This window comes from Leopardus geoffroyi, chromosome D1, assembly GCF_018350155.1.
Source record: "Leopardus geoffroyi isolate Oge1 chromosome D1, O.geoffroyi_Oge1_pat1.0, whole genome shotgun sequence".
In the NCBI taxonomy this organism is placed as follows: domain Eukaryota; kingdom Metazoa; phylum Chordata; class Mammalia; order Carnivora; family Felidae; genus Leopardus; species Leopardus geoffroyi.
In genome coordinates this window covers 106,937,401-107,009,489 of record NC_059329.1, presented here as the reverse complement: position 1 = coordinate 107,009,489, position 72,089 = coordinate 106,937,401, and the positions used below count along the sequence as shown (strand labels likewise).

The window sequence follows — 72,089 nt, the reverse complement described above, 5'->3', positions numbered from 1 at the left end:
CGAGGATGGAGAAGATTCCATACATGATCCAGGGCAGGTGGGGAGAAGACACAGTTAGGATCATCAAGAGGGGAGACAGGGCAGCCCCAATATAAGCAGCAATCCCCAGGATTCCTGTAACTATTGCCCTTGGGGTGCAAACAACAATACAAAAAGTATAGTGAATATCCACGCATGTAATTTGTGATTTATCATTTTGTTTTGGTTATGGGAGACAGTGCATCAGCGTGTTTAGGCACCAGGAAGGTTGACGAGACCCTCTTGCTTTGGAAATTTTCTCTCTTATTTGCTAACAATTTTTTTTTTCAAGCTTAATCGTGCAGTAAGACACAATTTGATCATTAAAAAAAAAACTGTTAACCATGGCATCTACCTTTTGTGTGATTCAGAAGATCACATGAGCTATTACATTAAACGACTTCATCCAGTGCCTGACAAAAGCTTAGCTTTCAATAAAATTTATTGAAATTAATTAAAATCAAATTAATTAAAATTAATTAAAATTAATTTAATTAAATTAATAAATTTAATAAAATAAAATTAATGAAAATTAATGAAAATTGATTAAAAATAATAATTATTATTAAAATCGATGCTTTTGATAACCAACCAGTTTTGGTTCTCCTCTCCCAATAAGTGTCAATTCACTGGGAAATGTCTATTTTGATCCTGAAAGAGCATCATGAGATTTATACCTGCCTGTGGTGGGGATTAGTTCACTTTCGTGAGTGGAAGAAGTCGGGTCGGTGGGAGAAGAGACTCCTCCTTCCAAAGCTGCCAAAACCACTTGCAGAGTGCCCGTTTCTGGAGAGAGGAAGGCCAAGGGTAATGAAAACATCTGAGCTGAGGCGTGCCTGGGTGGCTCAGTCAGTTAAGCATCCAACTCCTGATTTCAGCTCAGGTCACGATGTCACGATTTGGAGGATCGAGCCCTGCGTCAGGCTATGTGCCAACAGCACGGAGCCTGCTTGGGATTCTCTCTCTCCCTCTCTGCCCCTCCCCTGCTCACACTGTCTCAAAATAAATAAACATTAAAAAAATCTGAGCTGTAAGAATCAGAATCCATTCAATGATAAGTGAAAAAGACACTATTGGAGATGTTTTTGCCTTTGTGAAATACATCATATGGACGTTGCACAGAGACGGGATGGGTGCAGTGGCTAATCTGCTAACTTACCTACGTAAGTAGGTAATCTGTGACTTACCTACGTCGTTAGGCTTATGGTGAATAAAAGGTTTGAAAAGGTATTTCATCAACTCTTCTTGTGTCTCTGAGACTTGGCAGAAAAGGAGAGAGGAAGGTGAAGCCAGCAGGAGCTGCTTTAATTTATTCTGTCCGGTGTCTCCTCTGCCCATCATGTAGAATGTAGGGCTGTCACGTGAGCAGTTACTGAGGGTGTAAGACTCCTCCATGTATTCCAGAGTTTCAAACCTAGGAGCTTACACCGTGTTGACATGGGACTAGTATTGCGGAAGAGAATAACAAAATAACAGCACCTTTCGTAACGGATAGCTGGAGAGTAGCTGGATCTAGAAGCCCGTTTCAGTGATCGAGTCTAAGGACCTCTACTAGGAAAACGTGTGACTTCGAAAGTCACAGAAGGCAAGTTTCAGGGAGTCAGTTTGATACGTCCTTCCCGCCCTCCCCTTCCAATGTTTTATTAAGAGTGTTACAACATTGGAGCGGGCTCTGTCGTAAGACCGCAAACTCGCGTCATTGCGGACATTGAGTGTGAGGCGTGGAGCCGCCGATCTGGAATCCTGTAAAATACACAACAGAGCTGGGAGTTAGGGGAAGCGTGGGGACCACCTTGGTTGCCCCATTCATCACATATAATCATTCCGTTTAATAAAATGGATCTAAGAGAGTCTCCTAACTGCTTAATGCCTTGTTCCTGCCGTGTCCTCCTTTCCTTGAAGGCAAGGAATTTTTGTTTTCTTGAGGTCAGGATGACCTCCCTAAAGTCTGCGGTGAACAAAAGAGGAGAGACAGATGGCATGAGTTTTAGATTCTCTGTCCTAAAAATGGTAATTTGAGCGAGGAAGCCAGGGGTTGGTGATAAAATACAAAGGCATAGTCTGATTTGTAGAATATTTGTGTTGAGGGCATTTTCTTATTTTGTGTATTTTTGACACTCTGGCATTTGGGGCCACAATCCCAGAGATACTGGCTCTCCCAGGGTTAGCTAATTCATAGGGAGAGGAAGTGACTCTCCTGTACGTGCACCTTTGATATACAAACCACCAGCCCAGAGCCCACAGCCCAGCCACCTTTGTCAAACTCACACACCATGCCAATACTCCCCCTCCCTTAAATCACCCCAGGGCAAAGTACGGGACAACTAGGGGCCACCACTATCACCCAGAGCACACCAGAATTATTCGAACCATCCAATCCTAACCCTACTCGGGGGCCTACCGTCTTCTGTTTCCACCCAAACTGCAATAAAGATGCTAGGCCATGCTCTCACCTCTCTGCCTCCGGAATGACCCTGGTGCCTCACCACATGGCCCTGTTGATGCGTCGTGCCTTCTCTTTCCAGGGATCTGTGAGTATAAACTTCCTTCATGACAATCGTTTCCAAGTCTGCATGTCTTACCATACCTGATTAAAACGCATCTCTGGGTACCACTTAAACACACCTTCATTGCAAGGTAATGATTTACAAGTTATCATAAAGGGGCACCTGAGCAGCTCAGTCCGTTGAGTGTCCAACTTTGGTGAGGTCATGATCTCGCCGTTCATGAGTTCGGGTCCTGCGTCGGGCTCTCGGCTGTCAGCGTGGTGCCTGCTTTGGATCTTCTGTTCCCCCCTCTCTGTCCCTCCCCTGCTCCTGCTCTCTCTCTCAAAAATAAATTAAAAGACATTAAAAATTTTTTTAAAGTTGTAAAACAGTGATATGGAAATGGAGGTTATAACTGTTAAGTTTTTTGGGGAGGGGAGTGGGGAGTTTTGTGGTGGAGTATACATAATGGGGCCTCCTAGAGTTTTAGAGTTTTGCCCTATATCTTCATCTAGGTGACGGTTATATGTTCACATAGGGAAATATTGAGTTGCATCTATGTTAGCCCCTTCTTGTTTACAATTTTACCTCAATTAAAATGAAAACAAACACGTGAAGGAACTTAAAGCAGAGTCTGTCCACGATTGAAGATCTCAGCATCCTCTCCAGTGATGAGCCTGGTGGGACCATGCGATAAAACTCCTCACTGTACAATTTGTTTTGTGTTGGTCTCTGCCTGACCCGTTTGCTACTCCCAAAAGGCAATTATCTTTGTGGCTTCCTGATGTTTTATTTCAAATCTGTCTCTAGAGCATGTGTCCTCTGCAATAACCAACAGAATCGTGTCTCCATTATGTCAGCATTCCTCATGTACTATGTATGCAGAGCCTATCTCACACAGGACAGGGCCCAGTTCTTTGATGCAGAACAAATGTGGAACAAGTCAACCATAGAAGGTTTTTCGGTGCTGCCTCCAGCTCCCCCTGCGTGCCGGGTCTCCCAACTTTCAACAACAACCGCAAGAAATTGCTCACGGTCCCAAAATGTAGGCATTGTGAGGTCCATAATGGACGACAAGACAGATGGCTTATTTTTCTATGTGCGGGAAGATACAGCCATGAAAGCTGCGTTGATAGGTGGGAAAGTGTTATGAAAGGTGAACTGGGGAGTTTAAGGGGACTGAGAGAAATCATACAGTGACAATGACTTTTTAAAAAAAAAATAAATGTTTATTTTTGAGAGAGAGAGTGCACGAGCAGGGGAGGGGAAGAGAGAGAGGGGACAGAGGATTCCAAGCGGGCTCCATGCTGACAGCAGAGAGCGTGATGTGGGGCTAGAACTCACGAACATTGAGATCATAACCTGAGCTCAAGACCTGAGCCAAAGTCAGATGCTTAAATGACAGAGTCGCCCAGGCGCTCTGGGAATGACATTTTAACGCGCGACTCAATTGCGCTGCAGGGCCTCAGACGAGGTGTGTAGGTGAGAGATTTAGATCAGGATGGGGACTAAATGAGAAGTTACTAGGATTATGGTCCAAAGCTTCATTTATCCCAGAGGGGCACGAGAGTTCTGGCAACTGAACTTGGTTCTCAGTTGGCCACTCTTAGTAAAAAAAAAAAGAAAAACAAACAGTTTATTTCAGGAAAGAGGATAATTTCTGAGAACCTAGATTTTGGTTCTTGGGTTTACCTCTTTCAGAGGAATCCTGGCATGCTGTGCTCCATGAGTGAGATGCCTAGAATTCAATATGAGAATGAGATCAGGGAGGATCTTCGTGTAGTATAACTTACACCCAGATTTTATAACCTGGCATTATATGATGGCCCTGCAACATGCTATGTATATGCCGCGAGGAAAGTAACATGAAATCTCTAAGCCTCAATTTCCTTGTCATAAAAAACATGAATAAGAAGGGGTGCAAGGATGATTTCGTAACTGCAAATCAATCAGTGTGATGCATCACAATAACTAAGTGAAGGATAAAAACCATATGATCATCTCAGTAGATGCAGAAAAGGCATTTGACAAAAGTCAACGCTCATTCATGATAAAAACTCTCAGCAAACAAATCCACAGCTAACATCTGTTGCATTTCAGTACACTAATAACGAAGTACCGGGAAGAGATATTTAAAAAAACAATCCATTTACAATTGCACCAAAAAGAATAAAATACCTTGGAATAAGGGTAACAAAGGGAGTGGAAAACCTATACTCTGACATCTATAGGACATTGATGAAAGAAATGAAAGAAAACACAAGTGGAAAGATGTATTATCCACATGGACTGGAAGGACTAATATTATTAAAATGTTCACAGTACCCAAAGCAATTTACAGATTTCAATGCAATCCCTATCAAAATACAGTATTTCTCACAGAACCAGAACAAATAATCTTAAAATTTGTATGGAACCACAAAAGACCCAAAATAGCCAAAGCAATCTTGGGAAAGAAGCACAAAGCTGGGGATATCACAATCTCAGATTTCAAGCTATATTACAAAGATATAGTAGTCCAAACTGTATGGCCCCAAAATAGACACATAGGTCAATAGGAAAGAATAGAATGCTGGAAATAAACCCATGCTTGTATGGTGAACTAATCTATGACAGATAAGGCAAAAAAATACAGTGGAGAAAAGGCAGTCTTTTCAATAAATGGTGTTGGGAAAATATATAAAGAACTTATACAACTCAACATCAACCCAAACAATCCAGTTAAAAATGGGCAGAAGACATGAACAGACATTTCTCCAAAGAAGACGTCCAGATGGCCAGCAGAGACACGAAAAGATGCTCAACATCACTCATCAACAGGGAAATGCAAATGAAAACCACAATGAGATACCACCTCACACCTGTCAGAATGGCTAAAATAAAAAATAAAAAAATAAAAAAACAAACCAAGAAACAATAAGTGTTGGTGAGGATGTGGAGAAAAAAGAACCCTGGTGCCCTGTTGGTGGGAATGCAAACTGGTGGTGCAGCTACAGTGGAAAATAGTAAGGAAGTTCCTCAAAAAATTACAAATAGAATTACCGTACTATCCAATAGTTCCCCTACTGGGTATTTACCCAAAGAAAATGAAAGCACTAATTTGAAAAGATGTATGTGCTCCTATGCTCATTGATGCATTATTTACAACAGGTAAGACATGGAAGCAACCTAAGTGCCCTTCAACAGAGGACTGGATAAAGAAGATGTGGCATATACGTATAATAGAATGTTACAAATTTCCAGAGATAGAACAAAGCCTGCCACAGGCAGAAACTCACTGCATATACCATAAACCAAAGTGTGTGGGTGAATTAACAAACAGGAAACCCTCCTTTCGCTCTGTTCTGCGTGGTCACGAACGCTTCCTTCCACCGGCCTTACTGACCTGAAAAATGGCTGCCATCACACTAGTTGGAAAGGCACAGATGAGTCTGTATTACTCTTTCTTACAGACAGTGGGACCGGTACAATTTTTAGAATTGTGAATACTCCGTGCCTTCTGCCTCATCGAGCAAAAAGTGTTCAATACTTTCAGCAACCGTATATTGCTTTCTGATGCTAACCCAAACAGTGCCGACACCCATGGAGAGCCAAGGCAGGTCAGAAGAGCCGCAACCATACCTGTGATCTTACTTTCCATTCCTCTTACGGATACTAATAGAGGTGTCAGGTTATGGCTTCCCCATATCCCAAATCTAGCTCCCTTCCTACTCATGCCCCTGGCTAGGGTGTCTCCAGCGTTCTTTCTTCCATTCCTAAGTGTGGCTATTCTAAGTGCCATTAAGCCCTCCTCGGGTTTGTTGGTGATAACCAGCCACCGAGCGGACTCTGTCACCTACCTGATCGAAGAAGACAGAGTTGCAGTCAATTCTCATGTGCCCGTTTTCCGCATATTCTTTGTCCTGAGATGGGGAAGGACTCAGAACATACTGCCCCAAATCTGCTGCTTTGGCCTTTTGATTCTTTAGAGCTGAAAGCACTTGAGAAACAGTCGACACAGGAAGAGCTCTTACCTCCCTCTTTGTACCGAAACATAAGTCATAAAATTTCCCATGACAAAAATGTTCCTCCTGTGCCAGAAAAAGGAGAATATTCTTATTGATAGAGACTGGGAGTTGATACCGAAACGGACCTGTACAAACTTAATGAAGTAACTACAAACTTAATAAAATAACTTGTAGCCCAGAGAATTTTTTCCCTTAGTTTCCCCATATACGTCTTACCCCCTGTCTCACAAATTACTGCCCTCAGTCCCAGCCCCTTCGTTGTGTCTCATTCCCACAATTTACTGTGTATGTGTGTGTGCGGTAAAAAGCTATATACACTTTTAGGGCTAATGGCTTCTTTGAATCCTCATTTTCTTTCTAAAGACTCTCATGTGCCTGTAAAAATATTAAATAAATTTGTGTGTATTTCTCCTGCTAATCTGTCTTATGTCAGTTTGATTCTTTTTTAAAAAATTGTTTTCAATTTATTTTTGGGAGAGCGAGCGAGAGCTAGCACAAGCGGGGGGCGGGGGGGGGGGCAGAGAGACAGCAGGGACACAGAATCCAAAGCAGGCTCCAGGCTCTGAGCTGTCAGCACAGAGCCCAATGCGGGGCTCGAATCCATAAACTGTGAGATCATGACCTGAGCCGAAATCCCACGCTTAACCGACTGAGCCACCCAAGTGCCCCATGTCGGTTTAATTCTCAGGCCATCCACAGAACCCAACAGGGCAGAGGGAAGTTTTCTTCCCCTGAAGATACATGCCCTTCCCCTCCCATCTAGTACCCACTCCTGTTCAGTTATACCAGAAAATATTTAATCTACTTCCTCTTGTTCCATAACTAGGAAAATTCCATGCAATGTACCCTCACTGCTTGGAATACAGACTTGGAATCATATCGGCTCCCCTTTTTTTCGGGGGAAGTACCAAATTTAGCAAATGTAAGTACAGTGTATTTGTATTCAAAAAAAATTTTTTTTAACGTTTATTCATTTTTGAGAGACAAAGACAGAGCGAGAGGGGGTGGGGCAAAGAGAGAGAGGGAGACACAGAATCTGAAGCAGGCTCCAGGCTCCGAGCTATCGCCACAGAGCCCGACATGGGGCTTGAACCCACGAACCGTGAGATCATGACCTGAGCCGAAGTCAGATGCTCAACCGACTGAGCCACCCAGGCGCCCTGTATTTGTATTCAAATAAACGGGGAATAACTTTAGTATAACTATGGTCTATGCCATATTTTGGACATACTTATCCTAAAATATTATTTGTTATGTATCAGAAATTTGAACTTAATGGGACATCCTGTATTTTTTTCCAGGTTGCACATAAAAATACAAACCCTCAAGTAAGTAGAAATGTCACACAAACAAATAATTTTCAAACTAACTATGTGCCATGCCACATTTGGGATATTATTATACAAAAATACTTGCTGTGTATCTGAAATTCAACGTTAATTTAGCGTCCAAGATATTATCTGGCAACCCTGTTTGTTCAGCTTCTGGAATCACCCAGAGTAGGGGAGCACGTGCTCAAGGGTTGACCAAGGACCACACAGAATTCATGTATCCCGGTTCCATGCCTCTCGCACCCCAGGATCCTCTAAGACTAAGCGAGAGCTTATATCTTAAAGACAGAAAGGTGACCAAACGATGCACAGAAACCACCAGCTGGAGATGACGCCACCCTTGAATGGCCAAAAACAGACCTCCTAAGATGAAATGTCTGGAACTCCTGACATGGGTGGCCAGAGTCGTTCCCATGGCGCTGTCCACTCTGAAAAAATACACAGACGGATTTGGAGTTCAAACAAAGGTGGGATGTCAATGTCAGAGTCAAGGCTTGGAAAAGGTACAAGGCCAGAAGTGTTGACTTACTGAGCATACAACTATTTGCAAAGGCGGTCAGGATAGAAAGTCCAGCCAAGAACCCAGAGAGCAGGAAATGAGGTGCCGCACAGGTGTCAGTCACGGCGAGCTGGCAGAAACCCCATCCGAGAAATAACTTCCTCCCAAACCTGAAGAATAAGTATATAGGTTCGATGACGGGAATGACAGCAGTTTATGGTAAAAATAAGTGTGAAAAGAAAGGCATGGCCATCTGGGTGATGTGTTATCAAATGAAACTTGAGGCCTGAAACAAAGAATCAACAGAGGGGGGCGCCTGGGTGGCTCAGTCGGTTAAGCATCTGACTTCGGCTCAGGTCAGGATCTCACGGTATGTGAGTTCGCGCCCCCTATCGGCTTCTGCGCTGACAGTTTGGCGCTGGGAGCCTGCTTCGGATTCCGCGGCTCCCTCTCTCTCTTCCCTTCCACTGCTCACACTGTGTCTCCCTCTCTCTCTCTCAAAAATAAATAAACGTTACAAAAATTTTTTTTTAATTTTTTTTTCAATGTTCATTTATTTTTGGGACAGAGAGAGACAGGGCATGAACGGGGGAGGGGCAGAGAGAGAGGGAGACACAGAATCGGAAACAGGCTCCAGGCTCCGAGCCATCAGCCCAGAGCCCGACGCGGGGCTCGAACTCATGGACCGCGAGATCGTGACCTGGCTGAAGTCGGACGCTCAACCGACTGCGCCACCCAGGCGCCCCTACAAAACATTTTAATAAAGAAAATAATCAACAGAGATCATCGGCAACAGATCTTTCCAGAAGCAACCCGCCTGTTTGCAAAGAGGTGCCGAGTGTCACACTTTCTTCCCCCATCTGTTGCCAGTAGATCTTTGACACCAGTTGAAACTCAAACAAGGCACCTTGCAATATTGGGACTGTTAGCACATCATAAATATTCCTTGTATGAAGAGATGCCTTTGGCGCAGGAGAGAGTCTGTGTGGTGGCCAGAACTCAGTGGATCCATCTCTGTTCTGGGGTCTCAGGGGCCCTGAAAGCTAAGGCTAAGCTGATGCAAAGGTTTCCTTCTGTTACCGATCTCCAGTTTCACGCCATAGTGGCCAGAAAAGATACTTGATAGGATTTCGATCTTCTAAAATTTTCTAATACTTGTTTTGTACCCTAACATGAAGTCCAATATTTCCTTATTGATTTTCTATCTGGATGACCTATCCATTGTTGAAAACGAGGTATTTAAGCTTTTTAGTTAATTTAATTTCTTTTTTCTTTCTTTCTTTTTTTTTTTTTAGAGAGAGAGAGTGCACAGACGAGACAAAAGGGGTAGAAGGAAAGAGAGAGAGAATTTGAAGCAGGCTCCACGCTCAGCACAGAGCCCAACGTGGGGCTCGATCCCACGACCTCGAGATCATGACCTGAGCTGAAATCAGGAGTTGGTCGCTCAACCGACTAAGCCACCCATGCGCCCGAAAGCGGGTGTTTAAATCCCCTATTATTGTTGTTGTCTTCTTCTCCCTTTATATCTGTTAGTATGTGCTTAATATTTTGTATAAGTTTAAGGCATAGAGCATAAAGACTTGAATTACATATATTATGAAATGATTACCATGATAAAGTTAGTTAACAGTAATCCTTTCATAAGGACACAAAAAGAAAAAAAATTTTTCTTGTGATGAGAACTTTTAGAATCTACTTTCTTAGCAACTTTCACATATATCATACAGCAGTGTTAACTATAGTCAGCATGTTATACTTTTTTTATCCCCAGTACTTATTTATCTAATAACTGGAAATTATTCCTTTTGACCACCTTCATCCAATCCCTCCCACTGCCTCATGTCTGGTAATCACAAATCTGATCTCTTTTTCTACGATTTTTTTCGCAGTCCACATTGAGATGTTATATAGTATTTGTCTTACCCTGTCTGAAGTATTTCACTTAAAAAATGCCCTCAGGGTCAATTTATGATGTTGCAAATGTCGGATTTCCTTCCTTTTTACGGTTGAGTGATATTCCATTCAACTTCTTTATGCATTCACCCATCAATAGACACTTAGGTTGTTTCCATGTCTCGGCTATTGTAAATAATGTTGCAATGAACGTAGTATAGATACCTCTTCAACACAGTGTTTTTGCTTCCTTCAGATATGTACCCAGAAGTAGAATGTTTGGATCATACGGTGGTTTTATTTTTAATTTTTGGAGGAACCTCCATACTGTTTTCCACAGTGGTTGTACCAACTTACATTCCCACTAATAGTGTATGAAGGTTCCCTTTCTTCTATATCATCACCAGCATTTGTTATTTCTTGGGTTTTTGGGTTTTGTGTGTGTGTGTGTGTGTTTTTTTATGATGGCCACTCTAAATAGGCATGAGGTAATCTTGATTTACGTTTCTCTAATGATTAGTGAGGTTGAGCACTTTTTCATGTACCTGTTGGCCATGCTTAGTTCTGTAGGAAACCATGCAGTTTTCTAAGTCTTTCATGGTGGCTAAACCATTTTGCATCTCCAACAATGAAACAGAATGTTTGTTGTTCTATGTCCTCACCAGGGTTTGGTGTTGATAATGTTCTGGATTTTGGCTTTTCTAACACATAGGTAGTGATATCTCATTGTTGTTTTAGTTTGCATTTCCATGATGACCCACGATGTGGAACATCTTTTCATTTGCTGATTAGCCATCTGTATATCTTTGGTGATGTGTCTGTTAAGGTCTTTGGCCTATTTTGAAATCAGGTTATTTGGGCTTTTTTCATTGCTGAGTTTTAAGATTTCTTTGTCTATTTTTAGCTAATAATTTTTTAGCAGATGTGGGGTTTTTTTCTTCCAAATGTTTTCTCCCAGTTCTGTCGTCTGTCCTTTCATTCTCCTGCCAGTGTATTTCGCAGAGCAGAAATTGTGAATTTTAATAAAATTCACTCTTCGTTTCTTTCTTTCATGGAGCACACCTTTTGTGCCGTATTTAAAAACTTATAATCAAACCCAAGTTTGTTTAGATTTTCTCCTATGTTATCTTCCTGTAGTTTGATAGGGTTGTGTTTTGCATTTCAGCCTGTGATCCTGGGTTTTTTTTTATGTTTTAAGAAAAATTTTCATGTTTATTCATTTTTGAGACAGAGGGTCAGAGAGAGAGGGAGACACAGAATCTGAAGCAGGCTCCAGGCTCCGAGCTGCCAGCACAGAGCCCGATGTAGGGCTTAGACTCATGAACCGTGAGATCATGACCTGAGCTGAAGTCAGACACTCATATCTTTGTTTCAGCTTGCTCCTTTGTCAGAGATCAATTGCTTGTATTTATACGGGTCTATTTCTGGGCTCTCTATACTATTCCATTTATCAATTTGTCTATTTTTTCACCAGTACTATGCTGTCTTGATTACTGCAACTTTATTGTAAGCCTTGAAGTCAGGTACAGTCCCCCAACTTTATTCTCTTGAAATCTGAAATTGTGATAGCTCCAGCTTTGTTCTTTGCCAAAATTCCTTTGGCTCTTTGAGGTCTTCTGTGGTTCTATACAAATTTTAGGATTATTTTTTCTAGTTCCATCCATCAATGGATGAATGGTTAAAGATGTGGTATTTATACACAATGGACTATTACTCAGCCATAAAAAAAGAGCAAAATATTTCCATTTGTGACAATACGAGGACCTCGGGGGTATTATGCTATGTGAAATAAGTCGGATGGAGAAAGACAAATATCATGTTGATTTCACTTATTTTTTAAAAATTTTGTAAATGTTTATTTTTGAGAGAGAGAGAGAGACAGACAGACAGAGCATGAGCAGGGGAGGGGCAGAGAGAGAAGGAGACACAGATCTGAAACTGGCTCCAGGCTCTGAGCTGTCAGCACAGAGCCCGATGCAGGGCTCACACCCACGAGCTGTGAGATCGTGACCTGAGCCGAAGTCCAACCCACTCAACCAACTGAGCCACCCACGCGCCCCATCACGGGATTTCGCTTATATGTGAAATTAAAACAAGACAAAACAAACGAACAAACAGCCAAAACAAGCAGACTCTTAAACACAGAGAACAAATTGGTGGTTGCCACAGGGGCGATCAGTGGGTGAAAGAGAAAAAGGGGATAAAAAGGTACAAAGTTCCAGTTGTAAAATAAATGAGTCATGGGGATGGAAAGTACAACGTAGGAAATAATAGTCAATGACATTATTTTAATGTTGCATGGTGGCAGATGGTGACAACCCTTACTGGCTTGAGCACTGAGTAACGTATAGAGTTGTTGAATCCCTATGTCTATGCCTGAAAGTAACATTTTATATCAAGTATGCTTCAATTAAAAAAAGGCAAAGAGTGGCAGTAGAGTGGTGGGGGGAGGTGTGGAGGTGGCACTTGGGTCTTCCGGTGTGCCCACAGCCAGACAAGGGCTCCTCCAACTGGGGGGAGTCCCAGGGGTCCATGGGTGGTCCTCTTGCCTCCTGGGGCAGACAGGAGGAGATGCTTTCCTGTAGTTCTCTTGGCCTACTTCCCCTTTATTTCCCTCCTCACCCTCGTCACTGCTGTCCTTCTCCAGAGCAAACAACGGTTCTTCTAGCTACCGCCAGACCCCCACGGCTGCAGTCACCATCCTCCTGCAGTTGCCAGGAGGGTCACGCTGGATTGCTGCCAGACCAGTCACCACCTTCTCTGCTGTCACCGGGTCTGCTGCTGCTAGCTCCATTACCACTTCTCTCGTTCCGTTGTCTCCTGGGCAGTCCAGTCCACCCACCTTGAGGTGCTCAGACGGATGGGTCTCACAGGTGTCCTGGTATGCTGTGCAGAGGCACTCTTTATTTATTTTATTTTTTAAAAAAACATTTACTTATTTTTGAGAGAGAGAGAGAGAGGAGAGAGAGACAGAGAGAGAGAGAGAGCACAGCAGGGGAGGGGCAGAGAGAGAGGGAGACACAGAATCTGAAGCAGGCTCCAGGCTCCAAGCTGTCAGCACAGAGCTTGATGCCGGGCTTGAACTCACGAACTGTGAGATCATGACCTGAGCCAAAGTCCAACACTTAACTGAGCCACCCAGGCGCCCCCCCACCAAAGCACTCTTTAGAAAGGGTATGGTTATCTGATTAGTTGCAAATCAAAAAGGAGAGGAAAAAGGAATGATGCTGATGGCCCACTACTTAATATTTGTCATAGCAAGGATACAGTTCAAAATCTCCTGATTGGTGAAGGACCATAGAAAATGGAGCCCTTTGCCAAGGATGTGGAAATCTTTCAAGTCTTCTCAGATGAGACAAACTTTGGAGTTAACCAGTAAGTGTTTTAAAGTGGTAGCATAAGTATATCCTCAAAGATGGAAAACAAAAATTGCTTTAATGCCATATGAAAATCACAGCTGAGAAACCGGCACTCGTGGGGGAGAAACTGACACACACAGACCAAAATAATTGAAATTCTAGAACTGAAAAAGTATAGTTTCTTTTCAGTAGGAAAAAAACTACCGTATAGACTTAGCCATGGGGACACAAGGGAGAAGACAGAGCAATAGAAGTTATAGAAAGTGATGAACAGAGAGAAACATGCTTTTAAGAAAGATCAACACAGAGCCCCAGAGTGCTGTACCCCAAGAGCCAGCAAATATTTCTTGCAAAGGACCAGATAATTCTTATTTTATGTTTTGTCAGCTACATACCATATTTATCAATGTTCTTACTTGTTCTCTCTTTTTTCTTTTAATATTAATTTTTGTGTCTCTTTTTTACTATAGGAAAATATCCATAAAATGAAATTTGCCATTTTAATCACGTTTAAATGTGCAAACCAGTGATATTAATTACATTCTTAGTGCTGTGCAACCACCATGATTATCTACTTCTAAAACTTCTGTCACTCCCAACAAAAATTCTGTGCTCATGAAGTAGTTCTCCTTGGTTGTTGGTCGCCTCTAATCTATTCTTTTTCTCTATGAATTTGCCTCTTTTGTATATTTCATATAAGTGGCATTATATTTGTCCTCTCGTGTTCGTCTTATTTCACTTGAGATTTGTTTGTAATCTAAATGTGAATATTCACATGAAATATCTTTTCCCCTCCTTTTTTCTTTCTATTTATTTGGGTCTTTAGAACCCAAATGTATCTCTCAGGGCGCCTGGATGGCTCAGTCAGTTAAGCATCCAACTCTTGATCTTGGCTCAGGTCACGATCTCACGGTTCATGAGATCAAGTGCTGCATGGGGCTCTGCACTGAGCGTGGAACCTGCTTGGGATTCTCTCTCTCTTTCTCTCTCTGCCCCTCCCCCGCTCACATCTTTTTCTCTCTCTCAAAATAAATAAACAAACATTAAAAACACACAAAAAGACCAAAACATGTCTCTTGCAGACAGTATATGTAGTTTTCAGCATTCAAGTCTTACCCGCCTTTTATTAAAATTAAACATATATTCTTTCTGATGTGATCGCAAATGTTACGATTTATTCTGTTTCACTTTGAGTCCGTCTATTGCTAGTATATAGAAACATCATGATTTTTTGTATTTGGCACCCTGCAACATTGAAGAATTCATTTATTTGTTCTTATAAATTTTAGTGGATTCTTATTGTGTGGGTCTCAGCCAGTTAATGATAATGGTATTATCTTGGAACGCCAGGGCACTTGCCTGGTCCCATATTACTTGTGGCAAGCCCCCCTCCCTGGACATTTCCTTGACAAGGGCCAATGTTCTGGACAGACTGGACCTTATGACTGTTACTATGGTTGCAAGGTTCACATAGGGCTTCTCTAGGAACCAATACCATTCTTATCAGAAGAAAAAATTTTAAAAGGAAAAGTTATTTGAAGACTAGTCTTATGAAAAAGCATTACAATCTCCCCCACAGGGGCGCCTGGGTGGCTCAGTTGAGCATCCGACTTCGGCTCAGGTCATGATCTCACAGTTTGTGGGTTCAAGCCCCGCACCGGGCTCTGTGCTGACCGCTTGCTCAGAGCCTGCAGCCTGCTTCGGATTCTGCGTCTCCTTCTCTCTCTCTGCCCCTCCCCCGCTCATGCTCTGTCTCTCTCTGTCTCTCAAAAATAAATAAATGTTAAAAAAAAAAAAATCTTCCTCACAAATATTAGAGAAAAGTTTAAGCCATCCGAGCAGGTGACCTTAACTTATTCCATCAGCCAGAAACATGATTTGGATCCAATGTGTCTTTTATAAACTAGTGGGTTTTGCATTATCATACCTGGACCATGGCTCAAACTTTAAAATGAAAGCCGTAAGATCTCTCTGCATCTGGGGGTGTGTGTATGGATGTTTATGTATGTGTGTTATAAATGTGGGATTTTTTTTTTTCTATTTCCAGATCTATTGGCAAAATTAATTTTTGGTTGAAGGACAGACAAGCACGTACATGAATCAAGTATATTCTTATTTTTTTTTTCTTTTCCATATTTGGGTTTTTTTTTTTTTAGTTTTAGTTTTTATTTATTTTATTTATTTATTTTATTTTTTTTCAATATATGAAATTTATTGTCAAATTGGTTTCCATTCAAGTATATTCTTAGATATGCAGAAACTAACCTAAGTGTTTTTCAAATTCACATGATCTAGAATAATCTTCAGTAAATAGAAGGTAGTTTACATGTGTAGGTTTAATTAAAACAGGTCTTTCTTTAGCATTATTAGCATTAAGCACGACGCAGATGAACAATTCTTATTCCACCTAGGTTTTACTAAAGGTCACATAAACTCCTGTTATCTGTTACAGGATTTGTTAGCAAGAAAATAACTTAAGACCAGAGCTGTTTAATGTCTCGTGAAATCTTCATGAGTGATCTAAACATAATTGTGGAAACAAATAGCGAATTCAATAGGTGTGAGATAAAAGCTTATAAATGACCTTTGCAACAATAATTATGCATTATGGTATGTCTACTTAAAAATAGTTTCCACATTTCTTTTTTTGTAACTTGAAGTCTTGAGGATATATGGAGACAAGTTAAATGATGGTTATTCACTGAATATCTAAATCATTTCCAAATAATATAAAATACAGAAACATTACCGGACATTGGTTTATCCTTTTTTTTTTTTGGCTTCCTTTTACAGAAGAGCTAAAGATATTGGGGTCTATTGTTAAACGTGCTTTGTGCCACATTGGAAATTTTCCTGCGAGGAAAAGTAAACTGCTAGAAATTAGGAAATGTATTTATAAATCTGCCAACCCACAGAAGACCAGTGTAATAGGCATTCCACAACTGCCTACTTATTTTCACTAGGAATTAAAGATTATAGGTGTGCTGGGCCAAATAGCCAGAGGTCGGGCCACAGTGGCCTTGGCGCCCCTGTGTCTGAGGGCGGGGCGGGGGCGGGGGTTGCTGCTTTTTACTCAGGCGCTCCCCCTGGTGTTTATTTTTGGTATTGTGGCCTAGCTGGTGCTGTAGTAAATCACCACCCTTGGTCTCCATCTAGTGTCTATCTGTGGTACTGCATATTCTGGTGACTTCTCAGAAACCCCCTAAAATTGGGCATACAATTTTCTGATTTTCCTCCCCAGAAAGAATACGGGAGTTAGTGGTTTCCTAGCCCATGCACCCCAGTGTTAAGTGTGGGGAGGGACCCTGACCAGCCAGAGTGGAGACCGTGAGGAATTCCCTACTGGTTGATGCAGTTGGCCTCATGGTCATGTGGGGTGAAGGAATCTTCTAGCTGGCTTTTGAATTCTCATGGGAGGAATTTTGTCATTTGGTCGCTGTTAACTCTGTGAGGAAGGCAGGTCTAGGGCTCCTTATTCTGTCATCTAGTTGATCTCACTCCCAGAATTCATAGAATTTTCACTTTGAATTGGTTACTAGCGAGTTCCTAAAGAAAAGCGAGAAAAATCTTATTGGAAACTGGAAGAACGAGGCTTCTTATTATCTAGGGCAGAAAGCTTAGCAACACTGTCCCTACTGACACATGGAAAGCAGACAATGGGCTTCATGAGCTGGGTAACATAGCTAAGATCATTTTCAAGCGAAACATTGAAGAAGCCATTTGATTTCTTCTTGCTGATTTTAGGAAAAAGTGAAGGGAGAGAAACAAATTGAATCAAGAAATACTAAAGTAAGAAGATCCAGGACATGACAGTTTTCTAGGCAGCAAGTGAGCTAAAATTTAGGATGGGGTTCTAAAGAAATACCAAATCCAGGATACTACCAGAAAAACATCTTTATACACCAAGTGGGGATGTAAGTATGAAACCACCTGAAAAGACCTCGGAAGGATCCAGGTGTGGCCACAGAGTAGGATTCAGCCACACAAAGTCCCTTTAAAGAGACTGAATTGTGCCTGACAGATCCTCTTGATAAAAATAAAATGATTTTATGAAGCTTCTTTATGTTGAACTCGGCTGATGATGCGAACATGGAGAAAGAACACGTACACAGCAACTGAGGATTGTTTCGGTGGTCTTTAAATCTATAATAAAACGCTTCCCTTCCTGGGATGAATTTATGTCACCTGCTAAGCAGCTATGGATAGAAATATGGGGAGCTATCACTTCTATTAAGGGCCTTGTACCTTGAGCCTGGATTTATCATCGAAATAAGATAATGAGACACTCACCCAGGTTCAGATGGACCAGTTTGTGCAATCTGCAGAACCAGGCTACCGGGGACGATTATATTTTTCTCCTGCTCCCCAGTTACATATGCTCTTGTGTTTCTGGAAAGTGATTCCGTTCCTGGGCAACAAAACTCACAGAAGCAGAGACACAAGCTAAGGTAAAGGCTCTTTAGGTTACGGGGCAGTTAAACAGGCCAATTAAAGATCCACTCCATAGGACCATATGTATCTGATCATTCCATCAGGGGTTACCCACAGGAGCGACTGAGAGTTTACTCATCAGGGATATTCTCTCTGGGTTTCAGTCCAGGGGATGGCAGTACCATTTTAAGAGCCAGACTGAAGATCAGTGACCTCTCACATTTACAGCACACAGTCTTGCTCCCCTCGGTAAGGTCAATGCCGTGTGGCCTAGTATTGATCCAAAGGCTTTGATGTGACGTCTCTGATCAAACTTTATTCCCTTCAGCAACAAACAGAACTGGGGCAAAGTCCAAAATCCAGCAGCTTCTGAGGAGCACCGGAGACATTACGCACTGATCAAGGTGTATTGGGAGAATTTACGGCAACCAAGGAATTTTGTTCATATTTTGGGGATATGGAGGAACCATCCGCTGTGCTACCAGGGAGTATTGCATCGGAAACTGACTTTGATGGGATTTGGAAATAACTTTCAGATTGCACAATGGACCGATGCAATTTTGTAGGTGGGACTTTGGGGACCAATACACATTCAAGCAGTGGTGATTAATACTGCTGAGTGTATTGTGAGAATAGATGTGTTCTCTATGGGTGGTACTTCTCGCGATTGCCGGGGATGTGCCCAGTGGGAAAATGTCATAATTCGAAGTGTGTTAGTAAGATGAGTGTACTCCAGGAACCACCTATCTTCCCCAGGATTGTCCTGTAGTCCCTTCGTATTAGTAGAGGATACCATGGTAGAGGGAAGCAGGTGACTGCAGTGATCGTGGAGATAGTGGAGAAAGAGAAGCTTTGTAAAAATATCCCATGATCACAAAAGCTTGGTGTGGTAAATCAAAAAGTCCGTTGAGGGGCACCTGGGTGGCTCAAGCGGTTGAGCGTCCCACTTTGGCTCAGATCGTGATCTCATGGTTCATGAGTTCGAGCCCCACATGGGGCTCGCTGCTGTCAGCACGGAGCCTGCTTTGGATCCCCTGTCCCCCTCTCTCTCTCTGCCCCTCCCCCACTTGTGCTCTCTCTCTCTCAAAAATAAATAAAACATTAAAAAGATTTATTTTGGGGTGCCTGGGTGGCTCAGTCAGTTAAGCGGCCGACTTCGGCTCGGGTCATGATCTCGCGGTCCGTGAGTTCTAGCCCCGCATTGGGCTCTGTGCTGACAGCTCGGAGCCTGGAGCCTGTTTTGGATTCTGTGTCTCCCTCTCTCTGACCCTCCCCTGTTCATGCTCTGTCTCTCCCTGTCTCAAAAATAAATTAACGTTAAAAAAAAAAAAAAAGATGTACTTTAAAAAAATTTTTAAATGTTTTTATTTTATTTTTGAGAGAGAGAGAGAGACAGAGTGTGAGTGGGGGAGGGGTAGAGGGAGAGGGAGACACAGAATCCGAAGTAGGCTCCAGGCTCTGAGCTGTCAGTGCAGAGCCTGACGTGGGGCCTGAACTCAGAGACTGCGAGATCATGACCTGAGCGGAAGGGACGCCCAACCAACTGAGCCACCAAGGCACCCCCCCCAAAACTTTTTTTTCAGTCCAATGATATTTGGTGCCCCACTGTGGACTGCTAAAATTTCCAATTGTGGTTGTGGATGTTATAAAGTCATGGAGTCCATTGTGCAGACTGAAGACACGTGGTAAGTGAAGATGACATGGCAGGGGTGCCTGGGTGGCTCAGCAGGCTGAGGGTCCGACTTCGGCTCCGGCCATGATCTCGAGGAGGTTCATGGGTTTGAGTCCCCCCGTGGGGCTCTGTGCTGACAGCTCAGAGCCTGGAGCCTGCTTGGGATCCTCTGTCCCCCTTGCTCTCTCTGCCCCTCCTCTGCTTGTGCTCTCTTTCTCTCTCTCTCTTCCTCTCTCAAAAATGAAAAAAAAAAAATTAAAAATTTTTTTTAAAAAGTGGTGATGACATTGCTAATGCCTGTTATAAGACAGTTTCTCATTGCCTTTGGGGTTCTGGTGAGGTCTGAGCCTTCCTGACCCACCTCCCTGAAAATAGAGCTGCGGACTATAGACCACATCTTGCTGGTTGTCATTCCTGCGCCTCTTGATCTCCTGGAAGGCATTTGGCAGGAGAAAGGCCAAAAAAATCCAAGCCTGATTGACTTTGTTTCAAGTTCTGAGGCCCACGGGATACCTAGAGGCCTTGCAGGACAGCTAGTAAGAGAAGAGCTTGTGGAGTTGAGGGTCTAGGAAGCCTAAAGACGGAGGCTAGCTCCGATGTGGAGGATTTGTGAAAATAACGAACGGAATTGCGATTTTCCACCAGCCCGGAGGGACTGAGCGCGGTACCATTTCGTTGCGGGTAGAAGATAAAAGCGTGATGTCGCACGTGCACACGTGGACTGAGAACCGCTACATCGGCTTTTACGTTTTTCTTCTTCTCATTTCCTCTTTGTATCCCGGGTTCCCCGCATATTGCTGGGGAGCTGTTATATGCTGCATAAATGATTACGGAATCAATTAAAGACTTTTAAAGCTCTTCATAATGACACCATCCTGTGTGTTGAATGTTCAATAGCATGTGTTATTTTATAGGTTGGCAGATCTCTATTTACAAACCTTTGGTCTTTTGGAAAGACCAAAGGATGCTACTTTAGTTTGACTGTCTTTATTTTTTATTTTTATTTTTTTAAATTTATTTTTTTTTTCAACGTTTATTTTTGAGACAGAGAGAGACAGAGCATGAACGGGGGAGGGGCAGAGAGAGAGGGAGACACAGAATCGGAAACAGGCTCCAGGCTCTGAGCCATCAGCCCAGAGCCCGACGCGGGGCTCGAACTCACGGACCGCGAGATCGTGACCTGGCTGAAGTCGGACGCTTAACCGACTGTGCCACCCAGGCGCCCCAGTTTGACTGTCTTTAAATTCCAGTGGCTTTGTAGACTTTTTCATAGCTTTATGATTAGGAGACTTTTTTTTCTTTTGAAAAGTATATGCTCCTGGCTGTTAACTACCTAATACTAAATTATGTATTTTTATGCATATTTTTTAGATATACATATTAATATATAGTCATTTTGAAAAATTTTCATTTCTCTTGCAATTTACTTTTGATGATACCTTAGAATATTTTTAAGTGTTGCATTATCCTTTTAAACTTAGAATACAAAAAATTTAAATCTCATAAAAGTACAGCACTAAAAGTGAATAGCTTTTATCACTTTTATGAATATTATTTTAGATTTTGCCTATTTCTCTAGGACTTGTCAATGGAGGTTTTAAATGAGTTTTCAGTCCAATTTACCTCTGCTTACATTCCTGGCGTTTGCTTGACTATTCAGAACATTTTTTTTAATCCCAAGAGTTCGTAGGCAGGTTTTGTACTGAATAACATGGCTTAATTGTTCCACTTATCTTTTTATTTATTTACTTATTTATTTTTAATAAAAATCATTATATTTATTTTTATTTTTTATTTAAAATCTTTATTTTTAATTTTTTTAATGCGTATTTATTTTTGAGAGAGAGAGAGACAGAGCATGAGCAGGGGAGGAGCAGCGAGAGAGGGAAACACAGAATCCGAGATACGGTCCAGGCTCCGCGCTGTCAACACAGAGCCCAGTGCGGGGCTTGAACTCACAAACTGTGAGATCATGACCTGAGCCGAAGTCAGAGGCTTAACTGAGCCACCCAGGCTCCCCCTCCACTTATCTTTTTAATTGCATGGAATATATTTTTTTGGCTTAGAGGATAAAATGAAATTATTAAGCATTTATTTATAAAGTGAGTTAATGGCACTTATGTAATCATTGATTTCTACTAGTGATTTATGATGCCCAAATCATCAAGTTTTAAGTATTATACATGCTACCATATCGTTCCGGACTTCTTTTCATTTTTCTTTTTAAAGTTTATTTTTTATTTTTGAGAGAGAGAGCGAGTGCAGGAGGGACAGAGAGAGAGCGGGACAGAGGATCTGAAGCAGGCTCTGTGCTGACACCACGAGAGCCCAATGCGGGGCCTCGAACTCAAGAACTGTGAGGTCATGGGACTGAGCCACCCAGGCACCCCGTGGACTTCTTTTGATTTGCAAATGCGTCTGCTATTGGTGTTTAGACACTCGCATCTCATTCTGGCAAACGCTGCCCCCAAAACCTGCCCCACCCTCCCTCTATGAGCCTCATTTTCCTGAATCAGCTTGTCTAGTATTAATTTACAGTTACCCTTGGAACTCTTTTCTGAGCTGTTCCAAAAGAATGGAGTTTTCCATGGTAATTACTCCATCAACCACTCTACCATTAATTGAAGCAGAAGCAATGTCTTTTTTTTTTTTTTTTTTTTTTTTAATTTACCTCCAAGTTAGTTAGCATGTTGTGCAATAATGATTTCAGGAGTAGAATCCCGTGATTCATCCCCTACATATAACACCCAGTGCTTGTCCCAAGTGTCTTCCTCAATGCCTTTTCCCATTTAGCCCACCCCCCCAGCCACAACCCCTCCATCAATGCTCATTTGTTCTCTATATTTAAGAGTCTCTTAGGGTCTGTCCCCCTCCCTGTTTTTATATCATATTTGCTTCCCTTCCCTTATGTCCATCTGTTTTGTACTTTAAATTCCACACATGAGTGAAGTCATATGATATTTGCCTTTCTCTGACTGACTTATTTGGTTTAGCATAACAGCCTCTAGTTCCATCCACGTTGTTGCCAATGGTGAGATTTCATTCTTTTTGATCGCCCAGTAATACTCCATTGTATGTGTATGCCACATCTTCTTTATCCATTCTTCCGTCGATGGACATTTGGGCTCTTTCCATACTTTAGCTATTGTCGATTGTGCTGCTATAAACATGGGGGGGGGGGGCGTGTGCCTCTTCGAAACAGCACACCTGCATCCCTTGGATAAATACCTAGTAGTACAATTGCTGGGTCGTAGGGTAGTTCTATTTTTCATTTTCTGAGGAAGCTCCATACTGTTTTCCAGAATGGCCGCACCAGTTTGCATTCCCATCAGCAGTGCAAAAGGGTTTCTCTTTCTCCTCATCTTTGCCAACATCTGTTGTTGCCTGAGTTGTTCCTGTTAGCCATTCTGACAGGTGTGAGGTGGTATCTCATTGTGCTTTTGATTTGTATTTCCCTGATGTTGAGTGACGTTGGGTATTTTTTCACGTGTCTGTTAACCATCTGGATGTCTTCTTTGAAGAAGTGTCGATTCGTGTCCTTTGCCCATTTCTTCACTGGATTATTTGTTTTTTGGGTGTTGAGTTTGAGAAGTTCTTTATAGACTTTGGATACGAACCCTTTAACTGATATGTCATTTGCAAATATCTTCTCCCATTCCGTCAGTTGCCTTTTAGTTTTGCTGATTGTTTCCTTCGCTTTGCTTCGGAAGCTTTTTATCTTGATGAGGTCCCAATAGTTCATTTTTGCTTTTGTTTCTCTTGCCTCCGGAGACGCGTTGAGTAAGAAGTTGCTGCGGCCAAGGTCAAAGAGGTTTTTGCCTGCTTTCTCCTCGAGGATTTTGATGGTTTCCTGTCTTATGTTTAGGTTTTTCAACCATTTTGAGTTTATTTTTGTGTCTGGTGTAGGAAAGGGGTCCAGATTCATTCTTCTGCGTGCCTCTGTCCAGTTTTCCTGACACCACTGGCTGAAGAGACTGTCTTTTTTCCATGGGATATGGAAAAAAGACTTTGTCAAAGACTGAGTCCTTGATTTCTCTTTCTGTTGCTTCATTATTGGTGTCTAGGAATGCAACCAATTTCTGTGTATTGATTTTATTTCCTACGACTTTGCTGAATTCATGGATCAGTTCTAGCAGTCTTTGGTGGATTTTTTTGGGTTTTTCATAGAGTATCACGTCATCCGCGAGGAACGAAAGTTTGACTTCTTCCCGGCCGATTTGGATGCCTTTTACTTCTTTGTGTTGTCTGATTGCTGAGGCTAGGACTTCCAACACTACGTTGAATAACAGTGCCAAGAGAGGGCATCCCTGTCATGTTCCTGACTTTAGGGAGAAAGCTCTCAGTTTTTCCCCATTGAGGATAATACTAGCGGTGGGTCTCTCGTATATGGTTTTTATGGTCTTGAGGTATGATCCTTCTACCCCTACTTTCTTGAGGGTCTTCATCAAGACAGGATGCTGTATTTTGTCAAGTGCTTTCCCTGCATCTATCGAGAGGACCACGTGGTTCTTGTCCTTTCTTTTATTGATGTGATGTATCACATTGATTCACTTGTGGATATTGAACCAGCCCTGCATCCCAGGTATAAATCCCACTTAATCGTGGTGAATAATTCTTTTAATGTATTATTGGACCCGGCTGGCTAGTATCTTGTTGAGAATTTTTGCATCCAAGTTTTCATCAGGGATCTTGGTCTGTCGTTCTCCTTTTTAGTGGGGTCTTTGTCTGGTTTTGGAATCAAGAATCAGTGTCTTTAATACTATCCCATCTTTCTATCCAGAAACATGCTGGAGGTCTACAATTTTACATATATTTTACTATGACTCCTTTAAAAATATTATGACTTTTAATATAGAGAATTGTATCACTATGTGGTGTACCTGAAATTAATATAACGTTGCATGTCAACTAGACTTGGATAATAAAATCTTGTTTCAAAAGTATCACGCCTTTTCTCAAACTTCTTATTTTGATTGATTGTAGATATTTTATCCATAGTTACTTAGTCCTGCAATTGTAAATGGGATCTGTTATTCCATTCTATCTTTTTCCTTTATTTTACAAACTTTTCCAATTTCTGGGAACGGTCCTGATTTTCCTTCTCCTATCTTACTCTTTGAGTAGCAGTTATTTCCTGGAATTCCTTAAAACTGTGTCACTTTCATGAAGGGATCTTCCTGCTTTACTTTTCTTGAGGCTTTTCTCCTGGTAAAAACACAACGAGACCAACAAACAAGCACAAAAGTGAGAAGACCTCAAGTCAGCGTACATGTCCTGCATTCTCCAGAGCAAGCTGATTCTTGACCCACCAGTTTTGATAAAGTCCGTGACCCCTGCCCCAAGGGTTTGAGTAAATTTTCTGAAGACCAAGTTTCCGGGGCAGGATCTGGGAGGGCAGCTTTGGTAGTTTCGATTCTCACTTTTGGACGACAGGGGATCCGGACGCCAAAGGGATTTGGAAAAGGCAAGGGCAGTATGCAAAGTTTTAAAATCCTCTCCAATTCTTGATCACTTAAAAATACCTAGGTTTACTACTTTCCTTCTTTTCTTAACAGGTTCATTCCTAGTGGACCCAGATGGTCTGAATGTCACAGACCACCTAACAGGACTTCTCTGAGATGTATTGTCATCTGTGGGAGGGGCTCAGGTCCTCTCCCTGATCTCGCTCAGATTCCTTCAGTGGCCAGGACAGTCTTCAGGCCTATAGGAACCGGCAGCCCCAGGGAGCTGACTGCACTCCCCGGGCTGGGGGCTGCCAGGGTCTGAGGGATGAGAGTCTGGTGTTTGGATGTGTGCATGCTTGTGAAATGCCTTCAGGCGTGTGTATGTCACACAAGGTCACCTAATGTTGGCCCCTGCAGCCACTAAACCTACTGATGCAGGCTGTCTAAACCTACTGATCTAGGGAGCCATGGGGGAGTCTGAGGTTGGTGGCGGGAATGATGAGGCTGTAGCTAAACCAGAGGCACTGGCCACATGGAACAGTCCAGGTCTAAATCTTTCCCTGGGAGGGGCAGCTGGCTGGCTCAGTCAGTATGAGCAGGCAACTCTCGATCTTGGGCATTTGGCTTACTTAAGTCCCACATTGGGCATTTGGCTTACTTAAAAAAGAAATGTTCATAAATCTTTCCCTGGGGACAGTGACCCTGAATGATGGCTTGCCTTCCTCACTACAGACCTAGAGCACACAGCTCCCCTCAGGGACAGCCAGGGGGTTTACTCACTCCTTTTCCACATCCTGGATGGAGTCAGGCAGAGGTTGATTCCTGGTTTCAGGAAGGAGTGAGACAATAAGACCAGCGAGGATGGAGAAGATTCCATACGTGATCCAGGGCAGGTGGGGAGAATACACAGTTAGGATCATCAAGAGGGGAGACAGCGCTGCCCCAATATAAGCAGCAATCCCCAGGATTCCTGTAACAGTTGCCCTTGGGATGCAAACAGTACAAAAATAATTTGGTATAAATCCACACATGTAATTTGCGATTTATTATTTTGCTTTGCTTATGGGAGATACCACAACAGTGCTTAGATACATGAAGGTTGACAATATACTCTTACATTTCAAATATGCTCTGTCATTTGCTGGCAACTTTTTTCAAGTGCCATTAGGACAGATTTTCATTATTTAAAAACTACTCTTAGCCGTAGTTCAGTGGATTTCGTGGTTCAATAGATTAGGTGAGGGGATACGTTAAAAAACTTAACACGGTGCCTTGCCAAAGCAGATTTTAATAATTTCCGGCTGCAATTTTTGTTACTGCCAATGCTATTATAACTGATGCTTTGGATAATGACTCAGTTTTCTTCCTGCTATAAATGTTCACTAGCTGGGAATGGTCTGTGTTGCCCCTACGGGACCTTCCATGAGATTTGTACCTGATTACGGTAGGGATTAGTTCGTTTCCATGGGTAGAAGAACTCACAATCGCTGCTGCACAAACTCCGACTCCCAGGGTTGACAAAGAAAGACGCAGGGTCTGCATTTCTGGAGAGGAAGACCAGTGAGACTCGGGAAGAAAATTAGAGCCAAAGGAACCACCATCCACCAAATTGTAAATGAAAAAGACACAATTGGAATATTCGCATGTGTTAGATGCATCGCGGGGAAAGCGCACAGGGCAGAGAATGTCTAGTGACCAGTAGCTGAGAAATGTGACCGATCAGTACGTTACAACTTCAACAGAGATGAAGAAACCTGAGTTATTTTCATCACCTCTCTCTTACATGGCGGAGATTTGCCAAAGATGGAGAGGGGAACGTGAGTTTGCTTTCATTAATTCTGCCCAGTGTCTCCCTCTGCCTTGCATGTACAAAGTAGGACTGTGATATGAATAATTACTGAAGGATGTGAAACCTATCCACATCCTTGAGAAGTTTAAGCCCTGGGGACGCAATATTCATGTAGGGCTAGTACTGCAGTAGAATAATAAAAAGCAGGAGTTTCGGGGCACCTGGGTGGCTCGGTTGGTTAAGCGTCTGACTTCGGCTCAGGTCACGATCTCACGATCTCGTGGGTTCGCGCCCCGTGTCAAGCTCTGTACAGACAGCTCAAGAGCCTGGAACCTCCTTTGCATTCTGTGTCTCCCTCTCCCGCTGCCCTCCCCCTCTCACTCACTCTCTTTCTGTCTCTGTCTCAAAAACAAATAAACATTAAAAAAAAAAAATAAGAACAGGAGTTTTATGGTATGGATAAGCTGGAGGGGAACTCGATCTAGAGTGCTATGTGTTAAAATCTTTTTTAATGTGTATTTATTTGTGAGAGTGAGAGACAGAGCATAAGCAGGGGAGGGGAAGAGAGAGAGGTTGACACAGAATCCGAAGCAGGCACCAGGCTCGGAGCTGTCAGCACAGAGCCCGGCACAGGGCTCGAACTCACCAACCGTGAGATCATGACCTGAGCCGAAGTCGGACAGTTAACCGACTGAGCCACCCAGGCATCCTGATCTAGAGTAATATTTGAAGGTTTAAGAATAAAGATCCGTATTAGAGAAAAAATAGTTGAACTTTGGAGACCTCTGGAAGAAAATTTCAGGGTTCAGTTTTGTATTCGATAATTTTAAAAAATTTCATGAAACCATCATATAACATTGGAGTAAGCTGTGCAGTCCAGCAGCAAACATGTATCATTGCTGACATCCAGGATCAGGGCACAGCTGTCCATCTGGGATCCTGTAAAGTGCACAACTTTGCTGGGAGTTGAAGCGTGGGGACCACCTGGGTTCCCCTGTTCATTACATATGATCATTTCATTTAGCGAAATTGATTCTAAGAGAGGCTTTAAGTCCTTAACTGCTTATTCCTATGGTATACTTCTCCACCTGAAGACAAGATACTTTGATTTCCTTGAAGTCAAAAAGTTCCCAACACCAGGATGGCAGTGATGGTGACCTAATACAAGACTAGACATCAGGGAGTAAATTGTCACTGAAGCTGTAGTAACCAGAAAGCAACCAGGCAGAGGAAGTGATGGTACATTGTGTCCTCATATGGGACACAATTATATATAATGGACACAATACCATCATTTACAGTTACAAGCGTGATTGGTCATAGCCAAAGGGCAAGTGGTCCACTGCTCTCCTAGAGAAACTTTTAGGAAGAAATGGCACCAATTACCAGATACTTCTCACATGTGATGAGGATAGCCATACGTCCGAGCCAACGTGTACTGACCTTTGACTCTTTCCCAGCCACCACGTTAATGGTAGAATCTGTCCTAAATCCTCAGATTGGTTTTAGGGGATCACTAGAAACATATCCTCCCTTTCCTTGTGTGAGCACAGTCCCTGAGTCCCTGAGCTCTTTCCTTTCTTCAACCTGTGCTCTTTCTCACCTTTGGGCAGAAATGTGGTGATCAGAATGGAGATTCCAAGGAAGGAAACGAAAATCATCTGGCATGTTCGACGGCCTATATGATTCAGTGCCAAAACCGCAGTGTAACTGGATGGGATGTTGACTAGGCCAAAGAGAACCTGGGACAGGAAAACATTGCTTCCAATGTGCTGGATGTGGAGAACCAGGCCATAAAAAGACATGTAGACTGAAAACCTGTGGAACCAAAGAAAAAGATAGACGTCATGAAGTTTAGACCTTATTCTACAAATGACAATCGCAAATATTGTCAGACAGGCAGCCAGTGGTTGGTGGTAAAAAGGCACGGTCTGTTTTATAGAATATTCTACATGGTAATGATTTAAAGACTGTCATAAAATGCTGCATGATGATGGAGGTCATAATTGTTACCCTTTTTTGGTGGGTGAGGGTACAGTTATTAAGAATACATAATAAGGCTTTCTAGGGTTTTAGATTTCTTTTTCTAGATCCTCATTTGGGCGATTGTTGCATGTACGCATATGTAAATATTCATCGAAAAGAACAAGAGACATCAAGCCAAAGTCTTTACTGTGATTGAAGTTCACAGCCTCAGTTTCCAGCTTATGAGCCTTGCAGGTGATGTAATAAATAAAACTCATTGTACAATTAGTTCTGGGTCAGTCTTTCCTTAACTAAAAGATGCAATTATCTTTTTTTTTTAATGTTTATTTATTTGAGAGAGAGAGAGAGAGTGGGGGGGGGGGGAAGGGCAGAGAGAGAGGGAGGGAGAATCCCAAGCAGGCTCCACGTCGTCATTAGCAGAGCCCGACATGGGGCTCGATCCCACTACTGTGAGATCATGACCCCGGCCAAAACCAAGAATCAGATGCTTAACCAACTGGGCCACACAGGTGCCCCTAAAAATGCAGTTATCTTTATAGGATCCTCATGTTTTATCTCAAAATCTGTCCCCGCAACGGGTTGTACCCTTTGACAGGAATAGATTCACGTCTCCACCATTTGAATATTCTTCATGCACAACGTGAAACCCACCTCACAAAGGACATCAAACAGATCCTTCTGCGCAGTGTAGGCGTGCGGAATATATCACGCAGAGAAATTTTTTTCTGTGCTGCCTCTAGCTCCTCTTGCATGCTGGATCTCAAAACCTTTAAGAACGACGGCAACAAGAAACTGTTCAGTTGTCACAAAATGTAGGCACCAGGAGGCCCGTCACAGAGGATAAGCTAGGCCATTTGCTGTTATATTTAGTAGGAGATAGAGACACCAAAGATGTCCTTGCATGTGAAAGGTGAATTCAGGAGTGAAAGGAGCTTTAGGATAATTATGTAGCAACAAGGACTTTTTAAAAAAAAATTTGTTTTAAACGTTTATTTATTTTTGAGACACAAGAGAGACAGAGCACGAGGAGGGGGAGGGGCAGAGAGAGAGGGAGACAGAGAATCTGAAGAAGGCTCCAGGCGCTGAGCCATCAGCACAGAGCCCGACGTGGTGCTTGAACCCATGAACCGTGAGATCATGACCTGAGCTGAAGTCAGTTGCTTAACCGACGGAGCCACCCAGGCGCCCCACAACAAGGACTTTTTAAACACTAGATCTGAGTGGGCTGCAGGGCATGAAAATGGATGAGTATGTTAGATATTCAGACCAGAAAGGGAATCACATGCAAGTCACTTGGATTAAGGTCCAAAGCTCCATTTATGCTAAATGGGCACGAAAGACTTGGGAGCTAAGCTGGATTCCCGGCTGTCCTTGCAGAGAAACTGTTTATCTCGGGAACAATGACATTTCCTGAGAATCTTTATTCTGGTTCTTCAAGTCTTTTTGAGCGGCCCCTGGGTGGCTCAGTCTGTTGAGTTCCAACCTCAGCTCAGGTCACGATCTCATGGTTCGTGGGTTCCAGCCACGTGCTGTGCTGACAGCTCAGAGCCTGGAGCCTGCTTCGGATTCTGTGTCTCCTCTCTTTGACCCTCCCCCACTCACACTCTGTCTCTGTCTCTCAAAAATCAATAAACATTGAAAAAAAAATTTTTTAAGCCTTTTTGAGGGAAATCCTGGAATATTGTGTCTCCATGAATGAGATGCCTAGAATTAAACTTGAGGATGAAACCAGGGTGGGGTCTTGGTGTAGAATAATTTATACCTGAGCTGGTGATAATTTGGAGTTATTTAATGGTCCTGCAACATGCTGGGTATATACCGTGCCCAAGGTGATTAAATATTTCTAAACCCCAATGTCCCTGTCATCAGGAAAATGAAGGAAGAGGAGGAGGAGAACGAGAAGAATGAGAAGCATAAGAAGAACAAGAAGAAATAGGTGAAGAAAGATAATAGCACCCTTTTCATGAGGATTTTCTTTTCTTTAAAAAATTTTTTTTAAATGTTTATTTATTTTTGAGACAGAGACAGGGTGTGAGCAGGGGAGGGGCACAGAGGGAGAGGGAGACACAGAATCCGGAACAGGCTCCAGGCTCTGCGCTGTCAGCACAGAGCCCAACACGGGGCTCAAACTCACAAACCGTGAGATCATGACCTGAGCTGAAGTCAGACGCTCAACTGACTGAGCCACCCAGGCGCCCCTCATGAGGATTTTCTAGCCATATGTGAGGTTGCAAACATGCATATGGAATTCTACCCAACACACCTCGGATACTTAATTATTTCTTAAATATTCAGATACTATCAACTTAATTCTCATCTCACTTTTACACATGAAACAATACTGGGGCACCTGGGTGGCTCCGTCGGTTGAGTGAACAAACCTTGATTTTGGCTCAGGTCATGATCTCATGGGTTCGTGAGTTCAAGCCTGGCATCGGGCTTTGCACTGACAACTCGGAACCTGCTTGGGATTCTCTCTCTCTGCCCCTTCCCCGTTTGCTCATTCTCTCTCTCTCTCTCTCTCAAAATAAACTTTAAAAAAATGAAGCAATACCATGAAGTCCACTGGAAGAATTCCATGAGGAAGGGACTTGGGAGTAATCCCGCCCCCCCCCCCCCCCCCATCAAATGAAGACCAACCAGATCAAGAATGTCTTCGAGTTGCAGAGCTCACTCAAGCAGCAAAATGCTGGACTTACCCTCTTGGAAGAGAAGAGTCATGATAGCATCTCCTTCCTGCATCTAACGCTCAGAAACCCAGGACCACCGGCCACTATCACAGGGACATTCTAGGAATGGGCTCCAAGGACACCTTAAACTTGGGCCAGATGAGGCCTGTTGTACCTGTAAAGCTGGCCTCAAATCACAGCCGATATCGGAGTAAAAGTTTGGGAGACACTGACGTTACTTCACCAAGGCCATTCATTTTTAGTGAGAAAGCAGAGATGTTTCCAGAAGAATTGAGGGAGGCAATGCGAGGCCATTTGTGGGCACTAAAGGAGCTACTCCTACCTGGTAAAAAATTCTTATTCAAGGAAGAGGAAACCTCTATTCAAACGGAGAGCCCGCTGGATCTTTGTTTTTTAAACGCATCTGTTTCTCTGATTTTCCTTTGCTAGTAAATAAAAAAAACTGTGCCAATCATAACACCACGCTGGGGTGGAAAGCATGCAGTAGCCTCCTGTCTGAAGTCTTGCCCATTGGTGTCCTGGAATCAGTGGGTACAAATTCACAAAAGCCCCTTGTTAAATTTTTAGATAGTTTGTGAAGCAGTTGCCATGATGCTCGTGGCTTTGACAGACCATGGTGGTGGTGTTCATACTATAGAAGTTGACAATCACCACAAATTTGAGATCTATGGATTTTTTGTTCCTCCTATAATGTTAGGTACTAAACATTTACCAGCACACCACTGGCTCGGCCCCTCTGCAGTCATCTGGACTCCTCTAAATTGCAAAAATTTTTATAATCTTTATTTATTTTTGAGGGAGAGGGAGGGAGGGGCAGAGAGTGAGGGAGACACAGAATCCGAAGCAGGCTCCAGGCTCTGAGCAGTCAGCACAGAGCCTGATGCAGGGCTTTGAACTCGCAGACTGCAAGAGATCATGCCTGAGCCGAAGTCGGCTGCTTAACCGACTGAGCCACCCAGGTGCCCCTATCCCTGCTTGGTTTAAACCTGGCTAGTTCTACCTTAACCTGTAAGACCCATTTCAAATGTAACTACCCTCAAGTAGCATTAAGTTCCTACACATCTGTGACCCAGGTTATGTCTCCCTCTTCGGTATTCACATACCACCCTTGCTTTATTTCAAAGAGGCTTTATCAAGCCCATAACCTTACCTATCTATTCATGAACTAGCAGTGGACCCACCTGCAGATTCTGGCAAATGGTCCACACACCCATGGACCCAGACAGCAGGCTCGCTGATGAACCCTGCTCACTGGTCTCCCCAGAATCCCACCCATGGTGACTGGTGGAGGGTTTATGTTTCCTGCCAAAGCCAGACTGTAAAGACTGGAGGAGGTGACTCCTTCTTCAAATGCACAAACACGAATCAGGGGGGAGAAAAAAAAACACAAAATAAAAATATCGATAAGAGAGTTGATTCTTTTAAAAAAAGATGAACAAAATTGACACACTTTTAGCTAGACTGACCATAAAAAAAGAGAGAAGCCTCAAACAAATAAAATCAGAAATGAAAGAGGAGACATCACAACTGATGCCACAGAAATTAAAAAAAGATCATAAGGGACTATAATAAAAAATTACATGCCAAAAAGTGGGTGACCTAGAAGAAATGGATAAATTCCTGGAAGTATACAAGCTACCAAAATGGAATCAAGAAGAATAGAAAATCTGAAGAAACCAATAACTAATAAGGAGATTGAAACAGTAATAAAAAGTATCCTAGAAATAAAAGCCTAACACCAGATAGCTTCACAGGTGAATTCTAACAAACATGTAAATTATCAACACCAATCCCTCTCAAACTTTTCCAAAAATAGAATAAGAGGAAACACTAACAAATTTGTTTCATGAGGGCAGTATGACTCTGATACCAAAGTCAGACAAAGACACCAGAAGAAAAGAAAACTACAGGCCAATATCCCTGATGAACAAAGGTAAAAAAAATTATCAGCAACATATTAGTAAACCAACTTCAACAGCACACTGCATACCATGAAGCCATGGAATTTATTCCTGGGATGCAAGGATAATTCAACATAAGCAAATTTTAAAAATGTGATACACCACATTAGCAGAATGAAGGTTAAAAATCACATGATCATTTCGGGACGCCATGGTGGCTCTGTTAGTTAAGCATCTGACTTCAGCTCAGGTCATGATATTATAAATCGTGGGTTTGGGTTCTGCATCGGGCTCTCTGCTGTCAGCACAGAGACTGCTTCAGATCCTCTGTCTCTCTCTCAAAAATAAATAAACATTAAAAAAAATCATAGGGTCACCCCAATAGATGTAAAAAAGCATTTGACAAAATTCAACACACATCCACGATAAAAAAAAAAAAAAAAAACAAAAACAACTCTCAAGAAACAAGGTATTGAAGGAACTTACCTTAAAGGCCATCTATGAGAAGCCCACAGCTCATATTATACTCAATGGTGAAAAACTGAAAGCTTTTCCTAGACAAGAATGCCGCTTTAAATCAACATAGGGTTGGGAGGTCCTAGCCAGAGCAATTAGGTAAGAAAAAGAAACATGAGGCGCCCAAATCAGAAGGGAAGAAGTAATTATCTCCACTGGTGGATGACATCGTCTTATATGTAGAAAACCCTAAAGACACCTCCAAAATACTGTTAGAACTAATAAATGAATTCAGTAAAGTTTCAGGATACAAAGTCAAAATATAAAAACCAGTTGCATTTCTATACACGAGCAACAAACTATCTGAAAATGAAATTAAGAAAACATCTGTTTACAATAGCTTCAAAAATAATAAAGTCCTGGGGTGCCTGGGTGGCTCACTAGGTTAAGTGTTCGATTTCGGCTCAGGTCATGATCTCATGACTCGTGAGTTCGAGCCTCGCGTCCGGTTCTGTGCTGACAGCTCAGAGCCTGGAGTTTGCTTTGGATTCTGTGTCTCCCTCTCTCTCTGTCCCTCCCCCACTCGTGCACTCTCTCTCTCTCTCTCAAAAATAAATAAAACATTAAAAAAAACAAAGTCCTTAGGAATAAACTTAGCCAGGGAACAAAAGACTTGTATACTGAAAATTGTAAGCACTGAAGAAAGAAATTAAAGCAGACATAGGAAAAAAGGGAATACATCCCATGTTCATGGATTGAAAAAGTTCATATTATTTTTTAAAAAAATTTTTTTAACGTTTATTTATTTTTGAGACAGAGAGAGACAGAGCATGAACGGGGGAGGGTCAGAGAGAGAGAGGGAGACACAGAATCTGAAACAGGCTCCAGGCTCTGAGCAGTCAGCACAGAGCCCGACGCGGGGCTCGAACTCACATACCGCGAGATCGTGACCTGAGCCGAAGTCGGACGCTTAACCGACTGAGCCACCCAGGCGCCCCGAAAAAGTTCATATTATTAAAACACCCAGGGGTGCTCGGCTGGGTCAGTCAGGTAAGCATCTGACTCTTGGTTGTGGCTCAGGTCATGATCTCTCAGGTCATGATCTCACAGTTTCATGAGTTCAAGCCCTGTGTTGGGCTCTGTGCTGGCAGTATGGCACCTGCTTCTGATTCTCCGTCTCCCTGTCTCTCTGTCCATCTCCCATTCACACTGTTTCTCTCTCAAAATAAATAAGTAAACTGGAAAAAAAAAACCACCCATCGTACCCAAAGTAACCTACAGATTTAATACAATCCCTATCAAAATCTTAATGGCATTCCTTACAGAAATAGAGAAAACAATCCTGAATTGATGGAAAGGCTTCCAAATAGGTAGGATTTGGGAATCTACAAAGTGCTAGGGAGCAGGAAGTCCAGGAAGAGTCTTGTAGTAAGAATGGCCAGGTCTGGGTGCTTGCCCCTTGGATGTCAACTTTCACCAACGTTCACATTCTTGGACCATCAACTGGCCTTGCCCTTAAGACATGCTTGCAAAAAAAAAAAAAAAAAAAAAAAAAAAATTCTTGCCCCATGCCTAGAAAAAAACATGGCACCTGACTGACGGTTCCACCAGATGGTGTCCAACGGGAAAGAGATGATTCCCTAAAAGAAAACCAGGTTGCAATTTGGAAGTACAAATGGATACTGGGCAGCTCAAAATCAACAACGGCCACTGGAGGTTGTCAGCACCAGACCACAAAAAGCTTAGTGGGCCATATTTAAGGACGTGACTTTAATCCTAAATGCAAGAGGGAGTCTGTAGAGGCCGTCAAGCAGGAGCGAGGTGGTTAACAGGATCAGGCTTACATTTCTGAAGGATCCTCTGGCTTCTTTCTAAACAATGGATGAGAATGGGGCAACAATGGAGGTGGGAGAGAAGCTAGCCAGAGGGAAGAAGGATTTGGAGTGCAGTGATAAAAATGGAGTTGAGAAATGGTTGGACAGATTCAGAATATATTAGAGAATATACATATTTTTTTGTCTATGTGTTAGTGTTATTCTTTCTACAGTCTTAATGTTTTTTTAAATTTTGATTTCTATTTCCCTCACAAATGATTCACATATGTGAATGTTGTAAATTGCATCAAATCCTTTGCATGATGAAGTGTCAACTTTTTAAAAAATGTTTAATGTTTGTGTATGTATGTATGTATGTTTGTGTTTGTTGGTCTTTGAGAGAGAGAGAGTGGGAGGCAGAGAGAGAGAGAGGGACAGAGGATCCGAAGCAGGCTCTGCACTGACAGCAGAGAGTCTGATGTGGGGCGTGAACCCAGCAGCCGCAAGATCATGACCCCAGCTGAAGCCGGTTGCTTAACCGACCAAGCCACCCAGGTAGCCCTCAAATAAATGTTTTTAAAAGAAGAAGGAGGAGGGGAGGGGGAGAAGGAAGAAAACAATCCTGAGTTCCAGTCCAAGGCTGCAACATAGGAAGACCCTGAACTCACTTTCCTCCACAGGGCACACTAATCTATACCTATTTTTAGAGAAATTGATCCTGAAGAAGAACTGAGGGTTGACTGAACAGCTTCTGCACAACAAATGACAGAAAGACCACACGGAGAATGGAAAGACAGATGGAGACACGGTAGCTAAGGGAACCCCCATCTCGGTCACACTGCAAACTGGAGCGAGGAGGGATAGTGCTGAAGGACTATGAACAGACTTGTCTGCCCTAGGGCTCAGGGGGAAAAAAAAGGCCAAAGTTGAAAAGAGCACCTAAAATAAAGTATAAAAGATTAAGATTATGTTTATTAAAAATAAAAGATTAAGCCCTACATCTCTGCCAAATGGCAGAGTTGCTGTTAGAACACTCTCCAGGTCAGAGGTGCTGGTGAACGCCAGGGTTTACATTTCCCCTCCACCTTGATAGCATAGATGGGAGCAGGGTCCAGGCGCCTAAGCCAGCTTACTGCCTCAGTGAGCCCTGGGCCCCTAGCCCATACCAGCTCCAGTGATCCCACCAAAGTGGCCCCAGTGTGCTGCACACCAGGACACCCCTGGCCAATGCTCACTACAGCTCGGGCTGTCTCTCCTACATGACACAGGTGTAAAGCACCTTGGAACACTCCAGGCCTGCACCACTTTGGCTCCAGATGACTTTCAAGGGTGCTTCCTGTGTGGAGTACCCTTGGACCCTCCCTGGACTGCACCCACCTCAGCTCCAACCACCTGCTGCGGTGTCCCCTGTACAGAGTGCCCCAGCATACCCTAGCTTGCACTCACTTCAATTTCAGCTGTCCTTCCAAGGACCAAGGTGGGACCACCCTGGCCCATGCCCACTTCAGCTCCAGGCATCCCACCAGGACAGCCCTAGCACGGAGTGCCCCAGGATCCCCAGCCACAGCTCCAGCCAGCCATCCAGCAAAAGGCACCAGGTACACAGAGTCTACACAGAGGTTAACCATACACAAGATGATTCTTTCAAGTTTCAGAGAAATGACTGTTCCAGCTCATGCATAAAAACAAACACAAAAAGTCAAGCACAGTTAGAAGACAGGGAAACATGCTCCAAATGAAAGGCCTAGACAAAACCTCAGACAAAGAACTAAAGGAAAGGACATGAGCAATCTATCTGATGAGTTCAAAGTAATGGTCATAAGAATGCTCATCAGACTGAAAGAAGAGTGGATGAACTCACTAAGAACTTCAACGAGGAGACAGAAAATATAAGAAAGAACCAATCAGAGAAAAAAAAAAATACAATAACTGAAATGGAAAAAGACACTAGAGGGAATCAACAGCAGTATAGAGGATGCAGAAGAACATATCAGTGATCTGGAAGACAGGATAATGGAAAACACTCAAGCTGAAGAGCAAAAATAAAAAAGCATTTTAAAAAATGAGGATAGGTTATGGGAGCTCTTAGATAACATCAAGGGAACAAACATTCACATTATAGAGATCCTAGAAGAAGAGAGAAAGAGAAAGGGGTAGAAAACTTATTTGGAGAAACAATAGACGAAAAATTGCCTATCCCGGGCAGAGAAAAACACACCTAAATTTAGGAAGCACAGAGAGCCCCCAAAAAAGATGAACCGAAGGAGTTCCACTTCACAACACATGACAATTAAAATGCCAAAGATTAAAGATAAAGAGAGAATTTTAAAAAGCAGCAAGATAGAAGTCACTAGTTAGAGACCAGGGAAACTCCATAAGACTATCAGCTGATTTTTCAGCAGCAACTTTGCATGCCAGAAGGGAGTGACATATTCAAAGTGCTGAGAGGGAAAAAAAAAAACAAAAAACAAAAAAAACCCTACAACCAAGAATACTCTACCCCGCAAGATTATCATTCACAATTGAAGGAGAGATCAAGAGTTTCCCAGACAAACAAAAGTTTAAAAAGTTCATCACCACTAAACTGGCCCTATGAGAAATGCTAAAGAGACTTCTTCAAGTGGCAAAGAAAAGACCATAATTAGAAGTGAGAAAACTCTAAAAGGAAAACATTTTCATAAATAAAAGCAAATTTACAGGAAAGGTAGTAGAGCAATCACTTAGAAAGCTGGTATGAAGGTTAAAAGACAAAACTAGTAAAATCAATTACATGTAAAGAATTAGTTTCGGGAACTCACAAAATAATGATGTAAAATATGACAATATATACATACAATGTGGAGAAGGGGATAAAGAGGAAGTTCTTTTAGAATGTGTTCAAACTTAAGTAATCATCAACTTAATATAGACTACTGTATACTTGAGATGCTATATATGAACCTCATGAAAATAAAGATAAGAAAACCTATAATAGACAAAAAATAAAGAGAAAGAAAGCCAAGAACAACATTAAAGAGAGTCATCAATTACAAGGAAAGAGGACAAAAGAAGAAGAAAGGAACAAAGAAGGGCTACAAAACAACCAGAAAACAATTAACAAAATGGCAATAAGTACATATATATCAATAATTACTTTAAATGTAAATGGTCTAAATGCTCCAATCAAAAGACATAGGGTGGCAGAATGGATTAAAAAAAGAAAACAAAAAACCAGACCCATCCATATGCTGCTGACAAGAGACTCACTTCAGACCTAAAGACGCGGACACACTGAAAGCGAAGGGATGGGGAAAAAAATATTCCATGCAAATGGAAGCAAAAACAAAATCTGGGGTAACAATACTTATATCAGATAAACTAGACTTTAAAACAAAGACAGTAACAAGAGACAAAGAGGGGCATTGCCTAATGATAAAGGGAACTATCCAATAAGAGGATACAACACCGTTGGTGGGAATGTAAATTGGTGCGGCCACTGCCAAAATCAGCATGGAGGTTCCTCAAAAATTAAAAATAGAAATGCCATATGATCCAGTAATTCCACTACTGGGTATTTACTCAAAGAAAACAAAAACACTAACTCAAAACGGCGTATGCACCCCTATATTTCTTACAACATTATTTACGATAGCCAAGATATGGAAACAACACAAATGCCCATTGGTAGATGAATGGATAAAGAAGATGTGGTATGTGTATAATATATAGGTATGTATATAATGTATGTATAGGTATATACATACATATACATAAATATGTATACATACACATATATGCACATACAGCCATAAAAAAGAATGAGATCTTACCATTTGTGGCAACATCAATGGACCTAGAGGATATTATGCTAAGTGAAATAAATCAGACAAAGACAAATACCACAAGTTTTCACTTATCTGTGGGATCAACAAAGCAAAACAAACTAAAAAAACCAGAAACAGATTAGTAAATATAGAGAACAGACTGATGGCTGCCAGAGGGGTGGGAGGTGAGCAAATTGGATGACGAGGAGTGGGAGGTATAGGTTTCCAGTCGTGGAATGAATAAGTCATGTGGTAGAAAAGTACAGCCTGGGGAGTATAGTTAATGGCGTAATAGTGTTGAATGGTGACAGATAGTAGCTACATTTGTGTTGAGCATAGCATAATATATAAGGTTGTTGATTCACTGTGTTGTACCCCTGAGACTAACGTAACGTTGTGTGTCAACTGTTCTTCAATAAAGAAAAAAAAAATCCAAAAATTCATATGGAAACACAGAAGGCCCTTAATAATCAAAAGAATTTTTAAGCGGAAACCAAAGCTGGAGGTGTCACATGTTCCGATTTCAAAATGTATTACAAAACCACCGTATCCAAGACCACGGTACTGGTATAAAAACAGACGCACAGCCCAATGGAGCGGAATGGCAATAAACTCAGCATATGCGGTCACGTGATCTTGGACAGTGGTGTCGAGAATTCACAGTGGGGACAGGATAGTGTCATCAATAAATGGTGTTGTGGAAAACTGGATGTTCCCATATAAAAGGATGAAACTGGAAACTTATCTTACCCTGTACACAAAAATCAATTCACGAAAGGTTAGAGACTAAGATGTAAGACTGGAAATAAAGAAGCAGAGAACAGAATGGTGTTTGCCAGCTGCTGGGGGATTTGGGAAATGGGGACATATTTGGCAAAGAGTACAAAGTCCAGTTACGCAAGGTGAATCAGTCCTAACGATCCACTGTACGGCTGTCTATAGTTATAATACCCTACTACATATCGAAAATTTGCTATTAGTAGGTGTATTATTGAGTGTTATCACAAAAAGTAATGAATAAAAAGGGCAGGAGAAAGTTTTAGGAGGTGATGGATATGTTGATTGCATAGGTGGTGGTAATGATGTTTGAATGTGTGCTTATCAGATTCACCAAGTTGGATAAATTAAATACGTACAGCTTTTTGTATGTTAATCATACCTTGATAAAGTTGTTTTAAGAAAAATCTTTCGGGGCACCTAGGTGGCTCAGTCGATTAAGTGTCTGACTCTCGATTTCAGCTCCAGTCATGATCTCACAGCCATGAGATCAAGCCCCATGTTGGGCCCCGCACTGAGCATATAAGCCTGCTTGGGATTCGTTCTCTCCTCTGTCTGCCTCTCCTCCCCCTCTCAAAATAAATAAATAAACATTAAAAAAAGAAAAAGAGAAATCTTTCAGATGTGCATTGAACATGTTTCCAGTAATGTTTTATTGCTCCTCTTTGACTGTCTCAACCCTAAGCCTTCCCTTTTTCAATTAAACAAGGGTAGATGATTTTTTCCTTGTCTCTATTAGCTTTCTTTCCATTCTCTTATCATTGCCAACAGGAAATTTAACAAAATAAATACCATCTGATCTGGCAACACCACTTCCGGTTATGTATCCCAAAGAATTATAAACAGAGAAGAGATATTTGCATCCACATGTTCATTGCAACAGCAGCCAAACCATGGAAGCAAGCTAAATGACCATCAGTGGATGAATGGACAAAGAAAATGTGGTGTATACATACAACAGAATATTATTCATCCATAAAAAAAAGAAATCCTGCTATATGCTACTACCGTAGATGAGTCTTGAGGACTTTTTGTTAAATAAGGCAGTCACAGAAGGACAAACACTGCATGATTCCACCTATATGAAGTATATAAAATACTAAAATAATAAGACAATAAATGGAATGGTTGACCAGGGACTAGGGACAAAGGATATGGGAAATCGCATTTCAATGGGTAGAGAGTTTCAGTCACGCAAGATGAAAAAGTTTTAGAGATCATTGTACTTAGAGTTAACAATACTGTATTGTACAGTTAAAAATTTAAGAAGAGGGGCGCCTGGGTGGCTCAGTCGGTTAAGCGTCCGACTTCGGCTCAGGTCACGATCTCGCGGTCCGTGGGTTCGAGCCCCGCGTCGGGCTCTGGGCTGATGGCTCAGAGCCTGGAGCCTGCTTCCGATTCTGTGTCTCCCTCTCTCTCTGACCCTCCCCCGTTTATGCTCTGTCTCTCTCTGTCTCAAAAATAAACTAAAAAAAAAAAAAAAAAATTAAAAAAAAAATTTTAAGAAGAGATAATCCATGTTAATTTAAAAATGAATATTAATTTTTCTCTTATTAATACTAAAGTTCCTTAAAACATGGAATTCTGAACCACACTGCTGGTCAAGATCCAGCACTGCGCCTAGCACATTATGATTTTTTGATAAATAATTTATACGTTCGTGACATGATGAACGGTTTACTTTATGACCCACATCAATATCTGCCTTCCAAGCCCAGGGTGGAAAAAAAAAAAAAAAAAGGCTTCTCTGAGGCATTTCCACTGAGTCATGCTCTTGGAACTTGTAATAAGTCGAATGTAAACTCCAAAAAGCAGAGATTTGGATTGTTGTGGCCAATGCCATATTTCCTGGAGAGAACAGAAGTGGCCCAGGGAGGCACTCAGTAATACACCATTAATGAAAGAGTGTATGACCTAATTAACAAATAAGTGATCCTCCTTATGCTCTATTCTGCATGGTCCCTAAGCCTCCCTTCTACTGATCTTACTATGTTGAACAAAGGCCGTCAGAATATTAGTGGAAAGAAATGGATTAGTCTTTGTTACTTTTTTCTAACATAGAGACAAATACACAATCTTTACAGCCATAAACACTAAGAGCTATCTGGTCCTGTTGAGTACAATATACATGTCTCGTTCTCAGCAACAGGATACTCTCTCTTTATATTAACTCCAACAATGTTGACAGCCATTGAGAACCAGGACAATGAGGAGAGAAGACCCCAAGCCAGACTTGTGTTCCCGCCCTTTTTGCACCTCACGGACGCCACCTAGTGCATATGTCAGGTTGTGTCTCCCCTACATCCCATAACCAACTCTCTTTCCTATTCACCTCCATGGTTAGGGTGTCTCCAACATTCTTCCTTCCGTTCCAGAGTGCAGCTTTTCTAAGTGCCTTTAAGGCCTCCTCGGGTTTGTTGGTCATAATCAGCCACCGAGCAGACTCCATCAGCCACCTGATCAAAGAAGACAGACAGGTGCAGTCAATTCTCATGTGCCCATTTTTCACACATTCTTTGGCCTGAAATCTCTCTACCCTCCCATCTGATACCTACCTCTTGTTTTGTTGTGCCAGCCAATAGAAAAGCAGCTGATTCTGTAACTAGGAAACTGTAAGGATAACCTCTCCACGCAGTACACTTTCACTAATGGCAGCATTGAGTAGGAGTCATATTGCCCCCCCCCATCTTATTCAGGGGGATGTTACCAGGTTTGGCAAATCAAAACAACGTGCCTTGTTAAATCCGAATTTAGATAAACAGTGACTATGAGTAACTCTTGAGTATCACTATGTCCCATGCAATATTTTGGACACACTCACACTGAAAAGTATTTGTTGACTTGAAATTTTACTTTAATGAGATGCCCTGTATTTTATCAGGTTAGTAAATAAAAGCACAGAAATCTCAAATAAACAGAAATTTCATATAAACAATGGATAATTTTGAGCGTAGCTATGCTTCCTGCAGTATTTGGAAGGTTACACACACACACAAATGTATTATCTGTCTGAATTTCAAATTTAACGGAGTGTCCTTGATATTATCTGACAACCATACGTGTTCAGCTTCTTGACCTGTACACTGGACGCTTATTAGGAGAGCGTGTGCTCAAGTGTTAACTAAGGATCAAACAGAATTCTTATGTCATCATTCCATGTATCTTGCATCCAGTATCCTCTAAGACAAAGGGAAGAAGAAAGCTTATACCTTGAGGAAAGAAAAAGGACAAATAATGGTACAGAAGACACCAGCTGAAGGGTATGCCAGTCTCGAATGGCAAAAGCCAGTCCTCCCAGGATCATCTGTCCTACGCAAGCACCACAGATGGTCATTGCTATTCCCGTGGCTTGGAATTGGGGCACTGTCCATTCTACAACTGAACAACGACAACAACAAACAAACAAGCAGGATTTTGACTTCAAAGTTGGGATCTCAAAGTCAAAGTTAAGTCTTGGAGAATGTCAATACCCGAAGTTTTTACTTACTGAGCATCACAGAGTTTGTCAGGATGGTCATGGTAGAAAAGCCAGCCAAGAAGCGTAGGGTGCAATAAATGAAGAAGGTGGGCGCGAAGGCTGCACAGGTGTCAGTAACGGCGAGCTGGAGGAAACACCACCTGAGAATTAACTTCCTCCCAAACCTGAGGAGTGGGAACAGGTTAGCTACAGGAAGTATAACAACCTGATGGAAAAATTAACAAAAAGAAGGCACGCTTTGAAGTTTAGGGGGTGTTTTAATAAGTGAAACTTTGTCCTTGAGACTTGAAAAGAATCAACAGATCATCAGCCTTCCTGTTTATAAATAGATCCTTCTTCCCGGAAGCAACCTTCCTGTTTGTAAATAGATCCTGAGTATAACCAAGCTTCTTCCCCAGTCTTAAGCGTCCAACTCTTGGTTTTGGCTCGGGTCACGATCACGTGGTTTGTGAGACCGAGCCCCACATCGGGCTCTGTGCTGACAGCAGGGGGCCTGCCTGGGATTCTCTTTCTCTCTCTCTCTCTCTCTCTTTCTGCCCCTCCCCTGTTCATGCGCTCTTTCCCTCTCTCTCAAAATAAATAAATTTTTAAAAATGGACCGAGTTGTGTCCCCCTCTCCAAAATCATGTATTGAAGCTCTAATCCCCAGTGAAATGGTATTTGGAGATGGGCTTTGGGGGAGGTAATCAGGTTTAGATGAGATCATGAGATTAGGGTCCTTAGGATGGGATTAGTGCCCTTATAAGAAGAGGTATCAGAAAGATTACTCTCCTTCTCTTTCTGCCATTTGAGGCTGTGGCAAGAAGACAGCTGTCTTTAAGCCAGGAAGGGAGCTCCCACCAGGAACCAAATCTCTCTGCACCTAAATCTTGGGTTCTCAGTCTCTGAAACTTGAGAAAATACATTTCTGATGTTTATGCCTCCTAGTCTATGGTATTTTGTTGTGGTAGCCTAAGCTGACTAAGACAGGATCTAAATCCGTACTTGGGACTCCGGGACCATGCAGGTCATGGCTAAATTATGTAAAAGGAACATCCATGGAACAATACATCAAAATTGCTGATGGGTTGCCTAAGAGCCTCTCTCTGCCAAGTCTGGGTCTTGAACATTTTTTCCCTAAAATAAGATGGATGGGAGCCACAACCCAGACACAGAACTTAGAGCAAGTTCTCGAAGGAAAGGATTGGGTAAGATGAGCATCAAGAAACAGAGAAGGAAAAGGTATTTTTAAAAAGGAAAGAGAATTCTGTGCTTCACAGTTTTCTGGGAGAAAGGGCCTTTTTCTAGACAACTTGGATAAGATGCCTGTTTTGGTTCTGTATGACCAGTAATACTTATAAACAGACAAACAAGGGGATCGGACAAGGGCTCTGAAATCCTTCTACCCTTGCAGAATATTTAAATTATGATGCGTTGTTAAATCTTTTATATTCTGAGTACTTATATCACATGCATTTGTCTCTCCATTTAAAATGGAATAAAATCTATGTAAATAAATGCTATAATTAATGAAATGATGTCATGACAATCATTGGAAAGTCTGGTCTATCAAAACAAAAAGCAGCCGTATTAAAGAGAATGACAAATACATGATTTCACTCATACGTGGAATTTAAGAAACACAACAGATGAACAAACATAGGAGAAGGGAAGGAAAAATGAGATAAAAACAGAGATGGAGACAAACCATAAGAGACTCTTAAATACAGAGAACAAATTGGGGGTTGCTGGAGGGGAGGACGGTGGGGGGATGGGCTAAATGGGTGATGGGCATTAAAGAGGGCACTTGTTGGGATGGCGCACTGGGTGTTGTATGTAAGCGATGAATCACTGGGTTCTACTGAAACCAATATGACACTGTATTTTAACTAACTTGAATTTAAATAAATTAATTAAAAATAATAAAATAAACATTATATCACGTAGGAGCACCTGAATGGCTCAGTCAGTTGGGCGTCCAACTGTTGATTTTGGCTCCTGTCATGATCCCAGGATTGTGGGATCGAGCCCCATGATGGGTTCCTCACTGAGCATGCAGCCTGCTTAAGATTCTCTCTCTTCTTCTGCCCCTCTCCCCTGCCTGGGCTTTCTCTGTCTCTTTAAAATAAAAAATATAATTAAAAAAAATTTTTTTAAAAGATAGATCATGTGCATTCTCACAGGGAAAAGTCACATATAAAACTTATTAAATGTAGCGCATTTAAAGTGGCAGGCATTTGGCAATAATCTGGTTGTCCATCACCAAAAAATGGATTAGAGCATCATGATGGATCTCCACTGTGGAGCACCATGCAGCAACCAGAAGAACGAACTAGAAGTATCTGTAGAAATGTGTATGTCCCTCAAAACCATAGCGGTGTTTGCACAAAAGAAAAAGAAAGAGATAACCACACATTTACATAAATATGTGAATTAAAATATATGTAAACCAAACAATGTCATTTATTTTGTAAAAACCCATATGAATGTAAAGACATAGAGTTAATGCATTATCATGAACCCTATATTGGGAAGAAGGAAACGGGACTGGGGCATAAGGAAAAAATGAAACAGATACATACACCCATGAAAGGAATTCATGGCTAGACTAATGAGGACACTGTCTCACGAAATGAGCAGTACGATCATTCAGCCATCGATGGTTGATATTCAAAAGTAGAGAGATTTGTGCTGTGTAAAATATAAAGCTATTGTCTCATTAATTATTTTTTTGCTTATTTTTTTGAATGAAATTTATTGTCAGATTGGTTTCCATACAACACCTAGCGCTCATCCCAACAGGTGCCCTCCTCAACGCCCATCACCCACTTTCCCCTCCCTCCCACCCCCCATCAACCCTCAGTCTATTCTCAGTTTTTAAGAGCCTCTTACGGTTTGCCTCCCTCCCTCTCTGTAACTTTTTTCCCCCTACCTCTTCCCCCTGGTCTTCTGTTAAGTTTCTCAGGATCCACATAAGAGTGAAAACATATGGATGGGGCGCCTGGGTGGCGCAGTCGGTTAAGCGTCCGACTTCAGCCAGGTCACGATCTCGCGGTCCGGGAGTTCGAGCCCCGCGTCAGGCTCTGGGCTGATGGCTCAGAGCCTGGAGCCTGTTTCCGATTCTGTGTCTCCCTCTCTCTCTGCCCCTCCCCCGTTCATGCTCTGTCTCTCTCCGTCCCAAAAATAAATAAACGTTGATAAAAAAAAAATTTTTTTAAATAAAAAAAAAATAAAAGAGTGAAAACATATGGTATCTGTCTTTCTCTGTGTGACTTATTTCACTTAGCATAACTTTCTCCAGTTCCATCCATGTTGCTACAAAAGGCCATATTTCATTCTTTCTCATTGCCAAGTAGTATTCCATTGTGTGTATAAACCACAACTTCTTTGTCCATTCACCAGTTGGTGGACATTTAGGCTCTTTCCATAAGTTGGCTATTGTTGAAAGTGCTGCTATAAACATTGGGGTACAAGTGCCCCTATGCATCAGCACTCCTGTATCCCTTGGGTAAATTCCTAGCAGTGCTATTGCTGGGTCATAGGGTAGATCTATTTTTAATTTTTTGAGGAACCTCCACACTGTTTTCCAGAGTGGCTGCACCAGTTTGCATTCCCACCAACAGCGCAAGAGGGTTCCCATTTCTCCACATCCTCTCCAGCATCTTTGGTCTCCTGATTTGTTCATTTTAGCCACTCTGACCGGTGTGAGGTGATATCTCAGTGTGGTTTTGATTTATATTTCCCTGATGAGGAGTGATATTGAGCATCTTTTCATGTGCCTGTTGGCCATCTGGATGTCTTCTTTAGAGAAGTGTCTATTCATGTTTTCTGCCCATTTCTTCACTGGATTATTTGTTTTTCAGGTGAGGAGTTTGGTGAGTTCTTTATAGATTTTGGATACTAGCTCTTTGTCTGATATGTCATTTGCAAATATCTTTTCCCATTCCATCGGTTGCCTTTTGGTTTTGTGTTTAATTGTGTAATTTGTGTTTAATTTTGTGTTTAATTGTGTAATTTGGCTATATGTTCACCATGACTCCGCCCACCAGCATCAGAGGAAGATTACTCTTCCCAGTCTTATGTTTTTTTTATTTTAAATTGCTATTAATTTTTTTAGAGGGAGAGATAGAGTGCAAGCAGGGGAGAGGGGCAGCAGAAGGAGAGGGAGAGAGAGAGAGAGAGAGAGAGAGAGAGAGAGAGAGAGAGAGAATCTGACGCAGGCTCAACACTCAGCACAGAGTCCCATGTGGGGCTCTATCCCCTGGGATCACGACCTGAGCCAAAATCAAGTCAGAAGCTCAACCGACTGAGACACCCAGGCGCCACCCCCCTAGTCTTATATTTGTTACAGTCTTACATCTGCATTCTGGCCAAGGACTGTGGACAAAAGGGACCTAAGCCATTCCCAGGCCTGTCCATATAAGGTCTACTCGGGTCCTGCTCATTCCTTCTGACAACATGGCTGGAAACAAAAAATGTGCTGATGAAAAAGTCACACAATGGAAGGTGCTGGTTCCTTGAGCCACTGCCTAGAAGATGGGGGCCACATGACTCACACCAAACTATGATAACAGCGAGAATCATGATTTTATTAAAATAACCAATTATAATTCTTGGGTTCTTACTGTAACTAGCTACCTTGGCTAACACAGTAATGTTTTAATAATTGTGTTTGACAAGGGGCACCTGGGTGGCTCAGTCGGTTGAGCGTCCGACTTCGGCCTAGGTTATGATCTCACACTTCGTGGGTTCGAGCCCCACGTCGGGCTCTGTGCTGACAGCTTAGAGCCTGGAGCCTGCTTCGTATTCTGTGTCTCCCTCTCTCTCTGCTCTTCCCCAGCTCATGCTCGCACTCTGTCTCTGTCAAAAATAAATAAACTTAAAAAAAAATTTTTTTTAAATAATAATTGTGTTTGATGCAGGTAATTAGAGAAGCTTTGTGTGTGTTTCTTTTTTTGGCTATATGTTCATTCCCTAATTATTTGAAAAAGCATTTTATTTGAAAAGAAAATGTGATGTAGATCTGTAAACATAAGTGTAAAAAGAAGTTACAGGGGTGCCTGGGTGGCTCAGTCAGTTAAGCATCCAACTTTCGGCTCAGGTCACGATCTCGCAGTTCACAAGTTCGAGCCCTGCGTTGGATTCAGTGCTGACAGCTCAGAGCCAGAAGCCTGCTTCAGATTCCGTGTCTCACTCTCTCTCTGCCTCTCTCCTGCTCGTGCTCTGTCTCTCTCTCTCTCCCCCTCTCAAAAATAAATAAAAATATTTTTAAAAATTAAAAAGAGGTTAAAAATTACATACTCACTTTTACCAAATTTACTTAAAACATATTTGTGATGTCTGTAAATATGATAAATTGAATGTTGGCTCACACTTGAGCCGATTTGTTCTTAGCTTCTTATTTCGAAAATTTTTAAATATGGAAGTTTAAATGAACACTATAATTAACACTGGTATAATTCCCAAACAGATTCACCACTAGATAGCATTTTGCTATATTTGCTTTAACACACACACACACACCCCACTCACAGACTCTTTTTGTTGAACCATTTCAATGGCAGTTCCAGACTCCTAATTTTTTTTAGCATGCGTGTATTAAGAATACAAGCGGTTTCGAGAGGCGCCTGGGTGGCTCAGTCAGTTAAGCATCCGACTTCAGCTTAGGTCATGATCTCATGGTTCGTGAGTTCAAGCCCTACGTTGGGCTCTGTGTTGACAGCTCAGAGCCTGGAGCCTGCTACAGATTCTGTATCTCCCTTGCTCTCTGCCCCTCCCCTGCTCGCACTCTGTCTCTCTCTCTCAAAAATAAATAAACAATAAAAAAAAAAAAGAATACAAGCAGTTTCTTATATCATTACAACTCTGACATCACACCTAAAGAAAACTAACAATAATTCCACCGCCAGCTATCAGACAATATTCAAGTTGCCCAAAAGGTCCTCCAAATGATTTTCTCGTTGTTATTTTTCTTTTTTTCCGTCTATGCTCCAGTATTTACACATTGTATATGATTGTTATGTTTTTGTGAATCTTTTAAGATCTAGAATGATCACTCCACTCACTTTTCTCGAGACATTACCTTTTTGAAGAGTTTAGGTCGGTTGTCTTGTAGAATGGGAATTATGAACGATTTAAGGTTTTTTAATTAAAAAAATTTTTTTAATGTCTATTCTTGAGAAAGAGGGAGACAGAGCACAAGCAGGGGCGGTCAGAGACAGGGAGACACAGAATCTGAAGTAGGCTCCAGGCTCTGAGCTTCAGCACAGAACCCCATGCAGGGCTCGAACTCTCGAGGTCTCCAACTGTAAGACCATGACCTGAGCAGAAGTCGGATGCTTAACTGATTGAGCCACCCAGGCGCCCCTTTTTCTAAATTGTTTTCATGTTTATTCATTTTTGAGAGACAGAGAGAGAGCGTGAGGGGAGAAGGGGCAGAGAGAGAGGGAGACACAGAACTTGAAGCAGGCTCCAGGCTCCAGGCTCTGAGCCGTCAGCACAGTGCCAGAGTCAGGGCTCAAACCCACGAACCGTGAGATCATAATCTGAGCCAAAGTCAGACACCTAACCAACTGAGCCACTCAGGTGCCCCTAAAAAAAAAAAAAAAAAAAAAAAAAAAAAAAAATATATATATATATATATATATATATATGTTTTTATATATATTTATATATATATCTATGTTTATATATTTATATGTTTTATATATATTTATATGTTTATATATTTATATATATTTATATATATTTATATGTTTATATATATTTATATATATTTATATATATTTTTATATATTTTTATATATAAATATATATATATATATTTTATCTACGTTCTAATTTTTTACCATGAGCACGTGTTTTTTGGTCTGAAAATAACAAAAGGTTAAAAAAAAGTAAAGTACGTGTTTGCGTCTTATTTGCTGGCAGCTCGGAGAGTCCTTTCAATGTGAGGTGAGAATAGGGAAGGGATATTGTTGCTGATGGTCAGTAAAGAACAAGTAGACAGTTTCAACTCCATCAATTTCTCCTCTTCAGCCCAACTTCTTAATGTTCCTGTGACCCAGAAAGAAGGTAGGCAGAAAATAACCTCATGACATTCTGTATATTCTCAAAGTCGGTATGATGGATCAAGGGGTTACAATAAAGTCTTTCTTCACCATCAAAGTGCTTGAATGTGCCAGCAATGATCACTTTTCTCCAAACCCTGAGAGGCAGGGGTCCCGCTCCCATCTCTTGCAGTCTGGAATAAGTAAGTAAGGTGAACATAACATTTTCAGCTTCAGTGGGCTACTTTTGAAACCAAGAAGGAGGGTTATTACTCATTAAGCTGAGAATGTACCAGCAAATGGGATGATGGGTCTCTAAAAAATAAATAAATAATAGAAAATGGGCGATGACATTGGATATTTCAAGGGAAGGGGTTCTAGGAACCAATACTGAGTAAATCTATCTAAGCTCAGACAAGTGTTCCTTGAGCACCAGGAGACTATGATCACGTTGCTAAGGTAGTTATCTGGATTTCAATAGCCCATGTCTATAGCCTTGGCTACCCTCACCAGGGGTTTAGACCGTTGGCTTCTCCTGGGGTACACCAACAATGTACTTCTGAATTGGAACTAAGGAGAGAAGTTCAAGTTGTGTGAGAAGTTCAAACCAGTAAGTTTTCACTTGCTTTCCATCTGAACATGTAAAATATCTATTCAACACAGGAAAGGAGGAAGATCTCCAAACAAAAATATGAAACTGATCATTTTAAGTTGTAGATGAATGTAGTATTCTAATGGGTAGGAGGGATATTCACATCATAATGGATGCTGGCCTTGACACTGAAGCAGCCATTTAGAATCTCCTTGCTTGGCCGTATATTGTTCCCCCTGTCCCCCTTTAATGGGAGGGTCATGGGAAGATGGCTACTTGGGTACTTATTGAGTACAGCCTTGGCTAAGGGTTATATTTGGGACAGATTGCTTTCAAGCAGGTCCATATTCTTAGTATCGTTTTGCTCTACCTGGTATCTCCTGCTGAGTGACTAATAGGCACTGCCAATACATTATGCCCAAAACAGAAATCTTGACTTTCTCCTCCCCATGTGCTGCTTTCTCTGTTTTCCTTCATATCACTAAACAGTGTCAGCATTTATCCATTTTCTCAGGCTGAAGATATAGATACCATCTTTGATCTTCTATTTGCCACACCAAAGCCTCCTTCTTAAGAATCCAAAACCATCAGGAAACTCTGTTGCATTTACCTACAAAATACGTTCCAAATACAGCTACTTGTTACCATTTCCAAGACACCTTCTTAATCAATTAATTAATTAATTTTTTAAATTATTGCTACCAAAGAAGGCCTTTCTTCTTCTTCTTCCTTTTTAAACATTTATTTATTTTTTGAGACAGAGTAAGCCAGGGAGGGACATAGAGAGAGTCACAAAATCCAAAGCAGGCTCCAGGCTCTGAGCTGTCAGCACAGATCCCGCCTGGAGGCTCAAACTCACGAACTGCGAGATCATGACCTGAGCCGAAGTCGGACACCTAACCTACCAATACAGCCAGGCGCCCCTACACCTTCCTAATTTAAATGCCCACCATCTTTCCTAAGGATTATTTTGAGAGCCTCTTAAACGGTTTCCCTACCACCACTCTGGCTCTCCCAGTGAATTATCAAAGGAGCATCAAGAATAAGATTTAAAAGGGGCGCCTGGGTGGCTCAGTCGGTTAAGTGTCCAGCTTCGGCTCAGGTCATGATCTCGCGGTTTGTGGTTTCGAGCCCTGCATCGGGCTCTGTGCTGACAGCTTGGAGCCTGGAGCCTGCTTCAGATCCTGTGTCTCCCTTTCTCTCTGCCCCTCCCCTGCTCACGCTCAGTCCCTCTCTGTCTCTCAATAATAAATAAGCGTCAAAAAAAAAAAAAAAAAAAGAATAAGATTTAAAAGATCCTGTCATAATAATCCTCTTAAAAGCCTCTGATGGATACATTTCAGGTTCCAGGAATAAAAGCCTTAAATTCTACTGCTTGCCTTCCACTCCGCCAGAAAAGACACATGAACAGAACACAAAAAGGAACTACCTGAGCTTACTAGAGAGTGAACAGAAGCAGGTGGACTGTGGGGAGGAGTGTTTGCTCTCTCCAAGGAGGGCAGATGGAGAACGATACAGGGAGGGTCCTATTTCCATGGCTATTAGACTGGAGTAAGATGCAATCCACACAGTAAGCAAAGTGAACGCCATGCATCTTGTGGTCTGGGGAACAAGGCCACCGATGGTGGGGTACTAGAAACAATGAAGAGAGTGAGAGTTCCAGCAAGGGGAAGTGGCAAAGAGGGAATCCTTAAATCATGTCTACCACACATCCCCAAATAGCCACTAAAGCATGCATGTAAAGAATAAGCTCAAAGAAGGTCAACTCTAGACAACTTTCTGAACTGAGGTTGGAGCTGTTGTGTAAGAAACAGTCTTGAGTTCAAAATCTGAGGCTTGAAAGTTATTTGCTGAAATAAAGGAATCAGGGGCACCTGGGTGGCTCAGTCGGTTAAGCTTCCGACTTCGGCTCAGGTCACACTCTCATGGTTCATGAATTTGAGCCCCACGTCGGGCTCTGTGCCGACCGCTCAGAGCCTAGAGCCTGCTTTGGATTCTGTGTCTCCCTCTCTCTCTGCCTCTCTCCCTGCCCCGCTCATACTCTGTCTCTGTCTCAAAAATAAACACTAAAAAAAAATTAAAATTAATAAATAAATGGAATCAGTGTTACTGGTGAGTAACAATGGCAAATAGAATCTTCAAGCTTAATATTATCATATTCAAGATATAACTCATGGTATCCTGGCATGGGAAGAACCAAGAAAATGGAAATCCATTCCCAATAGAGTGGAAATCTGGCGGACCTTCTGCTAAGAGGAGACAAAGTTTGGAACTAACCCACAAGGATTTTAAAGTGGTGACATAACTATCCTCTAAGACAGAAATAAAATATGATTTTAACATATGAAAATCACAGCTCAGAAATCAGCATTCTCAGAGAGACGGCAACAGATAAGCCAAAAACAATTGAAATTCGAGAGCTGAAAAAGTAGCTTCTGATATAAAAATTCACTAGATGGGCTTAACGATTCTATTGACACAAGCGAGACTCTTTGAAGACAGATCAGTAGAGGCTGTAGAAGGTCGAGAGCAGAGAGAAATGATTTAAGAAGGCGAACAAAAAGCCTCAGAGTGCTATTACAGCAGGAAGCAGCAAATAGTTCCCGTAGAGAGCCAGATAACTATTCTTTTAGGCTTTATGAACCACATGTTCCTATTTTTTCTTTGTTCTATTAAACTACCTTGTGTGTGTGTGTGTGTGTGTGTGTTTTAAAATAGACTCTATTTTTTAGACCAGTTTTAAGTTGACTGCAACACGGAGCGGGAAGTGCAGAGATTTCCCATGCGTCCTGCCCCCACTCATGCACAACGTCCCCACCTGTCAATATCCTGCGCCAAGTGAAACAATTGATACACTTGAACCTACAACGATACATCATCATCCCCCAAAGTCCCCCGTTTACATTGGGTCCACTCTTCGTGTTGTACAGTCTATGGTTTTTGACACACGTGTATTGACAGGTACCCACCATTACAGCATCCTGCGGAGTAGTTTCACTGCCCTAAAGCCTCTGTGATGTGCTTATTAATTTCTCTCTCTCTCTCCTTCCAACCCCTCATCTTTTTACTATCTCCATGTTTTTTTCACTTTTAGCACTGAATAATATTCCATCGTCCGGATGTACAACAGCGTATAAGCATTCACCTACTGAAAGAAATGTTGGTTGCTTCCAAGGTTTGGAAATTACAGAGAAAGCTGCTATAACCGTAGGTAGACTTTTGTGTGGACAGAAGTTTTCAATTCCTTTGGGTAAATACCAAGGAGCACGACTGCTGAATTGTGTGACAAGAGTATGCTTAATTTTTTTCCCTTCCCTTATGAGAGCGAGCGAGAGAGAGAGAGAGAGAGAGAGAATATCTGAAGCAGGCTCCATGCTCAGCCCAGAGCCCAACGTGGGGCTCGATCCCAAGACTGTGAGATCATGACCTGAGCCCAAATCAAGAGTTGAATGCTCGGGGCGCCTGGGTGGCTCAGTCAGTTAAGGATCTGACTTCAGGTCAGGTCATGATCTCACAGTCAGTGAGTTCAAGTCCCGCATTGGGCTTTGTGCTGACAGCTCAGAGCCTGGAGCCTGCTTCGGATTCTGTGTCTCCCTCTCTGTCTCTGCTCCTCCCCCAATCATGCTCTGTCTGTCTCTCTCTGCCTCTCAAAGATGAATAAATGTTTAAAAAAATTGAAAAAATAAAATAAAATGCATTTAAAAAAAAAAGAGTTGGATGCTCAACCGACGAAGCCACCCAGGCGCCCCTGGCTTACATTTTTTAAATATCATGATGTCAAGCATCTTTTCATGTGTTTATGTACCATTTGTACATCTTTCTTAAAGAAATGTATATTCAAGTCCTTTATTCATTGAAAAAAAAATTTTTTTATCTTTTTGTTGTTGAGTTGTGGGAGTTCTTCATGTATTCTGAATGTTAAACCCATTCCATTGGTCTATTTGCCTATTTTTATGGCTTATATATAATTGACAAATATTTTCTCCCATTACATAGGTTATCATTTCACTTTCTTGATAATGTGCTTTGATGTACATAAGTTTTTAATTTTTAACAAAAATTTTAATGTTTATTTTTGAGAGAAAGAGAAAGAGAGAGAGCCAGGAGGGGCGGGGCAGAGAGGGAGAGGGAGACACAGAATATGAAGCAGGCACGAGGTTCCGAGATGTCAGCAGAGAGCCTGATGCAGGGCTCGAACCCACGAACCAGAGATCATGACCTGAGCCGAAGTCACACGCTTAGCCGACTGAGCCACCCAGGTGCCCCCAGAAAGTTTTTAATTCTTGATGAAGTCTGATCTATCTGTCTAGTTTTTGGCCACTCAGGCTTTTGGTGACATACCAAAGAATCCATTGCCAAACCCAAAGTCATGTAGATTTACCCTAATGTCTTCTTTTAAGAGTTTTATGGTTTTAGCTCTTATCTGTCAGTCACTAATCCATTTTGTGTTAACATCTGTGATGGCTTTAGGTAAGGATCACACTTTATTATTTTGCATGTGGGTATCCAGTCATCACAGCCCCCTTTGTTGAAGGGGCTATATTTCACCAACTGCATGATCTTGGCACCCTTTTCAAAAAGTGAATCAGCCACAGATATGTGGTTTTATTTTTATTCCTGTCCGTGGGTGGCTCTGCGTTACAGAACTGTTAGACATGGGCCCGCTGACTCTGAACACTTTTATAAGCTACATTTACTGTCATACATTCAGAGTTCCCAGTTTTGAGCTGCCCTAACAGATAACATTATGCTGGTAGGTGGTAAAGGGAAACTTAATCCCCCTTAATCCTCAGAGGAGAGGTGCTCAGTGCTGGCAATGGTTGGCTGTGTAATTCAGGAGATGTACCGTCAGGCATAGGACACACCCACGCAAATGGTAATGGCAGTTGTCATTAGATTAATTACATGGTTGATTTTTTTAATGTTGATTTATTTTTGAGAGAGAGAAAGAGAGAGAGAGAATGAGTAGGAGGGGCAGAGAGAGAGGGAGACACAGAATCCGGAGCAGGCTCCAGGCTCCGAGCTGTCAACACAGAGCCCGATGTGGGGCTCGAACTCATGAACCATGAGATCACAACCTGAGCCAAAGTCAGACATGGTTGAAAACTTACCTTTAAAGTGCTTTTTTTCTGGCAACAAAAATATCAGTCGAGGTTACTGGAAAAGGTTTTTTCTATACACCATCAAAACACATTGCTGTGGACACCCCAAGTTTAACGGGCATGCCTGCCCATCACACTTGGGAAACAGGGACATGATGACCGTGCTCTGGAAATCCATAAGCACTCAGTTCACAGGGTCCAGGAGGGACTGAATATGGCCTCCCAGGCCAAAATCTGCAACACTGTTTTCCATATGTGTGCCTTCAGACAGGCTGGATCTTTTGTCATGAAGCATCTTCCTCTGTTCCCACGGCTAACTTTTTCTCACCTTCCTAAACCACATGTTGTGTCACCTCCTTCCTAAACCCTGTCCTAAAATGTCCCCATGTCTGCTGGAGCTGCTGTTTCTGTGTCCTGTACACTGAGCTCACAGCTGACAAAATAGCATTTGCTATACTGATTGTGATTCCCCGTGTATTTCTAGACCCCTCAGGAGTAAGGAAACCCCAGGACAGTGTAAGTAACAACAAGTGTTGCTTCATGGAAGAATGGTATGTTTGTTCATGAAAATACCCCCGAGAAAATATCCCAGTGATCCAGAGACACTCACCTGTCTGATAAATGGCCAAATACGATGTTTCCCACCAACATGCCAGCCATGAATAAGAATTTGGTCACTGATTTCAGTGACTGAGATTCACACACCAGGTCCCACTGGAAGAGAAGGAAACCAGCAAAGGAGCGCTCGATAGCAGCCTATAACCAACCCCTCATGGAAACCTGATTGAAACAGCTAAGATATAGGGCGCCTGGGTGGCTCAGTCGGTTGAGCGTCTAACTTTGGCTCAGGTCACGATCTCACGGTTTGTGAGTTCGAGCCCCACATCGGGCTCTGTGCTGACAGCTCGGGGCCTAGAGCCTGCTTCAGATTCTGTGTCTCCCTCTCTCTGCTCCTCCCCTGCTCACACTCTGTCTCTCTCTCAAAAATAAATAAAGATTAAAAAAAATTTTTTTTAAAGAAACAACTGAGATGATTTACAAGCTTCTGTATATCAGCCCCCCTTCTTCCAATTTCCATTTGTTTTTTGCATTCGGTGACCGTTATCATTCAGGTATCAGCTTAAATACAACTTCCTGTAGGAAGACTCATCTAAACCTGTTGGCTATATTCATGCCTTGTTTTATTTCATATGAAGCGGTTCTCAGCCTGGGCCACAGAATGCAATCCTTTGAAGAGCTTTAAACATTTACCGATGGCAGAGTTTCACTACCAATCTCCTAAGGCTGGCCGGAGACACAGTCAGTGCTTTGGGAAGTTTTGATCAATATCCCCAGATGTGTCTCATTTGCAAACAACACCTTTAACACATTACATAAACTATGTGTTTAACCTTTGGTCTTCCTAAGAATAAAAGCCGTAGAATCTCAAAGTCACGTCTACTTTTTAGCTCATGAGACTCATAAAATATGCAGATTGGTGGTATCTAAGAAAGACGTAACTACTATTTGCTGAAATAATAAAGAACGAGCACCCACACAGCGATTCAAGAACTTGGAGCATGTTCGTTATTTGTGCTATTACCTCTAAACACCCGGACCTAGTACTCGCAAGAGGCAAATGGGGCCTCTTACCTCCGTCACGATGGTGGAGGGAAAGGAGCTCTGGTCATACACCCAGCCGTCCACACAGGGTTCCGTGTCCAGCTCATTTGTGTTAGGGAAGGTCCCATTCAGGTGAAGGAGCCCCCATTGCAGGTGGAGGAAGCGATGACACTTGTCTGGCCTCAGGTTTGAGTCCAGTGGAATGGAGATTCTCAGGAGGGCGTCTTGGTTGAGGATCCCAGTGCTGTTAGCAGAGACCGTGTCATTGTCGAGGATGTGGACCCAGCAGCGGTGACCGGGGACGACTGCAGTGAAGCTCTCCAATAAAACGTGAGGGCACACTACGAGGTTGCAGATGCTGTAGAAAACCATCTGAAGGATGTGGAATCTCCCCCAGCCTCCAACTTGATCCAGGAGGTCCTGAAAGGCCATCGTGGCCGAACAAGCGATCTCCAACGTGAGCAAAATGACTTTATTACGCAAAGTTCAAAGGGAGAAAGTTCTCCATTCAGTACGTCACAGTAAGCGTGTGTTGATCCTGATCCCACTTTTTCCTCGATGGGCCCCGCCTCACCTCCACAACTGGGCCCCAGAAGCTGTTTCTCCAGGCTCTTTGGGGGGAGCAGGTGGGTAACCGCTGTCTTTAAAGTCGCCAAGCGGTATTTTGCTGAGATACTTCCAACAGCTGACAGCCAACACTGTTTAAAGGTGTACTTTGAGAAAATTCTTTTCATCAGCAGTGCCCTGAAGTGGCATTGAACTTCGATCCCCACGTCTGTAAAGAAAATAAACCTACTGCGTGGGTTGCAATGCCTGTCAGGACGTGTCGCTTGTGAGACCTCACAGCGAACGGCTTGGGATTGTCCTGTGAAAAGTACTGAAGGTCAGCGCGCGGCTTGTGTAGTCCCGAATTTTGATTAAAAGAGAGTTAATGAAAGTCACCGTGAGTTAAACTCAAGCAAGTGCAGTGTGGTGCAATCCTTCCATTTTGGAAAGTAACATTCTGCTTCACTTCAGACTCAACCATGGGTTCACAGGGAAAAGAAATTACTCGAAATGCGGGCAGGGTGGGTAGCGATGGAGGGCGGGGGCTAAGTCAGTGGGAAGCTCAGTAAAGGCATTTACTTTTACAGGCTTATTGATTCCTTCGGGTGATGTTTGCGAAGACCTGTTCTGTGCCAGGAAGACAGCAGGGGGCAAGACAAGGTCTTTAAAGGTCTCCTGCTGTGGTGGGTGAGGGAGGGGCACATAAATACACTCTGCTATTATATTATATTATATTATATTATATTATATTATATATTACATATTTTTTAAGTGTTTATTCATTTTTGAGAGAGAGAGAGACAGACGGAGACAGAGCACTAGTGGGGGAGGGGCAGAGAGAGGAAGACACAGAATCCGAAGCAGGCTCCAGGCTCGGAGCTGTCAGCACAGAGCCCAACGTGGGGCTCGAACTCACGGGCCGTGAGATCATGACCTGAGCCGAAGTCGGACACTTAACCGATTGAGCCACCCAGGCGCCCCCACCTGCTATTATAAAACACATACATAGCAAAGGCACAATATGCCAGAGAGGAATTGAAGAGAAAACATGGGGACCCTCATGCTTCTTGGTATTTACCCAAATGAGTTGAACACTTATGTGCACACAGATGTTCATGGCAGTTTCCTCATCATTGCCCAAATATCCGTCCGTGGGTGCATGGATAAATAAAGAGTCCATTGTCTGGATGGACCATTACCTTAAAAAAGAAGAAAAAAGGGGCGCCTGGGTGGCGCAGTCAGTTAGGCGTCCGACTTCAGCCAGGTCACGCTCTCGCGGTCCGGGAGTTCGAGCCCCGCGTCGGGCTCTGGGCGGATGGCTCAGAGCCTGGAGCCTGTTTCCGATTCTGTGTCTCCCTCTCTCTCTGCCCCTCCCCCGTTCATGCTCTGTCTCTCTCTGTCCCAAAAATAAATAAACGTTGAAAAAAAAAAAAAACATTAAAAAAAAAAAAAGAAGAAAAAAAACAAAACAAAAAAACAACGAGCTATCAAGAGAGGAAAAGACATGGTTGAGCCATAAATGTAAATTATTACATAAAAGAAGCCAGTCTGAAAAGGCTACATTCGGCACATCAAAGGTGTTATGCTGTCTTGGAGAATTCAGTAGTGTGTTTTCTTCCTGCCCTTTGGGTGTCATCATCTCTATGGCCCTATCTTCACGTTGGAGAATTCTTTTTTTGCTGCCGTTTCAAATCAACTGTGGAGACACTTGGGTAGATTTAGCGCATCAGCAACTGTACTTTACAAGTCACAAATTCTCTTTGTTGATATCTTCTATTTGACAAGCCGTCGTTCTCATGCCTTTCGTTCTCAAATAAGAACGTAACATCTTTCTAATATGTAAAAACGTAACGCTTTAAAATATGTAGTGTGTAAAAATGTAAATATGTTTTTGAACGTATTTAATAGCTGCTTTGAAGTATTTTTCTGCTAAGTCTACTATCTGGGAAAACTTTGAAACTGTAATGATCACCTAGTTTTAGAACATTTTCATCACTCCCAAAAAGAAACCATTCCATTAACTATTAACGTGCAGTCCCGATGACCTCCATCCAAACTCTGGCAACCAACGATACAATTTCTGCCTGGATGCATTTGCCTCGTCTTGAAAGAAATCAGTCCCCTTAGGGCCTTCCCACTGATTTTTGATCTGTCCTTAATTTGGGAAGATGCTCAGGCATTGTTATTCTCAATTTTCCTTTCACCCTCTGGCATTCCCAACTGCAGGGATATCACACTGCTTGCTGCTGTCTCACGGTTAAAATTCTGTTTTTTGTTTTGCACTTAAGTTTGGAAGGTTTCTGTTAACCAGCCTTCAAGTTTATGGATTCTTCACTTGGCCGTGTCCAGGCTGCTGTCGAGCCCATCAAAGGCATTCATCATTTCCATTACAGAGTTTCTGCTTTCCAGCATTTCCATGCATTCCTTCTTAGAGTTTCCAACTGTCTGCCTTATATTATCTGTCTGTTCTAGCGTATAGCCCGCTTTTTCCATTAGAGCCCTTAGGATATTAATCTCATTTCTTTATTTCTTTTTCTTTGTGGTGGGTAAGAGTCCCTGCGCTGTGATCTTCAGATGAGTTTCATGTTTTTGTTTTTGTTTTTGTTTTTGTTTTCTCTCCGGATATATGAGATAGAAAGGCTAGAGGGTCTGAAGTTGACTGCCTTTCTCCAGGCCAGATAAGGCTTTGGTGACATTGTTTCTCTTAAGGGCCCTCCTTCCTTACAGAAAGTAGAGCCAAGAACAGTTCCCCGGGCTCTGGGTATATTTCAACATGTTTACTTTGTTTCTCATCCTCTTGGAAGGAAAAGGCATTTTATTCTTTTTTTTTTTTTTTTTTTTCTCTGCATAGGGAGAACTTGGTGGGGCTCCATGAATGTGTGGGAGCCCCACAGCCTCAGAGCTTTTAAATCCCAAACTGGTCTACTGCTGAGACTTTGACAAAATTCTTTAATTAAGGTGTAAGTCTTCCTGCCAGCTCCAGCAGGGCGCCTCTGCTCCCAGGAAGCTGTGGTTCTGATTCTATGTAGCTTTCTGTCTCTTAAGTTTGGCAAGTGGTGGGTGCCCTGGGACCTAAGTTCTCTGATGGATCTAAGAATAGTTTTCAGTTTATGTAGTTTCTTTTCTTCTTTTTGTGAGGACAGGAATGATATCTTTCATGCCCTTTACAAGTCAGAGCAGAAACCTGAAGTCTTTTCCTCTAACTTTCCTAGACTGAGTTCCAGAAGCCTGGTAAAACCAGCCCATGTGAAATTCAGAGTTGACAACTGTAATGTATTTTGCTTGGCAATACGAACAGTAGATTTGGTAATTTTTCTGTTTATTTAAAGCAAATGCAATTGTTTGCTCAGCAGCATTGGAATAAATCTGACCCTGGGGCGCCTGGGCAGCTCAGTTGGTTGTGTCCGACTTTGGCTCAGGTCATGATCCCGAGGTACCTGAGCTCAAGCCTCGTGTTGGACTCTGTGCTGACAGCTCAGAGTCTGGAGCCTGCTTCAGATTCTGTGTCTCCCTCTCTCTGTGTCTCCCTTGCTTGTGCTCTGCCTGTCTTTCTCTCAAAAATAAATAAACATTAAAACAAATTTTTTTAGGGGCGCCTGGGTGGCTCAGTCGGTTAGGCGTCCAACTTCAGCTCAGGACATGATCTCACGGTTTATGGGTTCGAGCCCTGCATCGGCTCTGTGCTGACAGCTCGGAGCCTGGGGCCTGCTTCGGATTCTGTGTCTCCCTCTCTCTCTCTGCCCCTCCCATGCTCATGCTCTGTCTCTCAATAATAAATAAACGTTTAAAAAAAAATTTTTTTTAAAGAAAGAAATCTGACCCTAACGGCCCTACTTAGACCAGATATTTCTACTAAAATATATATATGTATAATAGATACACACACACACACACACACACACACACACACATCTATGTATATATAGAAATCAGCTTTTTAGAAATGATTAACATCAGGGATATATGAATTTAAGAAGTCAGATAAATAGTTCATAATATTAGATTATTTATTATTACCTCCAACAATACCTCCTACAGCATAAACTCCCAAACGCCCGTAATGGCATTCACGTGAAAGTGGTCTTCTAAACAGAAACAATCCAGTTTCTCTACCGTTGAAGTACATAAAGTTTGTAAACAAAGTCATCTTAATCAATGATGGGAAAAAATCTTAGTGCATTAGAAATGGCTATACAACATCAGTCTGTAAGAATTAAATGCTTGCTTTTAAAAATCAGCTGGAATACATAAAACTCTGTGCAAAGAAAACTAGAAAAATTTTGGATGGTCATAATATAAACCACACCACTAGCTGAGAATGAAACTGTGTTATTTATTCAAAGTTATTTTCTACTTCATTCATTCCTTTGACAACACAAATCTGTGATCCAAAGATTAGATTCTGTTCGGCCGCATTTATGAAGTGAACAAGATTTCACCTTCGAAACAATGTTATGAATTTTCCTTAATGGTAGCAGCCGTCAAGTTTTAGCAACAGTTATACTTTTGAAAGGGTAATAATTTGTCGAGAAAATATTTTAGTTGTAGTTATTGCTTCCTTACTCGCCATACACCAGTTATGTTTACAAAATAGTTATATTACAGCTGGAGGTTTGGTTTATTTATTTGTTGCTTATTTATTTATCTTACAGCTAGAAGTTTTCGCTTTTTAACGCAAGCTTGATTCTTCACAAATGTCTGTAATTGAGGCACAGAACAACACATTGCACCCCCCATTGACCTGTTAGTGGATACAGGCAGTGCCCCTGGGATACAACATTGCAGGGTATACCTTCCTTTCACCAAGGGTAATTCCAAGAGATAGATACTGTTATGAGCCACTATCTGTTAAAACTCCTAACAGTCTGGGGTATCTAGGTGGTGTCCCACAACCCACATAGTTCCATCTCTTGTGCTGGATCAATGCATATGATGTGTGTAATAAGTTCGATCACCACCACGGAAATGCTCCTTCAGGGAGAACTTACCAAAGGAAATAAGTCTGATGAACTACAGATCCCATCGTTGCTCCTAATCTCAGTTCTGTGAGTGTGATTCCTTCTCTCTCTGCTAGAACACCTCCTAGGTACCACTGACAGTCCTGGTGTAAGAGCCATAACCAAGAGGCATAACCAGGATTGGCCTAATCTTTGAGAGGTCAGACTTCCTACATTCCATACTTTCCCATGTCCCTTTACCGTCAAAGTGGGGCAAGGAGGTACCAAGAGATACCCCAGTGGAACAACTCTGGAGGAAAAGAATGTGTGGGCATACTGGAAAGATCGGCTTTGCGTCTTGCTGATGCTGAGGCTTTATTAATCCAGTCAGGTCGGTGACTCTTTTCCTTGACTTCTGGCCTCTTAGCCTAGGAAACTGACATGATGGTGGAGTCAGCAGAATCTGACATATGATGCTCTTCCCGTGTTTCCTGGTGGAAATGTTCCCATTCTGGATACCAAGACCCCCATGTTATATACATAGACTGATTTGTAGGGATGAAGGGAACAAAATCCCCAGGTAGGGTACTAGGAGTTTGGTACATGGGGCTATTTCAATTTGTACCATTTTGTTCCCGGAACTATTTACCTATGGGGAATAAAGAACCGTAGTGGGGTCGTTGATTTAGAGTTTGTAATTCAATTTGGAAATAGCTGTCTGTCTTTGCAGAGTATCATCTCCTAACTGGCTCTCGGTGCACTGTAAATTTAACAAAGCTATCCCATTGCTCTCTGATAGTGGCAGCTTCTGTGTGGTAGAGTGCGAATTTGAACCAGGGGGTTTGGTGGTCATGATCCCCCTGCCATACCTTTTTTCACGCTCCATGCATGTCTTCTTTGGCTCAATGAACTGTTACGAATAAGTTTGTGTGGGTGAATCATGTGCTTCTCTGTGCCTTGGAACGGTTATTCTAGTGGAGTCATGAAGGCGAGAAATACTTAGCCAGAATATGGGTTGATCCGGGTCAAGATGAATCACTGCCCTTTGGTCTTGAAAGTGATCTAATGTGACCAATTCGGCATCCATATTCTAGTTGGTCTCTTTGAGAAATGGCCTCACATTGTTGATCCAACATTGGCATATTATGGACCCAGCACATTGACATTCAGCCGTGATGGTAGCTAATTCAGACTTACTCAGTGGGAGTAATGTTGTTGGGTTTATGCATAGCTTCTATCCCTACTGTTCTTTGTACCAGATAGTGGTGCAGATTTTGGCACTGGGATATGGAGTTCTACTTCCTGGTAACAAATACCTAAAAATATAGAAGCAAGTGGCCTTAGAAGTTGGTAATGGGTAGAGGCTGGAAAGGTTTTGAAGTGCATGCTAGAAAATGCTTCAATTGCCCAGAAGAGCCTGTTAGTAGATAAATGTATGTCAAAGGCAATTCTTTTGAGAGCTCAGGAAGAAAAAAGGAGAGGGCTTTAGAGACAGTTTTTTTTTTATCATCTTAGATGATACATACACCATCCTGAATAGAGTATTGGTAGACATGTGACTGTTAAAGATGCTTCTGGTGAGGTTTCAGATGGACAGAACATGTCATTGGAAATTGGAAGAGAAAAAAGATCCTTCTTATAACGTACCAATGAATTTGGTTGAATTGTGTTCTAGTGTTTTGGGAAAAGTAGAACTAATAAGTTATGAACTTGAATATTTAACTAAGGAGGTTGCTAAGCAAAGCGTTGAAGGTACCACCTGGTTTCTCTTTGCCCCTGACATGAAGTTGGAAGAGGGGAGAGAGACATCAAAGAGGGAAGTCGTAAGCAAACAGTAACCATAACTTGAATATTTGGAACATTCTTAGCTTACACATGTTGCAAAAACAATGAGTAAGAATGTCCTGGAGATAACATCAGAGGTGCGGCTGGGCCACCACTTGCTAAAGTGTTTTCGGAGGTGGCTCATAAAATCGAGCAGCGTCACTGCAGAAGTCAGGGTTGCGATGTCGTTAACAAGGAAAGATCTGGGTAGGACCTGCTTGTCTAATGGCTTAGGCGCCTCCGGGTTGCATGGGAGGCCAACCCATTTTTAGAGAATTTGTTGTTAGCAGACCCACGGCCAGCCTGGACTGAAGATAAGAGAAAGAGGGAGAAAGGAAGCAAGGCAGCCTGTTGGGATTCTACGGGATGGGCCAAGAAAACTCCCTGGCTGTGAACATGCTTTAGCCTTAAAGGTAAAGGGAAGAAGACCCCGAATACAGTTCAGAGCTTGGTGGTGGATGTGTCTTCTACCTGCTAACGCCCACAGAGGGTGAATTCCCCCAGCAGGGAATCCACTTTGGGTATGCCTCACAACTCTCAGCACAGACCCACTGCCAACTGGTAGGTAAATGAACTATGATTTTCTCAAGGTCCTGTTGAATGAGTTCATGGCTGGGGTATGTGAGTCGCAACCTCCATCCAAGTGTGGGCTGCTGGATAAAGGTGCCAGCAGCGCCCTTAAAAGGAGGAGAGGCAGACCCCTCTTCTCTGACTGCTGTCTTGGTGGGCTCCACCAGAACCCTAAGTCCTAACCAGCACAATAGGGACACCCCAGCTGGGGAAGGCGTGGCTCCTTGAAAGGCACGTGCAGCCCAGATTTGCAGTTCTCTGTTGCTGCATACCGTGCTGCTATGGTACTTCCGTCCCCCACCCCAGCCCTATGGAATATCATGGGTCCCCCCCCGCCCCGGGCATGGTGGCACAGATCTAATGGCCTGAACTATAAATGGCCTGAGCACTTGGTGCTGGTACCACCTAAAACACCCAAGGAAGTTCGCATGCTACCCATTAAACGCAAACCACCCTCTCAAAGCCAGTGGAAGACACTAGATGAGGCCCGACTCCTTCTCCCTGAGATTGGTATAGTCCAACGAGTTTCTCATTTATTTTTTGAAGTTAATTTATTTATTTTGAGGGGGGCGCACTTGGGAGGGGAAGAGAGAGAGGGAAAGAGAGAGAGAGAATCCCGAGCAGGCTCCCCACTGTCAGTGCAGAGCCTGATGTGAGGCTTGAACTCACGAACCGGGAGCTCACGACCTGAACCGACATCACGACCTGAGCCGACATCAGGAGTCGGACGTTTAACTGACTGAGCCACCCAGACACCCCTCTCATTTTCTTTAAATGTAGCAACCCAAATGATCTGGATTTTATATCTAATTCCAAAGAGGCCCCAAATCGACCCCAAATCCCGAGAATTCTCCTTGTAGGGACCCCTCACCCCAATTACAAGTCTGGACTCCTTTACTTCATGGGGCCTTCTATACGATTCAGGAAGCCCTGGAGGGAATATACATGGTGGTCAGCTATGAAGGAGATATTCACACAGACTCCCAGGTGTGGGCCTAGACAGCCCACAACCCCAATGCCAGCCCTTGGGTGCCGGGCCCTGCAACGCTCCTTGCAGAACACGCTTCCCACCTCCTGGTCCCTGAGCCCCATGCGAAGCCTATTGGGAAGCGACCCTTAAAATGATTCTTAACAGCACAGTGCCCTATACTGGCAGTTCTGCCAATTGGGTCTCTGATGACTTTGACCCACGGTAGCCCTGGTGCAAATTCCTCTCCCTAAAACAAGCAATGATCTCACTAACAGAGGCCAACTTCAATGGCCCAAGATCTCAAGGCCCCCTCTGCTCCCAAACAACTTCCCCAACTGCAGCCATCAGGTCCCCAGGGCAATGCCCTGGGGACTTGCCCCGCCTCCTAAGGACAGTCACCCATTTATATATCGACTGGTCCTATTAGACATAGGAGCTCAAGTCAGGACAATTCCAGGTAACCCTTCTCAGTTCCCCCAGCGACCCTACAGACTACAAGGCATGGCAGCTGAAACTCTAAAGGGAGTGAATATTAATCTAGATGTGTCTATTGGCACCGTATTTCTAGAACAGTTGCCAATGGTGGTGGCCCCCTAGCTCTCTTGTTTTTTCCTATCAGAAGTACCAATGCCCTCGCTCAGTGACACGCCTGGGAATAAACCCAAATTCCTGGCCTTTCTCTGGAGAGCTGCCCAACGAGAACCCGTCCAATTGCCTCCGGTAGTGAAAATGTTAAATACACCAACATATTGGCTGAAGCAAAGTACAGAAGGACTTTGGCCCTTTCGTTAGAGACATGCTTGACCCCGGGGTCATTAGCCCTACCATCTCACCCTTTAAGAGCCGTGGACGGTGTTAAAACTGACCACCAATGAATAGAGACTAACAAGTGACTATCAAAATTTAAATGCACCAGCTCCTGCCATTAAGGCTTCCCCTTCCCAATATTGTAGAGATAATAGGTGGTCTGCAAGGGCTCAGGGCCTCTCTCTGCTGTCCTAGCTGTAGCCAACATGTTTTATTGGGTTCCAATGACTGAAGACTGAAGACAACTTCAATTTTCTTTCACTTCCAGAGGCATCCGATATACCTTTCCTTGGCTGTCCATGGAGGAGCTGAATAGCCCCCCATCAGATATAGCCTCTAGCCTCTGCAGACAAGATCCAGATCCACTCAAACTAACCCACTGCCGCCTCTGACATCATATAGATGACATTCTACTATGGGGGCCCTCTGAGAAGGCCACACAGGAAGACTCTTATCTAGTGACACAACGTTCACAGCACAGAGGACTGCCGTTGCCCCGTGTAAGGTCCAAGGACTGGCCACTTCTGTCAAGTTTCTTGGCAGAGTGCAGTCAGCCGAGGGCCGCGGAGTTGATCTCTCTGGAAAATACCAACCGCTCACTGTCAAGCCTCCTGCTACGCTTCAGCAGGCACAGCACATGCGAGGCCTTTTCACCTTTGGGGGGCAACACATTCCATGCCTCTCCATTCTCCTGAGGCCCATTTATGCTGCTGCAAACAAATCAGCCTCTTTCCACTGGGGAGAAGCTTAATCAACTGCCTTACAGCAGGCCCTGCCATTAGTTCCTCCGGGCCCAGAACTTTGAGTTGAATTACTGGCAATACCTGATTATGCCTCGTGGAGTCACTGGACTAAACGTGGCTCTACCTGGTTGCTTGTGGGTTCCGGACCGACCGTCTGCTCCAGATAGCAGCCTTGTACTCACCATACATATATGAGCACGGAATCTCGGCAGCTTACTGGGCCCTTTTAGAGAAAGAGGCATTAATGTTCTCACAGTTCAAACTGCTTTACACACAAGCCCTACCCTCCTTTGGGTCAGAGATTCGACTCAGCAGAGGCTTGGCCTGGCCACGGAGGCCTCACTGACGAAAAGGAAACGATACCTTCAAGAAAGGGCTAAATTTCGTGTTAAGGGCCTTTCCAAATTATGAGGGGATGCGGCTTCCTCCACGCTCAGCCCCTTGTCCATTGACACTGAGGTGCAGTGGGGGCGCCTGGGTGGCTCAGCCGGTTAGACAGCCGGCTCTTGGTTTCCGCTCAGGTCATGATCTCACGGTTCGTGGGTTTGAGCCCCGCGTCAGGCTCCGCGCGCTGGCAGGGTGGAGCCTGCTTGGGATTCCCTCTTTCTCCCTCTCTCTCTGCCCCTCCCCTACTCATGCCCTGTCTCTAAACAAACGAACACACAAACAAACAAATAAAAAGTGGAAAGGGAATTGGTGTTTTTCACTGACCGCAGCAAAGTCCCTGTACGCAACGCAGCTGCCTGGAAGGCTTCAGTTTATCATCCTGCCAGCGGCACATTCCTAGTAGGGAGGGCCCCCCTGGCCTGGTCCAACTAGCAGAATCAGTAGCGGTGTGCCTGGCTCTACACAGGCCGCAAAAGCGAGACTCCCAAGGACGCTCATTTTTACTGACTTCTGGACGGTAGCCAATGATCTCATTGTCTGTCCTAGAAAATGGCAAAGGGGTCATTTCATGATTCAGGGAAGGCCTATCTGGGGTGCCTCCATTCGGAGAGAAACAGCCCACTCTCACTTGCTGATTCTGGTCATTCTGTGTCTGCACGAACCCACCCACACACCGGCAGACAACAGAAACAGATTATAACCGCACTGCAGATCCTTATCCAGAAGGCTTGCCTGTTTCAAGACCCCACATGAACCAGAATACCCAACATTGCCCCAGACACAACTATTCCTCCAGAGATGGCATACCCACTAGTGGAGTGGGCCCGTATTACATCAGGCCATCGGGGAGGGACAGTCCTCACTGTCTGGGAATACAAGCATGGCCTGTTTCGGGCCCTCACCCTGGCTCTAGCCAAAGTGGTGGTAGTCAATTACCTCCTTTGTTCCCAAACAAAATCCTGAAAGCCTCCCAGGTGGGGCTTGGGCAGCAGGGGGACAGATCCTGCTGGATGGCAAATATGTTTTCTTGGGCCACTGTTGCCCTCTGCTGGAGCTATTGGGTATGTGCCCATCATTGCTGATCCCTCACCTGGTGACTTGTGCTGACAGCTCTCTCCAGGCATGCTGCTTCCTGTCACATGATCTCCTCCTTAACCAGACATATGTTCACTCCCTTTGACCCACCAGACATTATGGATTCAAATCAAGGTGCCCATTTCGCCTCCCAAGTGTTCAATCACGGGTTCTGGAACATGGGATCTCATGGAGTTACCACTTAGCCAACAGACCCCCTTGGCCAGACATAAAGACGCACAATGACCTACTCAAAGACATGCTCCTCAAGCTTTTAAACAAGTGGTCCCCCAGATGGACAGAAATTTTACTCCAGTCTCTAATACTGCCTATTTCCCAGCCCTAAGATCTCCAAATACCTTACACCAACCACCAGTCTCCTCCAAAGATTCCGTGTTAGTACTCACTCCCAGGGAACCCCCACGCTTTTGACCTCAGAAAAGACATTATTCACATGTGCTCACCAAATGAATGTTTCCCTTACCATTTTGATTTTCGATCATCTTGCCATCTTCCACACTGATAGAGGGCAGATTGTGCAATATGAGTCTTATAATGGAGAGCCCTAGGGGACAAACCCTTGCCAAATTGCTTAGAGATTATGATCATACATATATTATTAGCCTAGATGAGGTTAAGGCAACCAGCTTTGCCTTACTATTCAGTTTATAAAGTCTCATTAATTAAAACAAACTCACCAAAAAGTTTGCAGGAGATGAAAATTATAGCTCCGGGCCCCACTAGAGGAATTGTGCGGGCCTCAGGGAGAGGAAAATGGGCCCCCCCCCCCACTTAGTGGATGGCTAGTCACACTAGAAAATGAAATCCAGGGGCACCTGGGTGGCTCAGTCGGTTAAGCGTCCAGCTTCGGCTCAGGTCATGATCTCGAGGTTCGTGCGTTCGAGCCCCACATCAGGATCTGTGCTGACAGCTGAGAGCCTGGAGCCTGCTTGGGATTCTGCATCTCCTCTCTCTCTGCCCCTCCCCTATTCGTGCTCTGTCTCTCTCGCGCATGCACTTTCTCACTCAAAAATAAGCGACCATTAAAAAATTTTAAAAAGAAAACGAAATCCAAAACAGATTTCCAGGATCTAGTGGCCCCTTCAGCAGGGCTCTGTGCTGCCCTGTCACCCATCTTGGTTGCCTGCAGAAGCCTTGAACTGACACTAGCCCCTCGTGCAAATGCATGCCTCACTGGCAGCCCCAGAGTCCAGGCAAATCCAAGTTCCCGCCCTGACTTTCCCAACAGCCCTTGTCATCAACGGTCTTCCCTGCCTCCCAGCACCCGCATGCCTCATGCGCCCCTGCAATAAGACCCCCGTGGGGCTTTACCGAAACCCCACCTTTTTGGGTTGATATTCACCAATGCAGCCCTAGAGGGGGACCCCAAAGCACTCTACCCACATTCCCTAATAAAGCATGGGCCCCAAGTTTTGTTGCTCTTTCTGGCTGCCCCCTGCCTTCGCCTCCCCATGGTGCCCTCTGAGGCATGCTGGGTACTGCCTCCAGGGTCTGCGAGTAACAAACTTTTCTATTTCAGTTTCTCTTGTGGTCTTTTACTGAACCACAACTCACCACCTGGCACCCTGTGCTCCACTTAACAAATGTTAACTTAGCAAAATCAGAACAGGGCTAAAGATGACTGAGGGACGTGTTAATGGGAATTGGGTGATGGGGAACTTTGATATGTAATGTTAGGCAAGAGTTAATGACCTACAGCAGCTGTGCTTAAGGACTTACACCTGATGAGCCACATCTGTACCTGGATCTGACTGAGATGACAAGATCGGGTACCTTGAGCTGGTGCTATCATAAGGACGAGAATTCGGGGAATCTTGAAAGAATTGAGAATATAGCTCAGAAAGAGATGGTTAACGGAACCTTCCTTAAGGGGTGATCTGTGGCCATGTCCAGGAAGAAGCTCTAATCCCCCAATTAGAAGACAGAATTTGCCATAATTTCTAGCATTTCTCCCCTGTTTTCTGATGTCACCGTTGATTCTCCAACTTGTTTTTCTCTCTATAAGAATCCCTTCGAGAATTACTACCAAAGGGGCGCCTGGGTGGCTCAGTC

General features: G+C 42.9%; 1 protein-coding gene across 5 annotated transcripts; it reads right to left on the bottom strand.

Moving 5' to 3' along the window:
- Window positions 1-24,139: 24,139 nt before the first annotated feature.
- On the bottom strand, window positions 24,140-58,985 carry LOC123601854 (solute carrier family 22 member 9-like). Of its 5 annotated transcripts, none has more exons than XM_045485647.1 (10): window positions 58,189-58,985; window positions 57,167-57,270; window positions 43,844-43,998; window positions 43,566-43,734; window positions 42,689-42,812; window positions 29,567-29,682; window positions 28,533-28,747; window positions 26,576-26,684; window positions 25,921-25,962; window positions 24,140-24,901 (listed from the first exon to the last, which is right to left on the bottom strand). In XM_045485647.1, exons 1-10 carry the CDS (start codon window positions 58,588-58,590, stop codon window positions 24,841-24,843), a joined length of 1,497 nt encoding a protein of 498 aa, XP_045341603.1. In that variant the 5' UTR covers window positions 58,591-58,985; the 3' UTR covers window positions 24,140-24,840. The 5 variants fall into 5 exon arrangements, with proteins under 5 accessions (XP_045341603.1, XP_045341600.1, XP_045341602.1 ...); XM_045485644.1 differs by having other exon boundaries at window positions 25,921-26,124; window positions 58,189-58,979; XM_045485646.1 differs by lacking the exon at window positions 57,167-57,270 and having other exon boundaries at window positions 25,921-26,124; window positions 43,844-43,958.
- Window positions 58,986-72,089: the final 13,104 nt, after the last annotated feature.

Excerpts from the sequence above, each read along its gene's own strand:
- LOC123601854 (XM_045485644.1), bottom strand. The coding sequence starts at position 58,590 with ATGGCCTTTCAGGACCTCCTGGATCAAGTTGGAGGCTGGGGGAGATTC. Across the intron at positions 26,685-28,532 it reads CACCACATTTCTGCCCAAAG|AAATGCAGACCCTGCGTCTT; the intron begins GTGAGAAAGAGC and ends CTTCCTCTCCAG. Across the intron at positions 26,125-26,575 it reads CTAATCCCTACCGTAATCAG|GGCAACTGTTACAGGAATCC; the intron begins GTACAAATCTCA and ends TTGCATCCCAAG.